The 72,089-nt window shown below is 47.3% G+C and overlaps 1 protein-coding gene across 1 annotated transcript; it reads right to left on the minus strand.

Annotated features, from left to right (window-relative positions):
* Positions 1–7,936: 7,936 nt before the first annotated feature.
* On the minus strand, positions 7,937–10,399 carry LOC147710185 (heat shock 70 kDa protein-like). The gene has a single exon (XM_086920870.1). It carries the CDS (start codon positions 10,227–10,229, stop codon positions 8,292–8,294), a length of 1,938 nt encoding a protein of 645 aa, XP_086776996.1. The 5' UTR covers positions 10,230–10,399; the 3' UTR covers positions 7,937–8,291.
* Positions 10,400–72,089: the final 61,690 nt, after the last annotated feature.

Here is a 72,089-nt window from a genome sequence, read left to right on the forward strand (position 1 = left end):
AACAAGGTTTCTAACTTTGGAACTCTATTTTTTCTATGATCAAACTTTTGTTTTTCCAAATTTGTATTTTTTCATTTTTTTGGCACAAAGTAATCTGCTTAAAGTGGAACTATTCATAGAGAACTATAATTCTTTGAAAACTTCCACGAGGCAATATTTGACCTTGTCCACAACAGTTTTTATAATCTGCCATGGAATGGTCTAGACTTTTTCATCTGTAATTAAGAGCCATTTCGTAAATGTATTTTCATGATTCATTCGGATAGCATTTTCAAATGTCATCTATATGCTTTGATCTAAACATTGCTTTAAATGTGTACAGCACATATGCTTTTCGTGTACAACCAGTACCAATGCATTTTTATGCATTTTTGGTGGGTTTTAACACATCATGTTAAGATATGTTTTTATGTGTTTAGAACTTAGTAATGTCGTATATAAGAAAGCTGAGTGGGTGTTGTGTGGCGGATTAAGCTCCGAGTGAATTTTCCCGATTCATGCCCTTATATAGGTACAATTCACATTGTATAGGCATAAAAATCAAGCCCTTATTTAGGCATAGCCCATGCAACCCAAATACAGGCATGGCTACATCCACCCGTACCAAACGTCACAACGATTTCTTGGAAAACCAGCATAAGCAGTTAGGGAACTTCCCCTTGCTTGAATATTGATTTGTCCAAGAACTCAGTTACTTTACAAAGAACAACTAGTCTCTAGGGGTCCTTTCTTGATGTTCATATGCCCGACTTTACATCAAACTCTGGCATTCCTAAACACCTTCAAGGTATGAATATACCTTCACTTGCTCTAGCAAGATACGGTGGTTCGGAGCAGTTCGACTATCTACTTGCCCGACGCAGCTCGCTACAGCAAGTGCAGAAGGAAGCCGACTCTCAAGCTGTCACACTGATCAAGAGGCTGCCTTTCTCCTGCCAAGAGTCCAGCTCCAGTGTTTCCGGCTCTCCTTGCGGGGTGTTGGGAAATGGAGTCCTGACACAGAGATACCAGACCTCCTTCATTCTGACCAAGGTATGGAGCTCATTAGAACCTAGAGAAACCTTTGGTAGATTCTTGGTAAAAACAACTAAACCTATGCTACTCAATACTTACTTCTTCCCTCGTACTAGACTTTGGTTAGGCACATTGGGGTAGGCGTATTTTAGAAGCACCAGTTGAGTATTTTAGTCAATGTTATTTATGGATGTCCATCACCACCCCCTTTTCCAAAATCGATTTTGTCCACACTAAGTGTGGGAGGGTATACTCAGACGTGAGTCCCTTGCTCATTGCACCATCAGGATTCAAGCAAGCCGGGCCGACGACGGCTGAAATGCCAGAAACTGGTCCCCGGAAGCTTGTTTCCTTCCCAGTATAAGAATTGGCTTGGTAGTTTGGTTTGCCCTGTTCCCATAATGCACTGGGACAGGAACAGACTAATTTGCATGTAGCCAAGTTCTGAGCTGGGATGGTGCAGTGAGCTAAAAAACGGTGATGGATCAAGCCCTGATCTCTTGACTGGGTAGGAGTATTCTGCATCATTCAGAAACTCTGTCCATCACCACCCCTTTTCCAAAATGTACTTTTATATGGCTTAGAAACCATACCATGCTCTAACAGTATTATTGTATAATACTATTCTCGCTGTACACATTATACTTTGCAGTCTGCATACCAATTGCAGCAGTTCACTTCTTGCATGAGAAAGAAGACTGTTCAATAAACCTTTTTATTGAAAACGCCCGTCTCTCTATTTCTCTGCAACTCTGTTGAAACGAACCATGCACGATTGACAATGAAATACTTATCTATTGTTTCCGCGACTCTGTGAGATATATTCTTATTCTTGGGAAACAAAGTTGTCATGTTTATGTGGTTGTCAGAAACTAATCCCTTCTTATGTATTCGAGAAAGTTTCTATGACCTCTGAGTTAGCTGGCACACACACAGTCAAGTTTAGTATATTCGATAGAGACCTAGTTGACCTCAGTCCTACGTCTAATCTATAGGATATATTATTCCAATGTGCAAAGCCTATTGGGAATATAGGAACTACACTACACTATCATAACCTCCGACTCAGCGGATGCTTAATTTTTCTCAAGAGTTCTGCGTTCAAGTAGCAGCATATTTTCAAATTTCCTAACATCATCTTGAATCTAAAGTTGCATGTTGCGGCTCAAACATTCTTTGATAAATCTGCACTTTGCTCTTCTTACAATCTTTTTTCAGCTTTCCCATTGATCTCTGTCCAGCAAACCAAGGACTTATTGTTGAGTCTAAAACCAGTGTCCCCGTCTGATCCTTGCAGGCCAAAACATTACAACTTGCTCCTGATCCTATTGCTACATTTTTGCAGAAGTGATTTAATTGCACCCTTCCATCGGGCAACTGGAAGGAAGCTGTTGTCACTGTGCTCCTTAAGAAAGCCAGTGCAGATCCTGAAGATATGAAAAATCTTCGTACCATCTCCTTGTTGCCGGCTCCTGCTAAGATTCTAGAAAAATGTAGCAATCAGGAGCTGATGAAATTCATTGATACAGAGGGGTCGTTGATCATTCTCAAAATGGGTTTTGTGATGCCCATAGTTCAGAGACTGACCTAATTGTGACTGCAGATAGCATCCGTGGTTAGGTCGATCAGGGCAGGTGGGTATCTTGGTAATGCTTGACCTGTCAAGGTAGACATCCTTTACATCGCATGCGATACATCGCATGCCATTATAACGCTTTGTTACAAGGAAGGCATTATTATAATGCAAACCATTTAAAGCAAGTCTCTATAACGACTTGCTATAGGGGGCAAAAGGTGTTGGATTTTAAATCCAACACCTTCGCTACTGTTGCACAGACTGTATTTGGAATAGTAAATTATACTATTAAAACATCCAGTACCCCCTACAGCAAGTCGTTGTAAAGACTTGCGTTGTAATGGCATCCGATGTTCCTTTCGATAGAAAAGCCTTGAAGGAGCTAAACAAATGACCCCTTGCTGAATTTAGAATTGTGTCTATTTTTCAGAAATATATAGATTTGGAAGAAGGTTGTAAGCATAAAAAATAAGAAAAATAGGCTATGTCCCATTTTCAGGGATAAAACAGACGCTTTCTTCTGCAGCACTTTTTTCCCATTTTTCCCCCAAAACCCAAACGTTTCCTTTATTTTGCCTAATTTCTTGGTTTCCTCCAGAGGAATCCACAAACCCTGGATGGAAGGAAGAAAAGGACACACATTTGGCGTGGACACCTTATGTGGAGAAAAAGTTATGGGGGCATAAGTGCTAACTACCCCAAATAACCAAAAAAAAAGCGTGGCAAGGGAGGGCGGTGAGGGAGGTTGAAAGGCCAGGCAGCGAAGAGGTAAGACAATGATAGTTTTCACCCCCTGTGGAAAGCAATATTTTGTTAAAACTCACAAGCAATGTTGGTTTTCACAGTCACTGATCGTAACTAAGAGGTCGGGGAGGTCGGGCTCGGATCATACTGGGCTCGAGAGTCCAGGAAGACCCGAGCTGAACCAGAGCCGGGTATTTTGCTTGGACCAGTTTCAAGCTTTCAACGGCTCACCAACCTGTAGTTTCGGGTCTGTTGGTCCAATTGGTTCTGTTCGAATGAATGAATAATGACTGCAACTTCGAGAATGCATCATGCTGTGTAATGTAAGCCCATGGCAGGAAATAGTATAATCAGTAACAAGGAACAATCTGACAGCCTTATCTTTGTTCCCCCTACGCACACACCACACTTACTGCCCTAAAACATATTCCTATCCGCATTCTCCGTTCCCTCTACCATCTCCTCCTACATGTTCACCTGCCTCCATTCCCATCCGTCAGGTGTCTCCATCATCCTGCCTCCTTCCCTCCCTCCCCCAACCTGCCTCGTTCACTCCCTCCTCCATCATCCTGCCTCGCTCCTCCTCCCTCCTCCATCATCCTGCCTCGTTCACTCCCTCCTCCATCATCCTGCCTCGCTCCTCCTCCCTCCTCCATCATCCTGCCTCGTTCCCTCCCTCCTCCACCATCCTGCCTCGTTCCTCTGCCCTCCTCCATCATCCGGCCTCGTTCCCTCCCTCCTCCATTATCCTGCCTCGTTCCCTCCCTCCTCCATCATCCTGCCTCGTTCCCTCCCTCCTCCATTATCCTGCCTCGTTCCCTCCCTCCTCCACCATCCTGCCTCGTTCCCTCCCTCCTCCATCATCATGCCTCGTTCCCTCCCTCCTCCATCATCCTGCCTTGTTCCCTCCCTCCTCCACCATCCTGCCTCGTTCCCTCCCTCCTCCATCATCCTGCCTCGTTCCCTCCCTCCTCCATCATCCTGCCTCGTTCTCTCCCTCCTCCATCATCCTGCCTCGTTCAGTCCCTCCTCCATCATCCTGCCTCGTTCCCTCCCTCCTCCATCATCCTGCCTCGTTCCTCCCTCCTCCATCATCCTGCCTCGTTCCCTCCCTCCTCCATCATCATGCCTCGTTCCCTCCCTCCTCCATCATCTTGCCTTGTTCCCTCCCTCCTCCACCATCCTGCCTCGTTCCCTCCCTCCTCCATCATCCTGCCTCGTTCCCTCCCTCCTCCATCATCCTGCCTCGTTCCCTCCCTCCTCCATCATCCTGCCTTCGATCACTCTTGTTCCTCTGCCCTCCTCCATCATCCTGCTTCGTTCCTCTGCCCTCCTCCATCATCCTGCTTCGTTCCTCTGCCCTCCTCCATCATCCTGCCTCGTTCCTCTGCCCTCCTTCATCATCCTGCCTCGTTCCCTCCCTCCTCCATCATCCTGCCTCGTTCTCTCCCTCCTCCATCATCCTGCCTCGTTCACCCCTCCTCCACCATCCTGCCTTGCTCCTTCCCCCCTGCATCATCCTGCCTCCTTCTCTCCCTCCTCCATCATCCTGCCTCGTTCCTCTGCCCTCCTCCATCATCCTGCCTGGTTCCTCTGCCCTCCTCCATCATCCTGCCTCGTTCCCTCCCTCCTCGCCTCGTTCCCTCCCTCCTCCATCATCCTGCCTCGTTCCTTCCTTCCTCCATCATCCTGCCTCGTTCCTCTCCCTCCTCCATCATCCTGCCTCGTTCTCGCCCGCCTCCAACATTGTGCCTCGTTCTCTCCCTCCTCCATCATCCTGCCTCGTTCTCTCGCTCCTCCATCATCCTGCCTCGTTCTCTCCCTCCTCCATCATCCTGCCTCGTTCCTCTCCCTCCTCCATCATCCTGCCTCGTTCTCTCCCTCCTCCATCATCCTGCCTCATTCTCTCCCTCCTCCAACATTGTGCCTCGTTCTCTCCCTCCTCCATCATCCTGCCTCGTTCTCTCCCTCCTCCATCATCCTGCCTCGTTCCTCTCCCTCCTCCATCATCCTGCCTCGTTCACCCCCTCCTCCATCGTCCTGCCTCGTTCCTCTCCCTCCTCCGCCATTCTGCCTCCTTCACTCTCTCCTCCATCATCTTGCCTCCTTCTCTCCCTCCTCCATCATCCTGCCTCGTTCCTCTGCCCTCCTCCTTCATCCTGCCTCGCTCACCCCTCCTCCCTCATCCTGCCTCGTTCCTCTCCCTCCTCCATCATCCTGCCTCGTTCTCTCCCTCCTCCATCGTCCTGCCTCGTTCCTCTCCCTCCTCCGCCATCTTGCCTCCTTCACTCCCTCCTTCATCATCTTGCCTCGTTCTCTCCCTCCTCCATCATCCTGCCTCCTTCACTCCCTCCTCCGCCATCCTGCCTCCTTCACTCACTCCTTCATCCTGACTTGTTCACTCCCTCCTCCGTCATCCTCCCCCCTTCACTTCCTCCTCCGTCATCCTGCCTCCTTCACTCACTCACTTCATCATCCTGACTTGTTCACTCCCTCCTCCACCATCCTGCCTCGTTCCTTCCCTCCTCCATCATCCTGCCTCGTTCCTTCCCTCCTCCATGATCCTGCCTCGTTCCTCTCCCTCCTCCATCATCCTGCCTCGTTCACTCCCTCCTCCGTCATCCTCCCCCCTTCACTTCCTCCTCCGTCATCCTGCCACCTTCACTCACTCACTTCATCATCCTGACTTGTTCACTCCCTCCTCCACCATCCTGCCTTCGTTCACTCTTGTTCCTCTGCCCTCCTCCATTATCCTGACTTGTTCACTCCCTCCTCCACCATCCTGCCTCGTTCCTCTGCCCTCCTCCATCATCTTGCCTCGTTCCTCTCCCTCCTCCATCATCCTGCCTCGTTCCCTCCCTCCTCCACCATCCTGCCTCGTTCCTCTGCCCTCTTCCATTTTCCAGCCTCCTGGTTCTCACCATTATCTCTGGATCTCTTCTCCTTCCCCTGCCTGTCCTCACTGTCTTCTTGTGTTCTCTAGGACCATCTTCGGTCCTCTTTTGGGGGGCAGTGTATGAGCCAGCAAGACCAGAGGAAGTGTCCCGAGTGTGGTGGCTCAGACAACGTTGCCATGGAAAGCAAAGCATGCATCTGGGCAATCAAAACACCTGAATAATGTGGATTCACACCACACTCCGCTAGAGAGGACTACAGGACTCACAATTCCCCAGGGATATTGAGACTCATGATAGTGGCAGAAATCAAAGTGAGTGGTTCATTGGGATTGAGGGACACACCACTGATCTTCCCCTTACTAACACTGTACCCGTTTTCAGACCCTGTCTATACCCGTATTTATCGCTATATTATTTTTCATGTGCAGCATTGTCTGTGCACAGAGAAAACATTAGCTTTCCTTTCTATTAGATAAAGCACTGAGCAAACCTTGATTTATTACATTTTATTGTCTTCTGGTCTCTAACCCCACACCACTTCTCTGAGGAAGCCTTGAACTTCTTTGCTTTACTACCCTGTACTCCCTGAGTGTCCTTCCCTTTGTGGCATCTAACACTCTGCTCTCCGACCCTACGGCCGCTGTTCTGTTTGTATTTCCTAAGTCCCCTAAAACCTTCTGCTCTCTGACCCTACAGAAGCTGCTCTGTTTGTACTCCTGCGTACCCCTACAACCTTCTACTTACTTGCATTTCTAGGCGGCTGTATGACACCCCCCTTCACCCTTCCTTCTGGTCTCTTCGAACCTTTGCATACTCCACTGTTGAAGATGCCCTCATATTTTTAGAATCTCCAGTTCTTAAAACACTTGTTTCCTAATTCCCCCTTTTCTTGCTGTTTGTACCAGCCATACTGCCCCAACACCTTCTTAGACTACACACACCTACTGCCTCCATTCCTTGTGCTTTTTGTCTGCTCTACCACCCCTACTGCTCCCTGACCCATCCATCCTGGCTCGGCCATCTGGATCCGGATACCTTTCTCATCTATGATGCCCCAGCTCCACGTGTGCACCTGTATACTATCAGGATCTTAATAACACTCACCTTTGCCACCACGTGAACATCTTGTTGCTTTCCTGTCTTTTCTGCACTTATTTCAGAGGATAAAATAGTGTACATCAAAAAACGCCTGGACTTATTTTAGAGGATAAAATAGTGTACATTACATAATCAAGAAACGCTGGGCACTGTGCAGACATTAAATGGAAAGCCACTGCATGTTCAGCAGCATGTGCAAACAAATATAGGTCACGAATACGTTTTTGTTTCGGTTTTACAATAACTCCATATTTTTAATGCTCTGGTTCCCACATATATTGTGCACTCCTAATATGCTCACCTCATTCTGTGTGGCCTCTTTCCTCACTACTCGCCACCCCTAAATAGTAATGTGCAGTTTCCTTTGATCTTGCCTTATTTGATTTGTCATCCGTACAATACAGGTCAAAACATTTTGTGAAGTTGTTTTTGGGATATATAGTACACTGCATTAGCCACAAACCTAAGCAGGACTCAAGCCCCTCACCCAATTACAAGACAAGTGACACCTATGCATTATTTTACACGTTCCAATTTCACAAAAGCACACACTCTCCCCGATCCAACACACAATAACCAAGGTAAATTAAAAATAGAGACAATGGTGGTCAGTTTACTCATTTTAATACAAAAAATAAAATATAAACATATATTTGAGCAATATGGTCTTTATAAAAGGTAGCAACAGGATTAAAATAAATTAAAATTCTCATTGTGACACAAACACATTATCTGCAGAGAACACAGCATGTATTCGGTACATGTGGCCATAGAATTTTCTGAATGACCTAGAAAAGTCTGTTAAGGGCCAGAAGTCTGTTTAATCCACTTTCTCAATTAGTGTGTCTATGGGAAGAGCACATTGTTGTCTTCGATTCATCCACCTCCTCAATGCGAAGAGTTCATTATTGTCCACCAATAATCCACTTCCTCAATGGTGGGACCATGAGAAGAGTCCATCATTAATCCACCTCCTCGATGGTGGGTCCAGCGCTGGAGCTCCCTTGGCGGGCCTGAGCTCCACAGCTCGCATCAGGCATTCCCCCAGACATCCCGCCCTGGTAGAGTTTGGTGATGATGGGATTACAGACCTTCTCCAGCTCTTTCTGCTGGTGCTCATACTCCTCCTTCTCTGCCAGCTGGTTGCTCTCCAGCCAGGAGATGGTCTGGTTGCATTTGTCCACTATCTTCTTCCGTTCATCTTCACTGATCTTGTCCTTAAGTTTGTCATCCTCCACTGTACTCTTCATGTTGAAGGCGTAGGACTCCAGTGCATTCTTGGCAGAGACCTTCTCTCTCTGGGCTTCATCATCTGCTTTGTACCGCTCAGCCTCCTGCAACATCCTCTCAATCTCCTCTTTGCTCAGCCGGCCCTTGTCGTTGGTGATGGTGATCTTGTTCTGTTTGCCTGAACTCTTGTCCATAGCAGAAACATTCAGGATACCGTTAGCATCTATGTCAAAGGTCACCTCAATCTGGGGTACACCACGAGGGGCTGGTGGGATTCCGCTTAGATCAAATTTCCCTAGAAGATTGTTGTCCTTGGTCATGGCTCTTTCACCCTCATACACTTGGATCAGGACACCAGGCTGGTTATCGGAGTAGGTGGTGAAGATCTGGGTTTGCTTGGTTGGGATGGTGGTGTTACGCTTGATAAGGACAGTCATCACACCACCTGCAGTCTCAAGCCCCAGTGAGAGAGGTGCTACATCCAGGAGGAGCAGGTCCTGCACATTCTCAGACTTGTCACCCATCAGTATAGCAGCTTGCACTGCTGCACCGTAGGCCACAGCCTCGTCTGGGTTGATGCTTTTATTCAGTTCTCTGCCATTGAAAAAGTCCTGCAGCAGTTTCTGGATTTTGGGGATACGTGTCGATCCTCCTACAAGCACAACTTCATGGATCTGAGCTTTGTCCAGCTTGGCATCTCTCAGAGCCTTCTCCACAGGATCAAGGGTTCCTCTGAAGAGGTCAGCACACAGCTCCTCAAAGCGAGCTCTGGTGATGGAAGTGTAGAAATCGATGCCTTCGAACAGCGAATCAATCTCGATGCTAGCCTGAGTGCTGGAAGACAGGGTTCTCTTGGCTCTCTCACAAGCAGTTCTCAGCCTCCTGACTGCCCTCTTGTTCTGGCCGATATCCTTCTTGTGCTTTCTCTTGAATTCCTCAATGAAGTGACTAACCATGCGGTTGTCAAAGTCTTCGCCTCCCAGGTGGGTGTCTCCAGCTGTAGCCTTGACTTCAAAGATGCCATCATCAATTGTTAGAATGGAAACATCAAAGGTACCTCCACCCAGGTCAAAGATCAGGACATTGCGCTCTCCCCTACCGTTCTTGTCCAGACCATAGGCGATGGCTGCTGCTGTGGGCTCATTGATGATCCTCAGCACATTCAGGCCAGCGATAACCCCTGCATCTTTAGTGGCCTGCCTCTGGGAGTCGTTGAAGTAAGCAGGCACAGTGATGACAGCATTGGAGACTGGGTGGCCCAGGTATGCCTCAGCGGTCTCCTTCATCTTGGTCAGCACCATGGAAGACACCTCCTCAGGGGAGAAGATCTTGTTCTCTCCTCTGTACTCCACCTGCACCTTGGGCTTCCCACCATCGCTCACCACCTTGAAGGGCCAGTGCTTCATGTCCGCCTGCACCACTGCGTCATCAAACTTCCTGCCAATCAGTCTCTTGGCATCAAAGACGGTGTTCTGGGGGTTGAGGGCCACCTGGTTCTTGGCGGCGTCTCCGATGAGCCTCTCCGTGTCTGTGAAGGCCACATAGCTGGGGGTGGTGCGGTTGCCCTGGTCGTTGGCGATGATCTCCACCTTGCCATGCTGGAAGACCCCCACGCAGGAGTAGGTGGTGCCCAGGTCGATGCCGATAGCGACGCCCTTGGGTGCAGACATCTTCTGAGGTTTTTTTTATTCTGGGGAGGCTCTTGTCAGGTTCTTGTCTTTAGGCTTCTTTCGGCTGCAATGAATCTTTATTGGAAACGGCCTCTCGGCTCTGTTCTGTGACTTCTCTCCTCACGGGTGATGGAAGCGGCTCCTCCGGTCGTTCCTCTCTGTCTTCTCTGTTCTCCGACTCGGATCTGACAGCGTCTCTCACCGGCTCCTGTATTTATTTTCCAGCAGCCGCATACACCAAGTAGCCACGCGCAGTGGAACACGCCCTGCGACCAATCACGACTTTAGGATTATCATACAGCTGGATATTTCCCGAAGTTTCCGCCCTGTTGCCCAATCAGGAGAGGCCTGGGCTATGCTAACCGAGCAGCTTCTTGAAGGCTCTCGTATTTGTCAGACCTGCTGGCCAATCAAAATGCAGCCCTTCCTAGAGCCTTCGAGAAATGCCCAGAACCGTGAAGGCTCGGCACACCACAGCCAATGAGAGAGGAGGAGGCGTGGTTGATGTAAATGATTCTGCCAGCAGTCCCTGGAATGTTCCAGATGTTTCTTTGCTGTCACCACTGGCGGGGCCAGGAAAGGACGAAAAACCGAGGGACCCGCGCCAAGAACACAAACAATGAAAACAGCCCCGCCTCTATAATTCTGCCTTTAAAAAATGTACTGTATCACGAAAGTGGAGGCAATTTTATACACTCGCGGCTTTCCGTCACTGACTGGGATTACATTGTTCGCCATTGAGAATGGAAAGCACGAAGTGCTTCAAAGTAACATATTTTTCCGTGCCCTCTTTTCCAGTTGCCTCCGTCATACGAAAAGTTTACGGCAGAATCCACATACTGTCTGAGGCCTGTAGTATCGTCACAAGAGAAGTGCATCTTGGAACCTGTAGTGCGGGCGCAGCTTCTGCAGTAAGCAAGATAAACACAGATTTAAAAGTAAATTATAGTCGAGAACGGTGAAGGCAGCCCGATCCCACCCTGCCAAGATGTTAATCCTTTGGGTGAAAGGAGTCGGTTCTGGGGGTCAGTGGTTAGGTTAGAGGGAGTCCGATGGGGACTCATGGTGAAGCCTAGTGTCCGTGCCCCAGGATCCTGAGCCCATGCAATGAGACAACTCAGGCAACGTTACTTGTGAAAGGCAGCTGTCTGCAGCACTCGCACAGTTCAAGAGTCACTTGTGGGACAAGGGGCTCCTGGCTATCCTGCGCCTTCAGGCCAGAAGGAAGGACCGAGCAGAGCGCTAGGCTCTCGGTGGGGGCAGCAGAGTGAGAGGACACCAACAATTGTCTGCAGTAGCCCTCTCTATGTCATGTTGTCACACAAGAGGTTTCCAGTGAGTCACACAACCCACAGCAACTATCAGGGGGCATTTCTCTCCTAACGTGTTAATCTAACTTTAGTAAGTACACACATCTCTTCCAATGTCCTCCAGGACTGACCTGTAACACTCTTGCTGTTCTGAACTGTGGATTCACACATAACTCTGCTAATCCCCTCAATTCCAACCTCAGAGACTTCTGTAAAACCAGCTCTCCCACCAGTGTCTTTGAATTCTGTCATAAAGTACCCCACCTAGACACACGATCACTCCATCACAGAAGCTGCTGATGGGGTGTACCATGTAACACTTCTTTACTAACGAAGGGGAACTGATCAAGCTTAAAATTGCGACCAAATCTCAACAGCTTTCTAGTCTAACAAGGGGCCACACTACCCCTCTTCAGAAATGTATCTACTCATTCGCCTGAGTTTTGTGTCCAATCAACCTGCACCTCCAATTGGGTCAATACCTTAGAAAGGCGTACTTTTTTGCTGGTTAATGAATGAGTGCATGGTAATAAAATGAAGCATACAAGCACAGCACTTGAAATTGTAGCTTTAATTGCTGGATATTAATAAGCACATATAAATCCCCCTCTACAACTTTCATTTCTGCTGCAACAGTACAAATCAAAACACTCACCATCTCAGTATCCAATCTCCTTAAATCTCTTCCCCTGTCTGCAATCCTCTAGTCATTTATATGTTCTTCTCTGGCTGAACAGTGACCCTCAACTCTTCTTCATAAGAGAATGGGAGATGATCAGAGACAAGAGGAGGGCACAGAGGTAAAGAGAAGGGAATAGTGAGAGGTGAAATAGAGGGAGACGAGAGGAGGACAGGGAGGTAAAGAGAAGGGTATAGTGAGAGGTGAAGAAGATGGGGGAGAGAGAAAGCGATAGGGACGATGTAGAGGACAGGAGATTATAGGAGGGCAGGCAGGTACAGGGAAGGGTATAGTGGGAGGGGTGAGGTAGAAGGAGAAGAGAGGTAGAGATAGGGACGATGTAGCAGATTGGTGAAGAAGAAAGAGACATAAAGTATACAGGGAAGGCGAGGTAGTCAGAAAGACATGTACAGTGGTAGAAAGATTAAGAGATACGTAGAGAGAGAGGTAAATAGGTAGGCATGGCTGTAGAGTAAAGTAGAATGAGCTAGATCTAAGAGAAAAATAAATTACAGACCCAAGTGGCAGAGTGTGGTAAGGTAGCAAGTGAGGCGAATTAGAGCAGGGTAGACAGGAATAGAGGTGAGATATTAAGAAAAGTATTGATAGATGCAACATAGAAAGAGTGATGAGGCAGAGACGGAATCAAACTGAGAAGAGACATAGAACAATAACTAGGTTAGGTAAAGAGAGTTGTGGGGCAGAAAGGTAGAGAAGTGGTTAAAGGGTAGAAATAGAAGAGGTGCATAGAGACAAAATATGTAGATACAGGTGAATTACAGAAACAGGTGATGATAATATAGCAGCAGAGAGTGAGAAGATGAGGTAGAAAGATAATAGTATGGAAGTCAGAGAGGTAGAGATGAACACATGAGGTAAAGAAAGAGTTTATCTAGCGAGTTTAAACTGCAATACAGAAGGAGGTGCAGTGAAAAATGTGAAAGAGAGAATGCAATCATAGAGAAAAACAGGTAGAGGTAGTGAAAGAGAGATAGGGAAAAAGAGTAAGATATTGAAGAGGAGGAGTTAATGGAAGGTAAAAGAGTGAGAAGAGGTGAAGAGGTAAGGCAGTGAATACAGAGAGCCATATTATCAAGAACGGCAATAACATTATCACCGCTTTAGCGGCAGGAAACTGCAGCTAAAGCGGCGATAAAGACCTTGATAACATGCCCTTGTAAATTCCCAAAAAAACCCAGGTTTGATATCCTGCACACCAGAACCTGGGCTTCTATGGGAATTCACAAGGGAATGACAATGATATCCATGTGTTGTAGAGTGTATGTATGCGGTGTGTAGTGGAATTATGTGAGTTGGATTGTACTTGTTAGTTGTGGAAATGTGTGGCGTGGTGTGGATTTATGTAGTGTAACTATGTGGCATGGTATACAGTTGAAATATGTGGATAGTAATTTTGTGGTATGGAGTGTATTAGAATTATGTGGAGTGGGAATGGGTGTGATGGTGTGTAATGATGTGGAATGGCTTTTTGGGGTGAAGAATGGTACACAATGGAGTTTAATCATGTTGTGGGAAGGTTGAATTTTGTAGCACAATGTCGAATTATGTAGTTTGGATTGTATGTATGTGGTGTTATGTAATTGTGTTCCTGAGTTGAATTATGCAGTTTATTGGTGAATTATGCAGTGTGGAATGGAAATGTGTAGAGTTGAATTGTGTGGCGTGGAACTGTGTGACGTCGACTGAAAAAGCAATGTGATAGAGAGATAAGGGAAGGAAGGGAAGACAAGGGGAATGAATTAAGAGAAGGAAGGGAGGAAAGATGAGAGGATGTGAGAGAGGAAGGGAGGTAGGAAAGGACAGAGGGAGGGCGAGAAAGCAAGAAGAATTAAAGAAAGTACTCAGTCAAATGCGGAATTGCAAGATATGAGTGACTGGAATAGATGAAGTTGAAATAAGGGTTGAGGAATCAAGGCTGGGTATGGGATTAAGGAGTGAAGAGAGGGATTAAGATGGCCAAGAAGGAAGGAGGAGGAAAGGAGGTAATGAAGAAAGATAGGGAGGCAGAGAGGAAGATAGGCAGAAGTGACAGTGGAAGTAAATAGGAAGGAAAGGTTTTAGGGATGGAGGAATCGAGGAAGGGGGAAGGGATTGTTTAAGTAATGAAGAGGGGGAAAAGGAGGAAGGGTCTGGAACAAAGGAAGGTAAAGAAGGGATAAAGGAAAGAAGGAAATAAGGAAGTGGGGAATGAGGGGATTAGGAGGCGAGAGGGAAACTGTGAAATTAGGTCTGTGATAGGCAACCAGTAAGTGCTGGAGTGCAGTGGCTGGAAATGGAGCCCTGCATTTCTGATTTAAAACACTGGCATATATCGGTTGATGTGTTGCTCAGCCTGTTACTGCTCCTATACGCCTTTTGTTGCTCTGTATTGTCATTCTGTTAGAAATGGTAGCGTGGCTAAAACACATGAACATTGAGTCCGAAAAATAACCTCCATAAAATATAATGAAGAGTTTATATCTTTCACTGATGTAGGAGCTACTTTGATGCATTTGCAAACAAACTGCATACTCTTTTCCATTTATTTGTGACATAACTGCCGATCTGCTATGAGATTCTATCCAGAGAGACTATGATAAGTGCATGTTGTGCAGTGGTGGCAACTCGGCTTGGCTGTGCTATCTACCTAAAATGAGGCCTAGCAAAGACTTCTCATAGATCTCTCTCTCACACACCACACTAAATGGCAAATGAACAGAAGCACTGGGGATCAGATGATACCCATTCTGTACATTTTACCCCACACAACCACCTACAGCTACAACCTCTGGTACAAAATGAGGGACTGGGGAAATTAGTTCCAAAGTTCATGTTTATAATGCTGCACAACGTTTATTCACAAACTATCTACAATATACCTTTTTCCCACAACACAGTACATTATACTAAAACATACTATAGATATCAGAATGTAGAATACAAACCAGGCGACAAACATAGAAGCGCTGGCGAAGGTACTGCTAAAGCTTTTTAAAGGCATTTTTAACAACCGGATGGAAGGAGGGACAAAAACAAGGGATCTGGTTTCAATTTAGAAACACTTTGAGGGTAAAGAAAATTCCATTATTTATATATGTTTTCAATAGTGTAATGAAATAACACTATCAAAGGAAAACGTGGACGTTGTTTTGTGTCAATTATGATGATGTTTGAGAAAAGAGCTTGTGTTGCAGCGTAAAGTCCTACAGGTATCACCTGCAGCTGCACTGGCGAAGACTTGTAAGATTGTCCTCTTCCTGTCACTACTGTAATTATCCAGAGCATCGCTCCGGAGGGAACTCAAGTGCAAGTGCCAGCCAAGTACACAAAGTGCAAATTATGTAACCCCTGCTGGTATACAACCGTTACCACGCATCATTTACCACGCACTACCATTACAACGAAACTTTTACAACGCAAGTGTATTTACAACACATGTTTTTACAACGCATGACATTACATCGCAGATGCTATTACAACGCATGCCATTACTACATAAGTATAGGTAAGTTTATCTTTTTTTAAACATTTATTTAATTTAAAAAATATATATTTAATTAATTTAATAAATATTAAAAATAAATTAAATAAATTAGGGTTTAGGGATAGGTATGGGTTTTGGGGTATAGGGGTATTTTTAGGGTTCTGGGCTAGGTATGGGTTTTGGGGTACAGGGGTAGTTTTAGGGTTTAGGGCTAGGTTTGGGTTATGGGGTACAGGGGTATTTTTGGGGTTCAGGGCTAGGTTTGGGGTTTGGGGTATAGGGGTATTTTTAGGGTTCAGGGCTAGGTTTGGGTTATGGGGTACAGGGGTATTTTTAGGGTTCAGGGCTAGGTTTGGGTTTTGGGGTACAGGGGTATTTTTAGGGTTCAGGGCTAGGTTTGGGTTATGGGGTACAGGGGTATTTTTAGGGTTCAGGGCTAGGTTTGGGTTATGGGGTACAGGGGTATTTTTAGGGTTCAGGGCTAGGTTTGGGTTTTGGGGTACAGGGGTATTTTTAGGGTTCAGGGCTAGGTTTGGGTTATGGGGTACGGGGGTATTTTTAGGGTTCAGGGCTAGGTTTGGGTTATGGGGTACAGGGGTATTTTTAGGGTTTAGGGCTAGGTTTGGGTTATGGGGTACAGGGGTATTTTTAGGGTTTAGGGCTAGGTTTGGGTTTTGGGGTACAAGGGTATTTTAAGGGTTTAGTTTTAAAAATAGTACTTTAAATAAATTAAATACATTAATTTAAGTAATGTTAATATTAATTAAGTAAATATTATTTAATTACATTTAAAGAAAAAAGAATATACTTACCTATACTTACATTGTAATGGCTTGCGTTGTAATAGTATCTGCTATGTAAAGTCATGCGTTGTAAAGGTATTCGTTGTAATGGATCCTGCGTTGTAAAAGTTGCGTTGTAATGGTATGCGTTGTGAAAGTATGCGTTGTAACGTCATACATCCGTTTGTATGTGTGTCTCTTTTTTATCTCAAATGTTAATGCTTTTGTGTTCCATCACCAGTGAATTAAGCGGATATTTCTTTGTCAGGGTTAATCTTCTTTCTGTGGACAGTGTTTTTGTAACATGTGAGCCAGCCAGTGTAAATATATCACAATACAGAACTATTTTTTATACATTACTGTGCTTACACTGTAAAGATTCTGTCACAGTTGCGGGCTGCTCTGTATATGTTGTTTTCTTGTGAAATATCTGCCCTGTTGCAGAAGCCACTATTGTAATTTTTGAAATGTGCACTGTGCTAGGATATGCAGACTCCGGCATTTTAAAATATGGGGCAGTAACTGAGAGCAATGTGCAGTAATGTTATATTCCAGCTTGAATACAACACAATATCAGCCTCCTGCAGTGCTTTCGAGATTCTACAAACATTTCCAGGTTGCACAGACATATTAGGGAGAATTACCTTGTGTCTGCACATTTTTTACATATGTTATCGTGTATATACAGAATGCCCTGTATTAAAAGCAGAATCTATTTTTGTCATGAAACTTTAAGAACACTAAATAGATGTGTGACCCTCAGAAGCAAATCTGCCTTTAAAGCCAACACCAGTGCATGCTGGGACAAGCAACAACCAACATTTCCCAAAATGCAATGTGCTAATTGATACAAAAAGACAGGGGTTGGAGGGGTCACTTGGAGTGAGGTTCTGACACTGGGACAAACAAACCAACATGATTTTACACCCATGTTTTAAATGCTGCTTCCAGGAGAAGGTTTGGGGGAATGATGTGTACACCGGTCACCTCTTCCTCCCTTTAGGGGTTTCTGCTTCTTAATATCCTCGTCTTTGCTTCATGGAGATTGGACATAATTCTTGTCTCTTGAGTATGTTCTCTTTCAGCGTTAGTGTCATGACATCCATTTATAAGGTACCTTAGTAGGTTGAAGCACAACGGCGAGACCCATGATCTAGACGTCACAGGTAAAAATCCTGGCAGGGGCTTCTCTGACTTTCTAATGATTGTCCTGTAGTGTATCATTTATAGAAACCTTCATGCTCTTACCAATGGCCGCAGCTGACGTCACTGAGAAAGGGCCCATCAAGCCGTAGACATTCTTTTAAGATCCTTATGAATTCTGGGGTTGTAGTTTTGGTTTACTTCAGTGCAAATATTGACATTATCAGATTTAAATGGTTTCTCTGGTGATAAATTAATATTGAAGGTCATGCATTTTACAGAAACATACTAAACAGACCAATTTGGTGCTTAACCCCACCAACTGCACCTCGATTCGTCATCCGTTGTGCGCAATGCGTTTCATGCAAACGATCAAAATGTATACTGCTGGCTGTAGATACCCCGAAATAAAAACAAGTTAAAAAAACAGACCAATGTATGATACTTGCAATTGTTGAACTTTTTTTCAGGAGCTCTGTGTCAATCTAGGGTAACTGGACTCAAACTATAACAAAGAGAGCCTGTTACCACTGGTGTCCTGGGGCTTAACCTTACTGTGGGGTCCAAGACTGAGCACCAAGTGAACCCCTCACCCCTTGACTCTCAGAGTACTGAAGTCGAGCTGTCTGAGGCTTACTCAAGGAGAAGGTGCGGGTTAGAAACCAAGAACTCAGTAAAGTATAAAACAGTCACAATTACGGTCCATTGTAATATTAAGCTGGACGTTGCAAACACTACATTCTGGCCAGGTGCCTTGGCGTTACATCAATAGTATGAGTCTGTTTTCTGCATATGATCTAATGGAAAGACAGATTGTAATGGGACACAGGGATGTAAAATATACCATGTTGCAAATTAAAACATTTGACTAATTTCCTTTTCCTTTCACCCTGGCTGAGACACCATCCACAGATTGGATAATCTATGATTACTGCAGGTACCAGAACCCCAAGTACGAGCCCTGACTTCAAAACGCACTCACGCCTGACACAGAATAACTTGCGAGCCTATGTACAAAGCAAGAACATGGAGAAAACCCAGTCTAAGCTGCTGAGAAAAGGTGTGATCCTCCGCAGGGGTGTTGGTGAAGGAACACTTCTCTGCAGGAGGTGGACTGCAATGGCTGCTGCCTTCATGCGCCCAAGGCCTCAGGATTCAACTGTTTATGAAAGCAACAGAATCACCTCAGCCAGATTCATGAGGACAGACTGTCTGCCACCTTTTCACAGCTGCCAGGTATCTCAGTGTCATGGGCTACACCTTCATTTGCGCCTGATTGTTTAGGCAACAATGATGTTCATTGTGAGACTTTGTTAAACTTAGAAAAGTTAGTGTTATCAATCCCAGCATGCAAAGCTCACAGCCGATATGTGCACCCGTGTCATGTGTGACACCTTCAGCCAACGTCACCCCTGGCTTTTCACCCCCCAGGACCTTGCATGCTGGGATTTTTAGACAATACCAAAACAGTCAAAAGAAAACTAGATATCCCACAATGCACTGTCCTGTTTCCTAAGGAGAATGATGACCAGAGATCAATTTGTAGTAGTGATGATTGGCCTTGGCACACGAGGAATTCAGTTAAGACATGAGCACAAAGGAAGGCCTGGCACTCTGGAACCCTAAGCTACGTCAGCATCCCCATCTTCAATGATGCTCATAAATCCTCTTGACTATGTTGGCCGTACCACTTAGCTAGTAACTAGCTGTAAGGTGTGCCTTATAAATGAAATTACTCATTCACTTGCTAATAAATCTCAGGTTTTGTCATCTGGGAGGTGAATGAATGAATACTAGTATTAAGCACAAAGTTCACGCAGAGGCATTTTTGCACTAATGATGTCACAGGAAGTGGAGAAAAGGAGTAAGGTGAAAAGGAAGATTTGTTTATTAAACAAGCATTAGCACTGCCAATAGGCCACTGTTGGCTTTACACTCATTAATTCATCAGACACACACTCTGTCACACATCTTTGCACTCAAGCATCTATCCATGAATCCACTGGCTCATCCTTCCATTCACCCTCTTACACAACCGCAAAAAGCACACATAAACTCAAGAGCATACGAAGATAAATTACAAGAATACAAGTAGAAAAAAGAAAACACACTGCCTCTATATACGGTGGGCATATGTTAATAATAACAAAAGTAAACTTAGCAGCGGGTGTCCATCTTGCAAAGGTATTGTAAATAGTCTTTCATTGTCTAAAAGTTCATGCATGGTGGCCATGTTTAGAACCCATGTGTTGGCCATCTTCGATGGTAAAACAATGATAGAATGTAGACAGCAGCATTCCATAATTATCTCCTGTTTAGAGAAAGTGTCCACGTGGAATGAGGCACTCAGCAGATGAAATGATTGGCGAGCAAGCAACTCATTAGCACTGCCTGGAGAGCTGCAGTATCCTCTTAGGAAACAAACAAACAAGCAAACAAATGAAAGCAGAACTAGCAAAGAAGACAATTCACAACCAAATGACTAAACTATCAGCCCTAATACTGAATCTTGGACCTGCGATGGGCAAGCCCAGCACAAAGGGGGTAGCTTGGCTCAAGTGTCAAGGCAAGTGAAGGCTGTCGTGTTAAGCCGGCTTTGACCCAATAATATCTCCTTGTACAACCACCAAAAAGAAGGACACCACACCACTGTTGTAGAAAAATACGATTCCTTTATGTAAAAATTCTCTGTTGTGAATGGGGATCAATTAGGAAAGCACATACACATTTCTTTTGGCCACAATTTGCTGGGTTTCGATTTTGGAATAAATACAATAAATAAGCTCAGGAGTAAATATCATCAATAAATAGAATAAATATCGGGAATAAATATCCTCAATAAATAGAATAAATATGTTATGTTATGTTATGTTATAACGTTTTATTGAGCGAGAACAGCTGCCCCAGCAACGAGGCGTCCCGGCGCTAAACTATAACAAAACCAAAAGGGGGAGATGGAGCGGAGAGGGCAATAAGAAGTTAGGATGGGGAGAAAAGGAATGTTTTGATCGCTTTGCGGAAGGCGAGCAGATTAGTTATGGAGCGAATGTGAAATGGGAGGGAGTTCCAGAGCCTTGCCCCCAGGACTCTGAAAGAGCGACCGCCCATTCTGCTTAGCCTTATACGTGGGGTGACAACCAAGTTTTGACCCGAGGAGCGTAGGGCCCGCTGAGGGGTGTAGGGCTCTAGGAGTGGACGCAAGAGGCCAGGACAGTCAGTCTTGAGAATTTTGAAGATCGTAGTGAGGGCTTTAAACTGGACTCTGGCTTCTATTCGTAGCCAATGTAGTTTCTGGATGGTGTTTCTTGCGGAACACCTTCGGGGGAGGCCTACAACTGCCCTGGCGGCAGAGTTTTGAATACGTTGAAGCCGCATCATCTCAGCTTTATTAAGGCCGAGGAAAAGGACATTGGCGTAGTCCAGTCGAGCCAGGATGGTGGATTGGACTATTAGTTGACGCGTATGGCGATCAAAAAAGCCAAGAATAGGATGAAGGTTCCTCAACAGGCCCACACAGGTGGCAGCCAATTTCTTAGTGTGGGTCTGGAAGGTAAGGGATGCATCCACCTAGACACCAAGGTTTTTACCACGGTTTTGGGGGGGGGGTCGGGCCCAATGCGGACGGCCACCAGTGATCAGTCCAGTAGTCAGGGTTTTTGCCCAAAAGCAACACCTCTGTTTTGCCAGCGTTCAGCTGGAGGCAGTTGTGTGACATCCAGCGAGCAACTGCCTCTAACCCGTTCTTGAATCTCGCCGCTGAGATCGAGGGGCCCTCAGTCAGGGAAATGACGAGCTGGGTGTCGTCGGCGTACGACACTAGTGTCAGGTCCCATTCTTTTGCTATTTCGGCGAGAGGCTGGACATAAAGATTGAATAGGGACGGGCTGAGCGCCGATCCCTGGGGGACGCCTTGCTCTATAGGGTGAGGCTCTGATGTAAACGGGGGGGCAGAGACCCGGAAGGACCTGTCAGTTTGAAATGAACGGAACCACTCTAGTGCAAGGTCTTTAAAACCAATGGCTTCGAGACGTTTTAATAAGATGGAGTGGGAGACCGTATCAAAGGCTGCGCTGAGATCGAGTAGAATCAGCGCAGCACTTTGACCGTCGTCCAAAATGTTCCGTAAGTTTTCAATGGTGGTCAGCAGGGCGGATTCGGTGCTGAATCCTGGCCTAAAGCCATTTTGTGAAGGGTCTAGAATTTGGTGGTGCGTCATGTAGTTGGCTAAGACCTTGTTCACATGGGCTTCTGCCAGTTTGGAAACCCATGGAAGCAATGAAATTGGTCTGAAGTTTCCTGGTTGTAATGGGTCTAGGTTAGGTTTTTTTATAATTGGAGAGACCCAGGCCTGCTTCCAACACGTGGGGACCACTGCTGAGGAGAATGATAGGTTAAGTAGGGTAGTCAACGAAGGAAGGAAGAACTCGAGAGATTCTAGAAATTTGGCGGGTCTCATGGCGTCTGTGGGCGAGCCGGATTTGACTTTGGTGCACAGTTTGGCGAGTTCGTCAGAAGTTAAGCTGGGGATAAGAGACAGACTGGGACTGTCTGACGAGGGCTCACGTGGTTTGGAGGTATCCGGAAGGATCTGAGGGAAGGAAGTGTAGATTTTCTTAACCTTTTCCGTAAAGAAGGTGGCAAGTTCCTCGCATTGTTGTGCGGAGGTTATGCCCGAGGTAGGAGTAGGACTGTCTTTAAGTTTTTGTACAAGTTCAAAGATAGTTTTTGAAGGATTCTTACTGGAGCTAATTGCTTCCGCATAGAAGGAAGCACGGGTGGTGCGCACCGCCTTGTGGTATAACCTCAATTTTAGCAGGTAGGCAGCTTTATCGGTGTCCTTGTAATCTCTCCTCCACTGGCGTTCAGCCCTTTTGCAGTCTTTCCGCATGGTTAGAAGATTTTCGTTATACCATGGGTTAGATGGCGTATTGCGGGTTTTAGTCCATTTTGCTGGTATGAGGGAGTCTAGTCCTAGGTTAATCCAATGTTGAAAGGCCGCATATGCGGAGTTAATATCTCCGTCTGAGAGGTTAAGGTGGAGGTTACCTAGTTTGCTGGTAAGGTCACTAGGAGCCAGTTTATGCCACGGCCTCTTATATCGGGAACTGGAGGTGTTTTTCGCAATCGAGTCTCTGGTCTTCAGGGTGAATTGGATAAGGGAATGGTCAGTCCACCCCATGGGTTTAGGGGGGGCAGCTGAGGCATCTGGAAGATTGGAAAACACAGGGTCCAGTAAATGCCCGGCCGAGTGAGTGGAAGTTAGAATGAGTGGGTTCACTTTCTGTTTAGCAGAATAAATACTGATTCAGTTAAATAAACATTCACAGGTTCATTCTGGTATCGCTGCCACTAATTAAATACTTCAGGAACATTACATTTGCAAATACATTTCAGGTTGGAAAGATAACTCTTACAGTTTATGACGATTTCACCAATAATGTACACAGGCTTCTCTAGGCACAAAAGGAGTGTTGGGACTCTTTAAGAATCACACGGGGGTTATGCGCGTGTATCTAAAAGGCAAGGAAAGACAGTGAACACTTCATTTACACTCGGCTGCCACCGGGTTGAGATCTCTATTTGCCGGTGGGGTCTAAGCGCGCCCAGGGGCTTTACCACTGCTAGCACTCAGGCGGCACCAGTTCAAAGTCTTTAGATTGACGAACGGGGCTGCCGAAAAGGTCACACAATCTTCGCGCTCAGTCAAATAAATGCCGGTTCACAGTTCCTTTATATCACCGCTTCCCACCTAAAGAAACGGGCCCACCTCACATCGGCTGCAATCGAAAAGCGATTCAGTCGGGTTCAACACTTCTCTCGCCAGCGACGGGTTCTTAGGGGCTCCCCGGACCTCCCTCCGACTTCCTCAAACAGGGATGGTTCCCGCCCACAGCTACAGCAGCCGATTCACTGGGGGGGGCAGAGACAGTAGTCCCGCCCAACGAAGGCCGGCCTTTCCCCGCCCCGGCGCACCACCTCACCTCAGTCTGCGCAGGAAGCACTCTACGCCGGTGGAGCTCGGAGACGTCCGAGCTCCTCGCTGGAGGCGCCTGTCACAAGGAGGCACAGAGGACGCTCTCGGTCACGGCGAACTTGCTCTCGCCTCTCGACCAGAGTCTGTCGTAATTCACCAATGACATGGCACTTCTGAGAGGTATTTGGGACCCTAACAGCCACCATACTGGGGTTCTAGAGCAGCCATTTTGTGTACCTGAGGAAAATAAAGAAATTCCTGTCCGGAATGCGCGCCAAGTAAAAGGGCGCCAAAACCTTGAAAGGTCAAGGTTCATGGAGGCTCCAAAGGGAGTCACTCACATGAAGAAAAGGGATGGCCACCATTTTGAGGCCATTCATACAGGTTACCAATCCCAGTCTATAATGTCACAGGTTTCGCCAGGTGACTTGTAAATAGGTGCCAGAAACCTTGTGAACAACTGGGCGTCAAGGAACATCCAGCCCCATGAAACAGCACACAAAAGGTCCTGGTAGACAAACAAAAGCGACAAATTTTGGGAGGTACAGGGGAACAAAAGAAATCATAGTGGTGAGGGGACTCTCAGAAGCAGACGGGTCTAACACTGAAGTTCACTCCTTTTCAGATGAGTGTCTACGAGAACATTTTGAAAAAAGAGTGGGCAAATGGTGCATTCTTAAGCACCCTGGACTCACACAGGAATACTGCTCACTCTGCGCTTACACAGACATCACCGACCCTGCACTGTCACAGACATCACTCACACAGGCACACTGCTGACCCTGCGCTCACAGACATCACTCACCCAGGACTCACACAGGCACACTGCTCACCCTATACTCATACAGACATCACTCACCCAGGACTCACACAGGGACACTGCTCACCCTATACTCACACAGACATCACTCACCCTGGACTCAATTTTGTTCACTCTCCCTTGCTCTTTAAAATGGTGGTGCCTGTGCATACATTAGTGCAGACGCAGTGTGTCAAGTTTGGCCACCCTAACTACGCAGCCTTCTTTCAACTGCTTGGCGAACTTGGGAGCGGCCTGACGCAACAGAAGGCCTGTTTACGCCAGCCACCACTGGCGAGTCAGACTATGATATCACCAAATCCATACAATGCTCATCCTTTAAAGATGCCACAGTCTGCTCAACATCTCGGCATTTTGCTCAAGTTGCCACTCCACACTGTTTGTGAGGCCTGTCTGCATGAAACGCTGGAGCCAGTAGGTTTCCATATTGAAAACATAATGCAATGCCCCAAAGAAGCGACAGAAGCAAAACTCTACTAAAGCACTGCCGCATGACAAAATGAACAATGCACACATTCTGAACTGAAAACTGGCTAGCCCATCAATATACATACAACTGTGATGAGCAAAAAACACGGAGCATGTATATGTTTCACTTTTTAACAATCATTGTTGCTTCGATTTAGGTGACCGTTTTGACCAATAATTGGAAATTGTCTGTCCACGGTTACACATCGATGTGTTTCATCTATCCCTTAAAGAGAATAATATTCATAATGTGTATAAAACCGTTCACCAAGCGACTCGTCAAATGGATGTTGATGTTTACGTCAGAGTGGATGACGTAGGACTGCTAGGGTTCGAACCTGGGATTGCTGCAGCAAAGGCTTAACCCATGGAGCTATCCTACCAGTTGGAAGTAATCTAGAATAGACACTCTCGCTCTGTTCTGCTACTGATGACAATTGTTTGACATGCATCAACTTCAAGGTCGGAAACAGAGCAATGATGTTATAGCGCTATATATTATCTATGTGAAGAGGTCAAGAGATGAACGCATGAACACTTTAACAAACTGACAAATCAATGCAGTACTCGCGAGGGGGGGTGGCAGGGGGGTTGCGGGGGGAGGGGGTCGCGTGGGAGGTGCCTCAAGGGAGATAACATTAAGAAAACTTACCTGACCGCCTGTGCTCCTGGTCCGCGTTGGCGCCTCATCTCCGAACAGGAACCGGAACAGGAACAGCAGCACCGAGTGGCAACCCCAAAGCCAATCTGCAGCGCCAGGGCACAATTAATCCTCGCCCGCAGCACGCCCATTAGGAGAACTAATGGGCATGCGCTAACAAGTTAAAACACAAGTGCGCATGCGTGGGCACGGTGCGAAAATTCGCCCTCCGTCCCCACTCATGCGCACTTGTGTTGTGCTGCTGCCCCCATGTCTGACGTCATGCTGGCTGGCATGCATTGTCAGTTCTCCCTCTGCGTCGGTCTTTGAACTTAAGTAAACTATTCAGTTTACTTAAGTTCAGAAACGTCGGAGCTGCGGGCGGCTGCGGGCGGGGGGGCTACGCCCCCACGCCCTAATGGACGCACCGCACCTGCTGAGGGGGGTCTAGAAAGGAGGAGCCTTCGATAAAGGAACAGAGATCATGGGCAATGGGCAGTTTGAAGGGCCAATATATGTAGACAGAGTTTTGTCCATGGGTTGAGCGATTTCATATTCTCTTTTTGAAATTTTCTGCAATTTCTTACAATGTGGTTTGTCAAGAAGAGCTGGTCACTGGCTGATTTCACATTATCTGGATGATTTCCTGTTAGTTGGGAAGGGAGGTTCAGCTGGGAAGTGGTGGTCATTTTTCAGGACTTGGTAGAACATTTTGGGGCATCCGTAGCACCAAAGAAGACAGAGGACCCGCATACTGTATTGATGTTCTCAAGAATTGTCAAAAGAAGCATGCCAGGAGACAAAGTGCAAAAGTTGGTTTTATTCGTAGAAGAGATATGCAAAGAAGCTGGAGCTCCAGAAAGTTCAACGTTTGTTGTGGCCTCTCAATTTTTCATGCAGAGTGGTCATGGATGACAGAATGTGTTGTATAAGGTTGGGCGCCACCATGTAAAGAGTGGTTTTGCAGCACCACATAGAGTGTGAATGACAGTTGCTCTGCGGGCAGATCTACATGTATGCAGCATGTTATTGAGAATTTAAACAGAGTAAGAATGATTTTGCAGAGGGCGAGACGCATTGACATGTACAGATTTGTTCTGAGCAGCAGAGGCTCTTGGTTGTGGCTTGTTCTGGGATGGATGGTGGTGCAGAGCAATGGCCGAGTCATTGGTTCAGGCAGGGCGGAAGCATCGCCTTTCTTCAATTTTACCACTGGCAGCTGCTTTGGTGGTGTTAGTTGTAAAACTGATGAACAGAAGAGTAACGTTCAACATGGATAACATATCAGTAGTGGAGTTGGTTAACAAACAGAAGGCGAAGGACTTGAGGGTTTATCAGCTCTTGAGCAGGATTATGTACAGTTTTCTGCATTTCAATATTGTTTTTTGAAAAAAGCATGCGCCGCAACGAGCAATGACATTGCTGATACTTTATCTTGTTTGCAGTGGAAGAGGTTTTTAAATTTTGTCCTACGACCGGAAGAGAAGAAGACCAAGTTGCCACAGGACGTCTGGTCACTGGGTCAATGAGCATGCTGGAACTTGTTGAACATTCTGTATCTGAGGAGATGATTTGTGTTGATGCCTGGGCTTGTGAGATAGGCATGTTCACTTTTGTCATGGAAAAGACACATTTCCAGATGTGTTTGGGACATAAGGTTGTCTAACCTACTGATGGCGATGGAGTGACTGCAGCTAATTTTTTGGGAGAAAATCATTGGTTTACTTGCGATTGAATGCAGAGGGCTTGGGCAGGTGTTTTTTCCAGATTGGTGCTGCATCTGTGGCAATAATGTCTGGACTTCAGACTGGGGCATAAAAAGGATTCAGAGATGATGGTGCAGGGGTCACGAGTGGTACATGTGAGGGAGTAGGGCAATCTGTTGTTTTTTTTCTTTTTAGGCATGATGGGTTTTGGTTATGTTATTTTTGTTTTATTCTAGGTTGTGTAGAAGACACATCGGCAGAAAGAATGGTTGTTCTGTTTTTTATAGAATATGACTGCTGCAGCAGTTTTTTTTCAGGTTCGGCGCGTACTTGAGCTAGTCGAGATAGGTCGGACCCCCAGCTTGGCTCTTCCCTCCCCTCCACCTGAAACCAAGGAAATATCTATCGAAATCTCTGTACTGGAACACAGGCCCCTGCTGACAATGTAACCTTACATAAGGTTTTTGCATCACATTAAACACATTACTGTCAAGCCAAACCAGAGCTCATTAATGTGAGTTTGAGAAAAGAAAACTACAGGAATTCCAAGGGCTGATCCCAGGCAAAGTCTTAGAAGATGAGACTTGGAAAAGTTGAGTAGTTGGGTCCCGGTCTTTGGATCAAGAGGGTAGGGAGGTGACTATTCAGCTATGTTGTTATGTATTGTTATGCAGAATTGTAGAGTGCACTTTCACCCCGGGGGGTATCCTGACCTTCCTAGTTTTAGAAGCGATGTAGGAGAAGACTCGACCGCCGGATCTAGTTTTTCGCATGCATGGTATGTGTGCAAATAATAGTACAAACGAGCGGAGGTGTCTGAAAGGCTTCTGAAAGAATGCACGATTGTTGGGGTATGCTAGGCCAGTTTTATGTAGTGTCTTGAAAGTGTGGGTGAGTAGTGTGAATTGTGCTGGTTTGTGTATGTGGACCCAGGGGAGCTCCTTCAGGTGTGGTGTGACTCAGAGTGGAAGGTTGAGAGTGATTCTGGCGGCCGAGTTCTGAATGTTCTGTAGGTTTCTGGTGAGTTTTTCGCTGGCATAGAGGATGATCCTGTAGTCCAACTTGCTTTTGACAATTGCATGTGTAACAGTTTTCCAGTTCCTGCCTCAGAGCCATTTCAACATCTTGAGATTGGCCGTCATGTCAAGTTTGCTGTTGAAGACAATCAAGAGGTTCTTGGTGTAGGTGGTGGGGTCGGGGTCGGTGCTAGCTCCGTTGGCTGATAGGTGGAGTCCAATGGTGAAGTTCTCTTCTCAATGATCATGATTTTGTTCATGGAAGTGTTTAGCTTTAGACAGTTGTTCGTCATCCGAATACATGACGTTATACAACGCAAACAATTACAACGCATGCCTTTACAACACAGGTTTTACATCGCAACTACCTTTACAACGTATGATTTTGCAACTCATGCCATTACAATGCCTACCATAACAGCGCATAACACTTTGAGGGTAACAGTGGGGTAAGTGTTGGATAGTGTAGGGGTAAAACTACTATTCCTATGTACCCCCAAACCCACCCTAAAACAAAAAAAAACTCCATTACTTACCTTATAATGTGTTGTAATTGCATGCGTTGTAATGGTATGCGTTGTAATGGCATTTATTGTAATGGTATGCATTGTAATGGAATGCGTTGTAATGTCAGCGTTGTGATGGTTGCTTCCTTCATCATTCAGAGGGGGATTTCAGACATGCAGGCATTAAACTTGATTCGGGTCCTGGGCATCATGTCAGTAAGGGAGAGAATGTGTTGTGTTTTGTTAGTGTAGGAGAGTACATTGATGTTGTGAGAGAGGATATTGCTGGCTAAAGGGATCATGTATGCACTAAAGAGGGTCAGGCTCACGACGATCTTTGCAGAACTCCTCAGATGAGGTTACGGGTATCCGAGGTGTATGGTGCCAGGCTGACTGACTGGGTCCTTCCACTCTGGAAGGAGCAGATTCATCGGAGTGTGTCTCCTTGGATTCTGATGTTGTGTGGGCATTGGATGAGGGTGGGGTGGGAGACCCTGTCAAATGCTGCTGAGAGGTGCAGAAGGATGAGGTTCACTGTGTCTCCTGTCCAGGTCTAAAGGTTTAACCCCTTGGCTGCGGGGGTAATTCCCCCACTGTGCTGGGGGGTGGGGGAGCCACGCACAGCGCCCCGGTGCTCGTGACGAGCTCAGCTCGTCATGAGCCACGGTGGCCGTGTGCTCATGACTAGCTCAGCTCGTCACGGCCACACCCATTTCTTTGGAACGCTCAGCACAGCGGGGGATTTAGCCCCGCGTGCGAGTGTTGGAGCGATTATGACGAGGTCAGCTCGTCAGGAGCACATGGCAACTGTGGCTCATTACGATCTGAGCTCGTCATGAGCATGGGAGGGATTAAAAAACAAAAAATAATCACATTTAATGAGGTAAGTTTTCAGGTGTTTCTTCACCCTGAAAAATTAGGTTGAGCTCTTGAAATTAGTACAATCCCATTCTGTAACCACATACTCTTGACTTTGAGGGGCTTTTTTTGTGTTTACGACGTCTGGAGAAAAGAGGCTGTTTTTACACTAGCTCTTTCATCGTTTGCCAGCATGGAATCAGCTCTGCCATCGAAGGCTTTATCTGAGATTCAAGCACCTTTCATTGATTTCTTCGTTGGTGGTGAAGTCAGTTGAGGCTCATCAGAGTAAGGGTGATGTAGATTGAGGAACAGATTAGCAGGGTTTTTCCACATTATCAGTGGCAGCTTTCGCCTTTTAAAAGTGTTGAGATGTAATCTTTGGCTCAGATTCAAGTGAGCGGGCTTGACTTCTTGTCAGAAGGTTTGGAGTTCTCTCACGCTTGCTTGCACTCGGTTTCACTTACTCATTCTCATTCACTTACTAATTTTCACTGGTATTCACTTTTACTCACTTGGACTCACTCAGTCTCACTCAGCCTCATTCACTCCTATTCACTCTCGCTCATTCTGATTCACTGTTGTACTCTGACCCACTTAGTCCCAATCATTCTTACTCATTTTGGACTCTCTTAAGCTCAACATGATTCACTCATTCCCACTTAGTTTCATTCTCACACTCTGGCTCACACATTCACAATTTGTCACTATCACTGAGTCCCACTCATTCTCACTCAATCAATTCCGCTTTGACTCACGTAATCTCACTCAGTCTCACTTATTCTCACTTAGTCCCAAAAATTCTCATTCATTCTGACTCACTAAGTCTCACTCAGTCCCACTCTTTCTCATGCACTGAATATCACTCTAACTCGCCTGGTCACACTCATTCTCACTCAGTTTTGCTTAGTTCTGGTCATTTTGACAAATTCAAATTCACTTTGAATCAACCAGTCACACTGATTCTGTTTTGTTATGCATACTTGTAGAGTGCGCTAAACATTTGTGAGGGTTTCCAGGCGTTTCACAGTTGGATAGGTGGCGGTCTCCCAAGGAGAATGTTTTCTAGGAGCTAGAACTTCAGCTTCTTGCAGAACTCTAGAAGCGACGAGGATGCTCTCAGGTGCTGTGAGAGGTTGCTCCATATTTTGTGGGAGATGTAGGAGAAGGCACAATCTCCTGCTCTGTTTTTGTTTATGGAAGTGCACATGTGCTAAAGAGAGTCCAGCTGAGTGGAGGTGTCTAGTAACAGGTATCCTAGAAGTACAAAAGCATGTATGTTCTCAGGAGACTGCTCTCTTTACAAAGCCAGTCTTCTCCTTATATACAAAATAATATGCTGTAGGCAAACATTCCTTATTTTACAGTTGACCATTCACATATTTTCACTACAAAGAGAAAGCAGAGTCATGATGACAAGTCCACATTTCAGTTCATCCAGCCCATAATTGATTACCCGGCAAGGCCCAGTATTTTCATCAGATATCGACGGACCCCCAATAAAATCGGGCACCTCCTCCTCGTAAAGCAAGTCATAAAGCAAAAAACAGGGACAGGTGTGTGTAAGATTAGGCATGGTTTGTGTGCGATGAAAGGTTTATGATATGTTGTGCCTTGATACTAATCTCGCTCGGCCACTAGGAAAAGACCTGGCCGAACAGGTTTGGCTTCGGGCAGTGGAGTCAGCTTGCCCAGGTCACAGAGGAGTCAGCAAAGGCGTACGTGTCCTTCGGACTCGGTTTTGGCTTTAGTCATTTGGCTATGTGAGGGCAATCACAAAATGGATGCCGTTCACAAAATGGAACCCGAGGGTTCGGAACGGAAATGCTGATTCCTGGGTGATTTAGTCACTCGATCATGACGAAAATGCTTGTGCATAATATTCAAACCATTACCGGTCTGCTGATACCAAAATCGTCATGATGTGACGATGTTTATAACACGGGTCCAGAATTTTCAGTACTACAGACCCTCCTTTTGCCCTTACATAGGCAAAAGAACCAATACTCATGCTAATCTGAGTCCAGGTCTATATTCATAAAGTCATTGAGCTGTTGCTATAGCATCATCCTATTACTTAGTTCGTTTCTTGATACAGGTTTCCTTACACACGATGTAGCACAGAGGCCACATATTGCAGGAGCACACTGTACACACAGACAGAACAGGAAAAGAATGGCTAAGATCATCCCAATGACTATCAGAATCTTCCATCCCCAAGCGGATACAAGTTCCCAGAACCACCCCATCAGTGACCACTCTCCTTTATCCATGTGAATAGATTCAGAGATTTTATGCAGTTTGGAGATGGCCTGGTATACTGTCGGAGCGTTATCCGGCATAAAAATGCAGCAACTTGATTGGATCACTTTATATACCCCACCTCGGTCTGCAAGTATGACGTCTAAGGCGACCCTGTTCTGAAGAGTCATAAGGCGGTCCGACTGGAGCTCAGCAGTCAAGTTACTAAGGGCACCGGCAGTTTCAGCAATGGTAGATTCAACCACCCTCGTCAATTGGCGAATGGTCCTGGTGTTCACCATAGGCCCCCAAAACGGCAGAAAACCTTTTACGAAGTCTCCAAATTCTTGTCCCGCAGTGTCGTCTTTACTCACGATGCCTCTAACTGTCCTTGCCTTATGGTAATCTGCCGCGGCCGTGTAGGTGGGAGGCAACAGGAACGAAATGAAACATGTGCCCGAGAAGTCAGGGGGCAAACATGCATACGCTCTATCGTGGCAGATGAAGTAGGTACCCTTCGCTGCTAGGAATGAAGGGGAGGTCTGAGACAAAAAAACATATGTTTCAGTACAGACACTCTTCCCTAACTGGGCTCTGGAGTTCTTGCCATTTCCCTGCAGACATAGGTGACCCTGATGGGGCACAATCCAGATTGGGGAGGATCTCTTTGCTCGCTTGTTTTCACTCAAGGTAACTCCATACTCTGTTACGTTCCATCTACTGTAAGCCTGCAACTCATCTCGGGGAATCATTCTGTACGAGTCAATATCTCTGCTCATATTTGTGATTCCCACCACTAATGCCTTGTTGCTCGAGTTACTTCTCGTGGAACGTGGGGGGTATGGTTCGATGGCAAATATGAACATAGTCTGAAACGCCCACAAAGAACCATAGTAGCTGAGTGGCAAGACAAAATATGGGATACCTTTATCTGTCGTATGTGGCATAAGACCACACACCCAACAATTAGTTGTGCTCATTACTAATTGGTGTTGGTGTAAAAGCTGAACGAATGAATTATTGACAAACTCCAATCTTCTAGCAGACTCGTGTTCAGGCAGGGGGTGAAAAACATGCGAGGAAACAGGAGAAGGAGGTGTGGGCTGTGTAGTGGGTGCAAATGTCACTTGAAAAGTGAATAAAACATATCCTATTAAAAACGTCATTACACTAAGCAACATGAAAATGCATATTATCAAAAATCGTGTTCTTGTCATCAATGTACACATTCTGGTTTTAAAGTTCATTGATTTGGCAGGTCTCTGAAGTGCCTCTTGAAAAACTCCATCCTCTCAAATTGCTGCCCGCGGTGGTAGGGTGTTCTATGCTAAAGAGTGCTTCTGTCAGTCCAGGGCAACTCCCTTAGACCGACCAGAACCGTCGACCTAACGTCTTCGGCTGCACTCCAAAGACTTGGGCAACCGCGACCCTAGCAGCAGACTTGGATGGCAGTTCGAAAAACAAAAAATGAGCAAGTTTCTCAGATGAGAGAGCTGCGCTTTCAAAAATGGCAAAAAGAAAGAAATATTTTTATTTGTCCATAGTCATAGTTCTCGGCCTCAAATTGTAACGGTTTCTTCCAGGTGCTGTCTGGTTTTGGAATAAGAGTTCAGGCTCTGTGGTGTTCAATCGAATTGACGGTGGCACAGCTGCTTGAAAGATATTGTCGTTTTCTTTGTCAGAAATTGTTCCTTTTAGACGTGCATCGCTAAAAGGCAGAAAGCGAGGCACAGTCTCAGTTTCAGAGTCAGCGATCCCCTCCTGGACCCATCGGTCGTGCGGCAGAGGTAAAGGGACTCTCTTGCAATGGATCCCGTGGACCCAGTGTTTTTTCCCTTCCACTCGAACAGCTGATCTTGTTGAGAGAAGCACTAGATGGGGACCGGTCCAGCGGGGCTCATCATTCTTTGCCCGCTGAAAGTTCTTTATTAACATGTAGGATCCAAGATCGATAGGATGTCCTGGAGCTTCAGTAGCTTGAGGTAAAGTGTCATGAACCTGTTGGTGTAAAACACGCAATTTAGCCGTCAATTCGTACAGGTAATCAAGCAGTACAGGGTGTTCTATCTCGCTAAATTTGGTTGGCCTATTTCGTAGGGACTAAGTCCCACCCTCGAGTGCACAGTCATTCTTGTTGATAGGAGTGCCAAGGGCAGAGCGTCAGGCCATTTAAGGCCAGTGCTCGCTTGGATTTTGGCCAATTTAAGCTTCAGGGTGCCATTATAGCACTCTACTAGTCCAGCTGATTGGGGGTGATTTGCAGCATGGAACTTTTGCTGTATGCCTAGCCCTTCACATACTTTCTTCATCACTCGACCCACAAATTCACTCCCATTATCACTCCAGACCATTCTCGGCATTCCAAATCTGGGGAAGAATTCTTTGACAAGGGCTTTAGCTTTAGTATTGTCTTTCAGGGGATATGCTTCTATCCATCTTGAAAAAGCGCAAAAAACAACGAGTACGTATTTCAAATTGTTGCACCTTTCCATGTGGATGAAATCTAGCTGCAAAACCTCAAACGGATACGTAGGAGGAGCAAAATGACCAGCTGGAGTTGGGGTTCCCCTACCTGGATTGTATTTCAGACACACCATACAGTTCTTGACTACATTCTCTGCACACTTAGGAATTCTAGTGTTCTGCCATACTGGAGCCAACAACTTGCTAATCCCTTTCACACTGATGTGTGCCATTCCATGCGCCATTGTAACCACTGCAGGCACATACGCCTCGGGTAACAACCAACGCTGATGCTCTGACAATTCAACCCAACAACCATTCGCATCCAATTTCCCTGTACTCTCTCTCCACACACTCAACTCTTTCTCTGTAGCTTCAGCTAGGATGGACTTCACACTCTCAATCGTATCCTCACACATTCCAACGTCACCAATCCATCTTGCAGGGCCTGCAACATACATTCGACTCATCACATTCCTTGCAGTTTCTTTCGCAACTTCATCCGCAAATGCATTTCCGCGACCAACATCATCCGTAATCTTTTTGTGTGCACTGCATTTCACAATCGCAACTTGTAACGGCAAGGTCAGTGACTCAAGAAGCTCATTCACCAACTGACCATGCTGGATCTTAGCACCATGCGAAGTCAGGAACCCACGTCCAAAACTGTGAGCAACACCAAAGGCATACTGACTGTCAGTGTACACATTCACTCGTTTTCCTTTCGCCAACACACACGCTCTTGTCAATGCAATCAGTTCCGCTGCTTGTGCTGAGTTATGTGGAATAAGTGCAGTTTCAACAATCGTATGCAAAGTCGTAACAGCATATGCCGCAGTCGTATCACCATTCGGCAACTTGAAACACGAGCCATCAACCCACAAAGTACCATCACATTCTGGAAGAGGAGTGTCCTTGAGATCTATCCTTCCTTTCGTTTCTTCCTCTGTCCTAAAGAAAGTCGTGCTGCTTTTCAGCATTCTCTGTCTCAACTGGAATCGGCAACAACGTAGCTGGGTTTAATGCGTTGCATCTTTTAATGTCGACATGACTTGCTAACAAGGTTAACTCATAACCTGACAATCGAGCACTGGTTAAGTGCTGTGTCTTGGTTCTATTTAACACAGTGTCCACCGCATGTGGAACCATTACGATCAACATGTTATTCATCACTAACCCAGCAGACTGTCGGATAGAAACAGCTGCTGCGGCAGTGACTCTCAAGCAACTCAGCAACGCCTTAGCTACCGGGTCCAAAGTCGACGAAAAATACGCGTATGGACGTTGCTTGTCCCCAAAAGACTGTGTCAGCACTGACAATGCACAACCTTCTTTCTCATGGACATATAATGTAAAAGGCTTACTGTAGTTGGGGGTACCCAACACAGAAGCCGAACACAATGCATCACGCAATTCGGAAAAACTTTTCTGACATTCTTCAGACCACGGAATGGGATTCGGTGTATCTTTACAAGTTAATGCCACCAAAGGTTTGGCCAATAAGGAAAAATTTGGTATCCATTGCCTGCAATATGATGTAATGCCCAGGAACGCACGCACTTCTCTCTGTGTCCTTGGCACACTCAATCTTGCAATTGCCTGAATTCTTTCTGGGGTCAGTTTCCTTCCCTCCTTCGATAAGAGGTGACCTAGGTAGGTCACTTCTTGTCGACAATATTGCAACTTCGAGAGAGAGACTTTGTGATGCAAATCAGACAAATGACGCAACAACGACAAGGTGGCTTCTTTACAACTCTCCTCAGTATCTGCGGCAACTAACAAATCATCGACGTACTGAATAAGGGTAGCGCCGTCATGTAGAACAATCGTATCAAGTTGTGTTTTCAAAGCCTGGCTATATATTGATGGACTTTCGCAGTAGCCTTGAGGAGCGCGTTTGAAGCGGAAGCTTCGGCCTCCTAAACTGAAGCCAAAAATATCCCTGCTCTCCTCGGCAATCGGGATGCTGAAGAAAGCATTCTTCAAGTCAATCACTGAGAACCAAGCCGCTGAAGCTGGAATCATTGTCAATAGGGTAGTGATATCAGGGACAACTGAAAACTGTGGCACAACGATCTTATTCACCTCTAAGATCAATCACAAACCTATAAACAGGTGGCTGGGAAGGATCAGTCTTTATCAATCAGGTCATAGATGATCGCTAATAATGCCTTTTCACCTTCGCTAGAGATGTTGTACTGGGGAATGCACGGCATTCTAACATTGGCTTTCAATGTCACAACATATGGCGATATTTCCAAAAGACCCACATCATTAGGACCAGTAGCCCAAAGAATATCCGGAAGAGAAGACAAGTCTGTCGGGAATTTATCCTTCGATAAATACATTGGAGAAACCACTCTCTTACCTAGTGTAAGTTGTACTCACGAAGGAGAACAGTACAAAGTCGCATATAGTCTTTTCAACAGATCCAATCTCAACAAATTTTCACCACAACCTGTTGTAAGAATAAGGGGTGCTTCCAATTCACAAGGTCCAACAGAAAGAGACATAGGACTAGAAATCGGGTTCCTAACCGGGGCGCCAGAAAAACCTACTGAAACATTCATTTCACCAGACAAAGGTGCGCCAGGGAGTTTTGAGTGCATAATAGAACTCTTTGTAGCACCAGTATCCAACAGAAAAGGCTCTGACACACCTGATGTAATCACCTCAACATAAGGTCCACTCTGATCTACTGGAACTGAAACAACTCCCTCTCTTTGTCCATGGCTGTCCTAGCAATCATTACCTTCCATATTCTCATTTTCTGCATAGTAGTCGTCAGCTTAGTACTGAGTTGTCCTACCAGACGCGTTATTCTGCTGGTCAAAACTATTCATTGAATTCTGTGGCAGAAACGAACGTGCGTTTTGCGGGAACGCACCGCGTCCCCTACCTCTAGGTGTTGAACACCGCGACCTCGTACACCAGAAGCACCATTCGTACGCTGCAACAAAACCGGACAACTATTCTTAAAATGGCCCTCCTCTTTACAATACGCACACTGATTGGGTCCATACGGTAAACGCTGTTGAGAAGACTCGTTTCTTTGCGAGTTTCTCGAATATTGCTGAGGCTGCTGATAATCCCGCTGATTATTAGTGCGGGGTGGATAAGCTTGTTGCAGCTGAACTTTAGTTTTTAATTCCTTAGTCTTTTTATCCGCTCTTTCTAACTCATCTTTGCGCCTATTTTCATAGTACTGGGCTGTAGCTAAAATCTGTGCTGACGTTGAAACAGCCCAAGCACTCTCAGAATCCTTCAACTTAGCACACAACTCGGGAAGTAAATTATGCACAAATTTGTCGACAAACAATCTCTGGCCACCTTCAATAGCCATATCCTGACCGCTATGATCTACAAAAGTCTCTTCAAACCGCGTGAAAAACTCGGACACCGCTTCGTCTTTCTTCTGCTTACATGCAGACAACTTGTCCCAATTGACACGTAATTCAGGCATTAGAGTCTTCATGTAAGTGATGATTCTACCAGGGAGTTCCGCGCTTAAAGGCTCGGGTTTAGCACCACCAACTTGTCTGTTATCTACAGCAGCAATATTGACCCATGTATCACCTAACTCCTGATCGTGATCGGTGTGGCGAATCTTCCCCATAAAGGCTGTGGAACCACATTCCCGAACAACATGTCTATATCGGCTAAGTTCATAATACATGAGCTTACAGTCTGTGATAATTCCTTATAATACCCTGCAGGATTTTTACGGGGGTCAGGTAACGTCTGTTTGAGAGCCAAAACCTCTGTTCGTTTCCATGGAACGTGTACCCAAAGACGCTGAAAGTGAGCCGGTACAACTGGTGTATTATTACCCGGACCAGCGGCCACTTCTTCCTTCCATACTGGCGGAACCTCTCTCATGGGATACTGTTGCGCCTTTTTCCTACCGTAACGCCCAAGTAGTGACCAAGAAGTGCCCTCCTCACTCCTATACGACAACAATGTCGCATCCGCCCTCTCAACTTCGGGACCTACGATCATGCCCTCTGAAAACTCGAACCGCACACGGAACAACTTAGGCAGATCGTATTCCAGATCATTTTCCTTCAGATCCTCACAGAGAAAAGCACACATTTGCTCAAAAACATATCTCTGCTTCGATGCTTCCCATTGACGGAAGGCTTCCACGATAGACTGTACATCATATCTTATAGGATCGACAACCCATTTATGCGCTAAACAATTCAGTAATTCTCTCTCCTGATAGTCAGGCAGTTGACTCTGCAACTGTCTTCATTCTGCGTTAGGAGTCATACTAGGCGACCCAAAGAAAGGTGAGAAAAGACCAGTAACAGTGTTGGCCATTCTCTGTCGAACAGAAGGAGAAACTGACGGAAGGACAGGAGGAAAGACAGGGTGAGGTAAGGCAGAGGCAGAGGCAGTAACGGAAGGAGTATTAGGAGAAGTAGTCGGGACAATAGGCAAAGTCGTAGAGAGCACAGGTGGAGCAGGTGTGCTCGGTGGCCCTTGAGGAGGCTGCACCAGAAGATTAGGAGCCACCGCAAGGGGAGCTAATGGCTGTGGCAGAACTAGGGGCTGTACGGCTGGGTGTTGTATAACAAAAGGTTGCGGAGGTGCTGTAGCACTCCGTGCATAGGGGGGCGGTGAATTTAATACGTGTGACATTAAAGGATCCCTCTCAGATTCTCGTGAATCTGGGTTGAGAGGTGGCAAGACTGGATAACATTTATCGATCGCCATTCTACGTTGCCTGTGCAACTGCTCTTTTGCCTGTTCTTCTTCGTTATCTCTAAACTGCGTAGCGGCTTGTATTATCAAGATACCCCTTTCTCTCTTATTTCTCTTGGATGATTTAATTTCTTTCTGTTTGGCTTCCTTTCGCCATAAGCGGAAAGACTCAAACATTGCCGGCCGGGCTTTCTTCTTAAAAAGTTTTACCTCTAGATTATCTTAAATCTCTGTGTCAAAACTACCATATTGGGGCCATTTTAAAACACCATAGTTTCTGGTGTATCGGATCCATACTACATTATATGTGATGGGGCCTACGCCGCGTTTCACATAGAGCTCATATGTTGGAGTTCCAATCGGAGGAACCGGACACAAGTCCTCCAATCGGGAATCCCTATTACAAACAAGACAAAACAAATTTCCAAGTCTGCTAAGACCAGGCATCTTGGCTCTCTAGTCTAGCTTCAAACTTCGAAGGGTTATCGACTACGATAGTCTTGTGAATACACGAGTCCTTCGGTTTTGGCACTTGCAAGTTCCAAACAAAGTGATCCCGAAGGATACCCAAAAACTAAGAATCAAACTAAGGACTGGGAGACGCTCCACTTATACTTAACTGAGGTATCGATGACGTCACCAGAAGACTCGTCTATCGTTTCGCTCTACCAATCATCAAGGGTCCAAAACAGGGCGATAGTCAGGGCAGCAGTCCTTCGTAGCCGTCGGGACGCGGGGAACCTCGCAGCAAAGACTTTCGGACCACGTCGACATACAGGGGTCGATGAAGTGGTTGGCCGTCCTCCAGAATTTTCACACGAAGCTCCTCACGGACCTCTGGCTTGGACCAGTACCGCTGATACCGCCAGAGGTTGGGCGTCAACTGGAGTACCGGGTATTTTAGAACCCGGCGGTGCCAAGGAACACACCTGAAAACTCCAAGTCCTTCCTGTTTCAGACTACAGAAACACAGAGTCTTCTAGGTGAAGTCAATGATCGTATTTATTGGCTGCAGCCAGTAACAGGTATCCTAGAAGTACAACAGCATGTATATTGTCAGGAGACTGCTCTCTTTACAAAGCCAGTCTTCTCCTTATATACAAAATAATATGCTTTAGGCAAACATTCCTTATTTTACAGTTGACCATTCACATATTTTCACTACAAAGAGAAAGCAGAGTCATGATGACAAGTCCACATTTCAGTTCATCCAGCCCATAATTGATTACCCGGCAATGCCCAGTATTTTCATCAGATATCGGCGGACCCCCAATAAAATCGGGCACCTCCTCCTCGTAAAGCAAGTCATGAAGCAAAAAACAGGGACAGGTGTGTGTAAGATTAGCATGGTTTGTGTGCGAGGAAAGGTTTATGATATGTTGTGCCTTGATACTAATCTCGCTCGGCCACTGGGAAAAGACCTGGCCGAACAGGTTTGGCTTCGGGCAGTGGAGTCAGCTTGCCCAGGTCACAGAGGAGTCAGCAAAGGCGTACGTGTCCTTCGGACTCGGTTTTGGCTTTAGTCATTTGGCTATGTGAGGGCAATCACAAAATGGATGCCGTTCACAAAATGGAACCCGAGGGTTCGGAACGGAAATGCTGATTCCTGGGTGATTTCGTCACTCGATCATGACGAAAATGCTTGTGCATAATATTCAAACCATTACCGGTCTGCTGATACCAAAATCGTCATGATGCGACGATGTTTATAACACGGGTCCAGAATTTTCAGTACTACACGGCTCTGTCTGGCGCAAACAAAATACCCCGTAAACTGCTGGGCGAGAGAACGAAGACGGAGAGACCTTTGGCCGGCACAGACGCAAAATGGCGCCCATGAGCTGATCGTACTCCAGAGGGCGGCGACCTGTACGAGTAAGCGGGGCTCCGGCAAGACTCGGCAGGGGAGAGCGCGCACGCCGCATAGTGCAGGAGTGCGAGCGGTGCAGAGAGGTGAGAGAGTGGAGTGACTCACCCGGAGCCGACCAAGAGAGCGAAAAAGCGGCTAGCGACGAGAGGTGAGACGACGGGAGAGAAGAGGAGGCCTGCGGGGAGCCCGAGGACGGAGCCCTGTGGTGAGCCGGAGCAGCATTGCCGAACGGGAGACGGAGCCTGGGAACAGCGAACCGCTCAGCGGTAGGATTGTGGCCTAACACGAGGACAGAAGCCGGTGGGGGGTACCGGCACTGCTCGGAGGCCGCTAGCACTGGGCGGGGAGGATCGCCAGCTAGGAGCCCATTGATGTCCCACGGCAAGGGGCAGGAGGACACTCAAACTAGGCCCCGGCATGAACTACTCGCACTGCGACCAGTGAACTAGGGGGCTGGAGCACGGCCCGCTGATGATTCCCTTTGGGTAGAAGGACACCCGGAGCCTAGGCTGGATGGGGCATATCGGCGAGTGCTGTGTGCAGTTTAGTGATGCCGCCAAGCGCCAGTGGAGTGCTGTAAATGCGAGAAAGGGGCCCCAGAATAACCGGAAGGGCGAGCTGGAGACCAGGTCAAGAAGGAGGGCCCCAGATACGCTGACCTTGAGGAGGCTCTTGTCCTCCGGGCGGCTTCCCTGTGCAGAGAGTTGACCCGCTGGTGAGGACAGTGGAGTGAGCAGCTGGATGAACGGCCTACCCTATCACTGCTGAGGAACACCACGATTGTGGAAAGAGGGGATAGGGGCATCAGCCTTATACAGGGAAATCCTGAGCTGGGAGCAGCACATACGACCGCGAGGCTGGCGGGGGCCGGCACCTGAGGGGAACAGCACGCTTGTGCCTGGAGTTCACCAAGATCGGGGCTGTGCAGACGATCGACAACTGGGAGTGCACGAAGAGGCGTGAGCCCGGCACGCGGGCCCCCCCCCAACATAATCGGACTTGAGCTTCCCTCTGTGGCATTGGAGGTTCATTAGAATCGCGGGAAGACCCGAATCATGGGGAAACTTAAGGGAAAAGTGGATGGCACCGCGACTGTAGAGGCGCAGGAACCTACCACATCGGGGCAAACCGGACCTCCAGCAACTACAAGACCGCATACTGGAGGCCATAACGGCAACAAAAGATGCCTTGCAACAGGACATCGCACAGGTGGCATCTGGATTGGGGCTACTCCGTGCAGATCATGCCAAGCTAACGGATAGGGAAGATGGAAAATGCCCTAGCCCGAATACAAACGCTGGAGAGGAGAGCTGAGGATGCCGAAAACAGGAACAGGCATAATAATATCCGCTTGGTCGGCCTTCCAGAAAAAATTGAAGGGGGAGACATGATCGGCTACCTGGACTCCTGGCTTAGGGCGACAGTGGCCCCTGAGGGCCTGTCGCCTTTCTTCACACTTGAACGGGCACACCGGGTCCCTACTAGGCCTCCTAAACCAGGCCAACCACATAGGCCGGTTATAGCAAGGCTGCTCCACTACAAAAACAGAGACTTGCTGCTTCAAAAAGCCCGCGTAGCGGGACCCTACCAAGTGGACAATAGCAAAGTGACCTTGTTCCCCGACTACACCTACGAAACACAGCGGCTCCGGGCCTCCTTCCTCTCTGTTAAACGAGCACTCAGAGATGAGGGAATACAATACTCCCTGCTCTTCCCGGCCAAATTGCGAGTTGAGTTGGACGGTACGGCTCATTTCTTCCACACACCAGAGGAGGCCTGGTCATGGATCGAAACCTACAAAGCAGGAACCGACAGCACACGGCATCAGGAAGAGGAAATACAGAGATCGACGCAGGTGTGAAAATCACAGAGACTCCGCAGGAAGCGGCGGGGCACCCGGACACCGTCAGCGTGTCAAACAGTAGAAGAGCGGAAGGCAGCGCTGCAAGCAGTGGTGGAGCTCTCGGGCGCTAGTTCGCCCTTATCGAAACATGGCACAGACTCTCAGGGGAATAACACGGGCTCGGAGACGGACATATCGGAGAAGCAAGGCGCCAAGGGACCGAAAGTGACACTGAACTCGGCAGACGAAATCCTGGATGCCTGACAAGTGAGATCTTGGAACTCTATTATTATGTTGACTATTCGAGTTTGATGGGGAAGGAACAGAAGGGACTGCTGTCGTAAGCAGGACAGCCGCACACTTTTTATGGGGGATCTCAGGGGTGAGGGTTACGGTTTAGCGCAGCTGCCTGTTGGTCTAGAGCCAACCCCTAAAAGCCCTTAAGGCTCCTGCAGTGACGACTGCAGGATAGACGGGAGTTAAAGTTGAATGAGGGCAGTTTGGACGGGGTCTGATGGGTTGCTATTAGGTCCTGTTCTGGGGGGGGAGGAGGGATAAATGTTGGGGATGTTCCTTCAAAACGGATGCTTGAACTTATTGTTGGGAGGTTGGGAGGGAAGGGGCGGATGGGGAATTGTTGGGAGGGTCCCACCACTGAAGCAAAGGCGGCGGCCGGTTTGGCCAGCTATGAGATGGAGTAGAACAATGGTTGAAATTGATAACTTGAGATGTATGACCTGGAATGTGAGGGGGCTCCATACGATGGCGAGGAGACACAAGGTTCACTCTTATTTAACTCGCAGAGGGGTCCAGATTGCATTTCTCCAAGAAACACACTTGACAGCAACAGAGGGCTTAGCATTGCAGCATTGATGGCGAGGTCAAGTGTTTGGCACCGCCTACTCCGCATACGCTAGAGGGACATTGATCTGGGTTAGGGCTGGAGTGCCATTTTAAATGACCAGACAGGTGATTGACCCTGAAGGTAGATTTGTGGCAGTTGCGGGCAGACTGCGGGGCCGCGACATTACATTATGCAGCATATATGCACCTAACGCACAAGTTACTACTTGTGTAACGATATATCTGTAAGAGACATTAGTTAGTGATAGATTCCTTACCTTAGAATATCCCCAGGTGTCAGACTGGATCCGGAAACTTTTGCGTAGCAATACCCCTGCGCGCCGGTAGGCGTCGTCTGCGGCTCCGCGTCCGTCGTCGGCGTCGTGAGCGCCGGGATGACGTCGTCGGAGTACTTAGACGGCGCCCATGCGCGCTGACGTCAGTTCTGACACACAGCTTTTCCGCGCCAGATACGCAGAGCCATGATAGAACTAACACTGGTGCCATGAAACTAGGGCCCTGAAAGGGGATGACCTTAACCCTAGATATCGGTTCGCAGAACGGGGAGGATGGGTGGGTCGGTAAGGAATCTATCACTAACTAATGTCTCTTACAGATATATCGTTACACAAGTTGTAACTTGTGCATCTGAAAGAGACACGTTAGTGATAGATTCCTTACCTTAGAATAGATACCCCAGCAATACCAACCCCGGTGGTGGGTCTGCGAACCAATATCACACCAGAAAGTCCTGGAGGACGGAACGGCCAAAGAAGCCATCCCTCCGGACTTGACTGTCCAGGCAGTAGTGTCTTGCGAACGTGTGCAGCGAGGCCCACGTGGCTGCCTGACAAATGTCCTGCAGGGGGACACCTCGGCCCAGGGCAGTTGTCGTTGCCGTGGCCCGAGTGGAGTGAGCCCGCAATCCAGCCGGGGGCTCCTTCCTCGCCATGGAGTAACATGCTTGGATACACAAGATGATCCACCTAGAGATGGTCCTCTTGTGCACAGCCTTACCCTTCTTCGCGCCCACGTAACCAACGAAGAGTTGGTCATCCACCCCGAATTGGCGTGTGCGATCTAGGTAGTAGGAGAGCGCACGTTTTGGATCCAGACGGTGGAGCCTCTCTTCCTCTTTCGAGGGATGCGGAGGCGGAAAGAAAGTGGGCAAGGTAATGGACTGCCCGATGTGGAAGGCCGTGACAACCTTGGGCAGAAAGGAAGGTCGTGTACGTAACACCACCTTGTCAGGATGAACAGACAGGAAAGGTGGAGAAGAAGAAAGAGCCTGGAGCTCACTCACTCTCCTGGCAGAGGTGATGGCAACCAGGAAGGCAGTCTTCAGAGTAAGGAGACGAAGAGGACAGTTATGCAGTGGCTCAAAGGGAGCACACATCAGATAAGTGAGAACAAGATTCAAGTCCCACTGGGGCATCACGAAGGGAACAGGAGGGAACATGTGCGTGATGCCCTTCAGAAATCTACTTACAATAGGGGACTTGAATAAAGAAGGCTGATCTGGTAGCCTCAAGAAGGCTGATAGAGCAGAAAGGTACCCTTTAAGAGTGCCCAGAGCAGAGCCCTGCTGGGCAAGGGAAAGAAGAAAGAGCAGCACTTCCGAAAGGGGTGCAGACAGAGGATCCACAGCCTTTGCTGTGCACCATGCCACAAATCTGTTCCACCGGCAGGCGTATACCGACTTTGTGGAGGGACGCCTGGCTGCCAGAATGATATCACAGACTTCAGGAGGCAAGTCAAATGGCCTCAACTGCCGCCGCTCAATCTCCAAGCTTGTAGGTGGAGACTGGACAGGTTCGGGTGCAGGACCGTCCCCTGCTGCTGCGACAGAAGGTCCTCCCGAAGAGGCAGACGAATCGGGGGATCGACTGACATGCTGAGTAGCTCGGGATACCAGTATCTTCGTGCCCAGTCCGGAGCCACAAGGATAACCTGGGCCCGGTCGCGCCTGATCTTCTTCAGCACTCAGGGCAGAAGTGGTATAGGCGGAAAGGCGTACAACAGACCGCAGCTCCACTCGCGACGAAAAGCGTATCCGAGCGAGTGCCGCCTTGGAAATTCCAACGCGCAGAACTGATGACATTGCGCGTTCTCTTCTGTGGCGAATAGATCTAACCAAGGCTCTCCCCACTGCTGAAAGAGACCTTGCGCCACGTCCGAGTTCAGACGCCATTCGTGATCCATCATGCACCGACGGCTGAGTTCGTCCGCCCTGGCATTCAGAGAGCCTGCCAGGTGTTGAACCACCAGGGTCACGCCCTGATGTTCCAGCCATTGCCATAGGCGCAGAGCCTCCTGGCAAAGGGTCCACGACCCCACCTCGCCCTGTTTGTTGCAGTACCACATGGCGGTGGTGTTGTCGGTGAACACTTGCACTACACGTCCCCGGACAGAGGGGAGGAATGCCTTCAGTGCAAGACGAATCCCCCGAAGCTCCAGCAAATTGATATGGAGCCGGGACTCCGCCGGATACCAGAGGCCTCTGATCTCCGCCTCTCCCATGTGGCCCCCCCATCCCTGGAGGGACGCGTCCGTCACAACTACGTGCTCCGGGTGGGGTAGGGAGAGGTATCTGCCACTGACCCAGTCGCGGTCCGTGAGCCACCACTGCAGTTGTCTCGCAGTGCCCTCCGAGATCAGGACATGATCGGACAGGTTGCCCTGATGCTGGGCCCACTGAAACTTCAGGTCCCACTGCAGAGCCCGCATCCGCCACCTGGCGTGACGCACCAGAAGGATGCAGGAGGCCATCAGTCCCAGAAGCCGGAGCGTCAACCTGACCGAGACTCGGGATAACGGCTGGAAGATGGGAACCAGAGCCTGAATATCCCGAACCCGCTGCTCGGGTGGATAAACCCGAAACTGCGCCGAGTCGAGAACCGCTCCGATGAAGAGGAGATTTTGAGAGGGACACAGGTGTGACTTCGGCACATTGATGGAGAACCCCAGCAGGTGCAGGAGGCCGGCCGTAGTCTGGAGGTGGCTGACGACTGTCTGGGGCGAGCACGCCTTCAACAACCAGTCGTCGAGGTAGGGGAAGACTGATACCCCCTGCCTGCGCAGATGAGCTGCGACCACCGCCATCACCTTCGTGAACACCCGTGGGGCGCTGGTAAGGCCGAAGGGGAGCACGGTAAACTGAAAGTGCTCTTGGCCTACCGTGAACCGCAGGTAACGCCGGTGGGCCGGCAGGACGGGGATGTGGAAATAGGCGTCCTGCAGGTCCAACGCTACCATCCAGTCTCCTGGGTCTAGGGCAGCCAGGACCTGAGCCAAAGTGAGCATCTTGAACTTCTCCGTCCGGAGGAAGCCGTTGACGTTCCGCAAGTCCAAGATAGGGCGTAGCCCCCCTTTGCCCTTCTTGGGCACCAGAAAGTAGTGGGAGTAACAACCACACCCTACTTCTGGCCCAGGAACGCGCTCGATGGCCCTCTTGGCCAAGAGGGCCGAGACCTCCTCTTGCAGAAGTTGCAAGTGATCCCCCGACACACGGTGGCATTGCGGTGGCATGGATGGAGGGGATGCCTCGAAGGGGAGGGAGTAGCCCCTTCGGACAATCTGCAGCACCCACCTGTCCGAAGTGACTGTATGCCAGTGGGAGAGGTGATGGCGAACCCTGTCACATGGGCCTGAAAACTCGGACTAGGAAGGTTTTGAGGCCGGTGCTGCTGAGGGAGGTGTGGACTGGCCTCGCCGCGGGCCCCGACCGCCACGGCGGTTCCCACGTCCGCCACCGCGCTGCTGGACATTTTGCGGCGTGTGGCTGGCGGTCCGTGGTGGGGCGCCCCTTCCGTGGCCACAAAAGGAGCGAAAGGCACCCGATTGCTGGCGTGGGGCCGTAAGGCCCAAGGACTTGGCCGTATCCCTGGAGTCCTTGAAACGTTCCAGTGCATGGTCTGCCTTGTCGCCGAAGAGGCGACGGCCATCAAACGGCATGTCCAGGAGGGTGGCCTGGACATCGGCCGAGAAGTTGGCGGACCTCAACCAGGCGTGGCGTCGAACCGCCACTGTCGTTGCCATCGCCCTGCCCAGTGAGTCCGTTGTATCCAGCCCACACCGGATAGAAAAGCGTGCTGCATCTCGGCCGTCCGCAAGGGCTTGGCTGAGTTTAGCCTGGACCTCCTCCGGGCATTTAAGCAGCACCTCCGCAACCGTGTCCCACAGAGTGTGGGTGTAGCGGCCCAAGAGACAGGCGGTGTTCACAGACCGCAGCCCTAGGCTTACAGACGAGAAAACCTTCTTCCCGAACTGTTCATATCTCTTGGATTCCCTGTCGGGCGGGGCCGACGGGAATGCAGTTTGGGAGTTTGAGGCCTGGATGACCAGACTCTCGGGGGTGGGATGGGTGGACAAAAAGCATGGGTCGCCCGGTGCCGGGCGGTAGCGTCTGGCCACGTTCCTGTCCACAGGGGGGCCTGTGGCGGGCTTGGACCAAGTGCCCAGAAGAACGTCACACAAGGCCTCATTGAACGGCAGGAGGGGCTCCGCGGAGCCTGACTGCGGTTTGAGGACCTCTGTGAGGAGATTATTCCTCACGGCCGCGACGGGGAGCTGAAGGTTTAAGGCCTTAGCTGCCTTCGTCAACACTACGCTGTAAGCAGAACCCGCCTCCGAAGCCACAGTCGGGGGCGATGTAAATCCAGTATCTGGCGAGATGTCAATACCACTGGCCTCCCCAAGCTCACATGTCCAGTCCTGCTGTGACTGGCAATCATGTGCCAGAGGGTCCTCGGACCCCTCCCAATTCTCCTCGTCACCTGTGTCCTGGAGACCAGGATTAACAGCCAGGGCCTCCTCGTGGAGATAAAATTCTCCAAAGGCCGACGGAATCGGCGCCCAGCGGCGCCCTCCCGACGCCTGAGCAGAACCGCAGGAGACATTGGGGGCGGCAACCACATCGGCTGCCGGGGACGACACCTGAAGGGACGGCGCCGGCGAGGTCGTAAGGTCGACCGGCGAGGTCCCGGATCCGGAGCCGGATCCAGCGAGGTCTTGCGGCGCCGAGACCGAAGTCGCCAGCGGCGCCGGGTCCGAAGCACCCGACGTCGTCGGGGCTGAAGCGCCCGACCCGGAAGGACCTCCAGACGGAACCGATCGGCCCGAAGGCACCACGGGAACCGACTGAGGAGGGAGGGCCCTCATGGCCATGAGGTACCTCTCGACCTCCTCCGGCGTCGCGCCGTGCCCAGGGACCCGAAGGTGTGGGGCAGGCGGCGACGCTTGCGACTCCCGCGGAGCCGCGTGGGCGGTGTCGCCCGAGTCCCCGGCCGCATCGTGCGAGCGTCGTGGCGGGTCGGAGGATCGATGACGTCGCTCCGACCTCTCATGCCTCTTACCTGAGGACTTGGAACCAGACGATCGGTGTCCACTTCCGGAGCGTCGATGACTCCGACCTCGCGACCTGTCCCTCGACCTCCCGTGGGACCGGGACCGGGACCTGGAGCGGCGCGGGGCCGACTGCCTCAGTTCGAGATGCTTGCGGGACCGCTCCCGCCTAGCCTTCGACGTCAGGGCCCGGCAGTCGGAGCAGGATCGATCGTCGTGGTCGAGGCCTAAGCACTTCAGGCACCGGCGATGGGGGTCCGTGACCGACATGAGTCGGCCGCACTTCGAGCAAGGCTTGAACCCGGGCATCCCTGGCACCGATAGTCGAGAAATTGACAAAGAGAGAGAGATCAAAAGGATCAAAAATTTCAGTCAAAAATTGACTGGGGGTAGAGCTTCTTCCGGATCTGCGCTAGCTGGCGCGGAAAAAAGAACTGACGTCAGCGCGCATGGGCGCCGTCTAAGTACTCCGACGACGTCATCCCGGCGCTCACGACGCCGACGACGGACGCGGAGCCGCAGACGACGCCTACCGGCGCGCAGGGGTATTGCTACGCAAAAGTTTCCGGATCCAGTCTGACGCCTGGGGATATTCTAAGGTAAGGAATCTATCACTAACGTGTCTCTTTCAGATACGGAACAACTGGTTTTCTTGGGGAAACTGTCGGGGACACTGGCACACTTGCTGATGGGCCCGGTAGTGGTTGGGGGGGACTTTAACTCGGTGACGGATGTCTCATTGGACAGATCTCATCTGCCGCTTAATGATTCCCCGGTTCACAGGTTAGCTAAGGGCAGGCTAGAATGGCAGACACGTTGGAATTTGATGGACGCCTGGTGTATACGACACCGGGCTGATCGGGACTACTCCTACTTCTCTAGAGTACATGAGTTACATGTCCGGTTGGATGCAATGCTGTGCTCCCCACTGATGATGCCATCTGTGGTACGAGCTGAGTATCTTGCCAGGACAATATCAGACCACAACCCCCTATTGGTTACCTTAGACTGGATGTCTGAGACACCGTGTATCCCCACGTGGAAATTACGCCCTGACGCCTTGGACGACCCGCTCTTTCATGCAATCCTGGAGGAGGGCATTACGGAATACTTTGCAGACAATGCTGGCACCACCACGACCAGGGCAACGGAGTGGGACGCCTTTAAGGTCGTCATTAGAGGGCTCTGTATTGGGAAGCAGGCGTGAATACGTAAGATCCTCCTAGGAGACTTAGATAAAGCGGAGAAGAACCTCCGAGAAATAGAAATAGCGAGGCCTGGGCACCCTGAGATACAAGAGAGAGTCGGCGCAGCCCGGGAAGCAGTGGGCGTCGAAGTAGAGCGACTCCGTAGCTTTGATTACAAGACCTATTCGACAAGGATACATGCGGAAGGGGATAAATCGAGCACGCTACTAGCGTGGTTGGCCAACCCCACACGGCGACACTCCCCCTTCCTGGCTCTAGAGGATGACGAGGGAACTATGGTGCCCACACAGACCGAAATACTACAGGGCTTTACACGGTACTACGAGAAGCTTTATAAAAGTATGGTAGCAAATGGAGACCCAGCTGTGGATGCCTTTTTTGGATTAGCTGGATCTGCCACAAGTAGACCACGATCAAGCAGATGACCTAGGAAAGGATATAGAGCTGGTGGAGATACGAGGAGCTATAAAACGCATGGCTCGCAATAAAACACCAGGGCTGGATGGTCTGCCGGTAGAATTTTATAGCAAATATGCCGACCTGATAGCGCCAAGGCTTTTGGAGGTATACAAGGAAGCCAAGGAAGAGGGCTGCTTGCTCCAATCAATGAGGGAGGTGCTGGTGATCCCATTGCTGAAGCCAGGGAGGGAAAGTAGCTACACGGCTTCGTATAGACCGTTGTCCATGTTAACAACGGATTATAAAATTCTCAGTAGTATCTTAGCGGCCTGATTGCTGCCATGTATGACCTCGTTGGTCCACGAAAACCAGTCGGGCTTCATCCCTAAGCGCAACACCACCTCGAATTTTCGGAGACTCATACTTCTTATGAGCGCTGACAACTCCGAAGCACAAGTGCCATTGATCCTCTCCGTCGACATAGGAAAAGCTTTTGATAGCCTGGAGTGGGACTATTTATATAATGTTTTGAAACGCTTCGGGCTGGGCGAAGACTATATAAAATGGACGAGAGTATTATATACCTCGGCGATGGCGAGGGTACGAGTGGGGAGATTGATATCGCCCCAATACCAGGTAACGCGCGGGACAAGACAAGGATGCTCGCTATCCCCCCTCTTATTTGCCCTCGCAATAGAACCTTTAGCCAGTGAGATCAGGACGGGGAGACATTATAGAGGGTTAGACGGCAGAGAAGGGCGACACCTTATATCCCTATATGCGGATGACCTATTGCTATTTCTCGAGAATGCGGAGGAGGCCTTGACTGGGGCAGAAAGGCTATTGCAACGCTTTGGGGAGCTTTCAGGCCTAAAAGTCAACTGGTCCAAGACGTGTATGTTTCCTGTGCGGCAGGGAGAGCCTAGACCAGATGGACACCCGCTGATAAAATGGGAACCCACCTGTTTGGAGTACCTCGGGTGTACATATACCACACACACCGGAGGACATGCTGGAAGGTAATGTGGGTCGATGTATACGAGCATTGAAGAGCAGTATGGCCTTCTTGGCGACCTTGCCTCTATCATTGATGGGCCGGATCTCCCTATTGAAAATGGTAGCCCTACCGAGACTTTTGTATTACTTACGCACGCTGCCTGTATGGATACCCCTGTTCCATTTTCAAAGCGTTAAAATCACAGATCTCCTCATATCTTTGGGGCGCGGGAGATGCAGGGTCGCCCAGAGCACACTCCTTAGACCGAAGGATGAGGGGGGACTTGCAGTCCCAAATTTCGAACTCTATTATCTAGCAGCACAGCTGCAGCTCTTAAGGCAGGAAGTAGCGAGAGTGTTCAGAGGCCCAGAGCAGGAGAGAGAGGGAGGCATACCGCAACATGTCTTGGCCTATATAACATTACAACAAAAACTGAACTTACGGGACCTAACAATGGAGGAACGAACGCTCCGACTCTGTTGGAACAGATCCCAACGCCTGGCGGGAGTACGTCACCCATACGCTCCGGAAATACCTATCAGAATGGTGACGGCGTTACCGCATGGAGGGGACTAGTCGCAGCTGCAGGTTTGGGAGGAGGCGGGACTACATGTTGTAGGGGATCTGTACGAGGACGGGGCGCTGCTGCCTTACCAAGCGCTCCAGGAAAGATTTGACCTACCAAGGGGGGATTTCTTATTGCATGCCGCGATTACTAGAGCTGTGCAGGCACACTGGCAGGAGGGATTACTGGAACCCACGACATCTATGGCCTGCCAGTATTTCATGATGGCGGCGGACACCTACACAGCGGTCACATGCCTCTATGCCAGAATGCTCCGAGAAAACTTGCCACCTTTGACTGGGTTGAAAAACAAATGGGAAGCAGGCATAGGTAAAGAGATCCCGGAGACAGCTTGGGCGCAGATAATGCGACGAGCCCGCAAGAGCACTAGGAACGCGCGCTTCCAACTAGTACACTTTTTCATATTGCATAGGGCATATTTAACACCGGGGAAAATTCGTAAATATTTTGGAGTAAATGAAGCAGCATGCCCGAGATGCACTAGGGAGGCGGTAGAACTAGACCACATGCTATGGACTTGTCCAATGCTGGGAGATTATTGGAAGGCGATAGGGGACGTGTTGAATGAGGTGACGGGGAGACAGGTACAGTTTGACATGGCTGTTAGTGTCCTACTCTGGTTCCCTCACACCCCCAAACACAAGAACACCAGCAAATTCATAGACATGGGCCTTATATTAGCCCAACACGAAATCACTCGACATTGGAAGGCAAGAGCTGGCCCCTCGTATAGACGCTGGATGAGTCAATTCCTGAAACGGGCTACCTGCGAAAGCTCCCTCAGATATCAGATGGCGAATAGGCGGCAGGATGACAAAGCATTAGCTGCAGCGACGGCGTGGGAGGTATTAGTACAGGCCCTAAGAGATCTGGAGACACAAGACGAGGAAGAGGAGCAAGACACTGAAAGGGAATCCCAACAACACACCCAGGATGCATCACACTCCGAAAAAACCTAACGCTCCTGGTACATAGCACTAGAGAACTGACTGTGATAACATGTGGACGTGGTGGGACGATGGGGAGGGGAGGGCACCACATCAAGAGCACTAAGGGACTGTAGATAGCACACCAGCGCCCCTAGGGAACACTATAGATGAAACCTTCACGACATAATATACAATATCATAAGATCAGCAAGGGACCTCCCGAAGAAGTAATATGGAAGTAGTGCCACCTGACACTGGGATGGGGGTTTCCCGTGAGGCATAACTACCCGCTGGGAGATCCGTAAGGTTATGGAGAGAAAGGGAATTACAAGCTATATTAGGGCGCATCCAGTGGATCATAATCGTTCCTTCAGTTAACAATGTGATGTCGGTTGTTGGGGGGCGGGGGGGTCCTTTTAGAAGGGTTGTTTACAAAAGAAAAAGCAGACACGAGGTCCTCCTACTAGATGGCTGCGATGGACTCTTGCTTTACATCCTTTAATTTCTTCTGGTACACGCCGCCCGGCCTCCGGGATGTGGGCATATGGGCTGTGTAACGACCTGCCAGGAGGATGGCACGTCGCAACCACTAGATATGGAACTGTAAAATGTGATTATATGTGACTTATATACTGCCTGCAATAAAAAACATATTTTAAAAAAAAAATGTATTCACTGCACATTAAAAATTATTATTACCTGCCGCCAAAACCATTCTTATAGCTTTGGGAGCACGGAACAGTCCGAACTGTCACACTTGTGGGAGTGTGATGGTTAGTAGTTGTGTTGTTACTATCATTGGGAGCATGGCAGGGGCAATGTGTGGTGATGCGGCAGTGGCTTGCTGGTGAGAACCTTAGCACTTTTTTCTTTATAAATTAAGCACTGGTGGAAGTGTGTGTGGCTGTTGAGGTGGGTGCTGCCTATGTTATGTGGTGTTTTGTATGTGTGTGTGTGTGAGGAGCTTGAACTGAGTGTGTTTCTGTGTGGGGAGTCAGTCAACTTCCATCAGGTGTGGAGTGATGTGGGTGTGTCGAGGGAGGGTGAGGCTCAGCCTTGCTGCAGTGTTTTGGATGGTTTTGAGACTTTTCAGAAGCTGTTTGGTAATTCCCGCGTAGTGTGCATTGTCATAGTCAAATCTGCTGGTTATCAGTCCTTTGTGCCTGCTTTCCTGGTGTGCTTTGGTTGCTTCTTGATGATTTTTCACAGCATCCTCAGCATGTGAAAACAGGTGGCGATCACTGCGTATACCTGGGCGGTCACTTCAAGTTTGAGATCTATGATGATTCATATGTTTCTGCCGTGTGCGATGGGGGTTGGTGTGGAACCAATGTCTGCCGGCCAGAAGGTGGAATCCCAAGTAGAGGTTTTCCTCCCAAAGATCACCATGTTGGTCTTGTCTGATTTGAGCTTGACGCAGTGGGATCTCATCTAGGTGGTTACCATTGTCATCCAGGTGGCAAAATTGTTTTTTGGAGCAGGAGTCTTGTCTATAAGGGAGAGTATCAGTTGGGTTTCATTCGCGTAAGAAAGAATGTTTATGCCGTTCAATATGATGATATCAACAAGTGGTGTCATGTAGATGTTAAATAAGATCGGGCTGAGAGATGATCCTTGGGGGACTACATAGATGAGGCTCTTGGCTTCTGACACAAACATTTTCCCATATGCACGCAGCATTTAAAAGCTCTTTTTAGGTCGAGCCTAGAGTCAGCACGCAAGCGCTGCTCTGGTGAAGATCTGTGGTAGTTCAGTACATAAGGGAAGCCGCGCCCACTCCCCTGCCCATATTTTTCATTGGCTTGTGTCTTTGTCCTTCTAAATGCTGCCTTCTGATTCATGTATATGCTTGTTAGTTCCTCCTTATTACGTCCATGTCGTCATTTGTGTCCTCCCATGGCTACTGGCCCCTTTACTTCGAGAGTTACACAGTACGTGTTATTTAGACTGTGAGCACTATTTACTTTAATGAGGTTCTCCTACAACTTTCTCTACTCCCCCCACCCTCCCTCGCCGGCACTCCCGGTGTCCGTGCCTTCTCCACCCCCCTCCAGTTGTTCACAATGACTACGGTTTGCAATGCAAAAGGTCTCGCATAAATGCAAGACCTATTGCATTGCAAATGCTTGTTTAATGTTCTGTCTTGAGTTTCGCCGTGTCCCTTTTAATGTAAGTCTTAAATGTGTTTATTGGACGGGATTCCCGGTCCTTCAGATAAAATGTTTCGCCTTATTTCTCCTAAAATGCCCCTCATGTCAAATGAGGTCAGAGGGCAGATACTGTTATTAGAATTGTTGCTTAAAATTCTCCAATTTCTGTTTTTCTTGAATTTTGCAGCAGCTATAAATATCCAGCAGTGGCGGCCATGGGACACCGCCAGTCTTTCGTTCGCGCGCACAGCGGCTGTTGTGTCCTTTCTCTTCTATTACCTCCGTAAAAAAGCACTGAAAATCGTGTTCTTAACAGAACTTCCTGATATATGTAATGTATGGCATCTTCCATCAGCGATAACGTTTAGCTATTTTTTACCTCTAATGTAAAGGTGAAAACTGCAGAATGCAGAGCGCTGCTGCATAAATAGCCTGGAGTGGCCTGGTCCCACATGACGTGGGTGGCACTTTAACAGCTATGCACTAAACAAAAACAATAACCTCACACCGGCGGGTCAACAGCGCAATGCACAAATTCACAGAACAACGTGGATTTGGTTTTGTGAGGCATGGTTTGTTGAATGCTAATAGCCCCGGGTGCTTGGATAGAGATGGCATACACTTATCAGAAGTAGGGATGGCCCTCTTCCTTTTGGATTTAGAGGAAGCAATGGTAACAGCAGGTTGCAACTAAAGGATCGCTAGAAAGTGGGGGGCTCTGGGGCGGCGGCGGCGGCCACACCCAGAGCCATGGCAGAGTTACAGGGCGATCCAACGCTGGAAGGTACAGAAGGGTTCCCTCTACAGGAGCACAGGAAGTGTGCGAGAGCCAATTATCCCCAGGGAGATCCCCGGTGGGAGCCTGGAGGAGTGACGGCGCTCCGGGCGGTTGTGGACCTGAGCAACCGGGGGTTGCCTGCAATGCTCCGCCCCTCCCTAGAGGGGAGGGGCGTAAGTATGGGGTGGACCGGGGCCCGCTGGTGGGAGGGGCTAGCCCTTCCCCAAAATTAACAACACCCCCGCGTTTAACACCACAGGGGGTCTATTGCTCATCAGGTGGGCAGGTTGCGAGAGGCGACCTGACCCTGGATCGCCCGTAAGATAACCCAACATGTTGGCATAATGTTTATGCAAATAAATCTGCAACAACTTTCTCCAACAAAAAACATTGTGTGGTGACTGTTATTTGGGAAGTTGTTGTAAGCGGTCTGGGGTATGGGTTGGCACTATGCTTGCTGCAACCCATGCTTGGAACACTGACAGCAAAGTTATTCAAACCGGTTGTATCTCGGCTCTTCATCTCGAGCCGAATATGGATTGGTGACGTGTTTGACATTTAAAAGTTTTCAACGGGCCACTGGTACAATCCGACGGGTTCTCTTGATGGAGATTAAAGTCAGTTGTCTGCATTGATTATATATAAATTGTATTTTTTTTTTCGGTCCAGGGAAGGCATGGCTTGGCAGTTCGGGCTGGACTGTTCCCATGAGGCACAGGGTCAGACTGATTTGCATATGGCCATGTCTGAACTGGGGTGGTATGGAGTGCAAAAAAACGATGGATTTAGGCCCAGATCTCTGTACTGGGGGGAATGTATGACATTAGTTCTGCATTCTGTCCATCACCTGTGGTTTTTGCATTTGTCACCTCAAGTGGGATGGGTATGCTCAGACGTGAGTCCCATGCACTCCACACCACTGGATTCAAGCAAGCCGGGCTGAAGACAGCTGGAATGCCAGAAACCGGTCCTCGGAAGCTTGTTTCCGGTCCAGGGAAGGCATGGCTTGGCAGTTCGGGCTGGACTGTTCCCATGAGGCACAGGGTCAGACTGATTTGCATATGGCCATGTCTGAACTGGGGTGGTGTGGAGTGCAAAAAAACAATGGATTTAGGCACAGATCTCTGTACTGGGGTGAATGTATGACATTGTTCTGCATTCTGTCCATCACCTGTGGTTTTTGCCTTTGTCACACCGAGTGGGATGGGTATGCTCAGACGTGAGTCCCATGCACTCCATACCACTGGATTCAAGCAAGCCGGGTTGAAGACGGCTGGAATGCCAGAAACCGGTCCTCGGAAGCTTGTTTCCGGTCCAGGGAAGGCATGGCTTGGCAGTTCGGGCTGGACTGTTCCCATGAGGCACAGATCCAGACTGATTTGCATGTGGCCATGTCTGAACTGGGGTGATGTGGAGTGCAAAAAAATGATGGATTTAGGCCCAGATCTCTGTACTGGGGTGAATGTATAACATTCTTCTGCATTCTGTCCATCACCTGTGGTTTTTGCATTTGTCCTATAATTAGGGCACCCGGTTTTATGGTATTTATTTTTTTGATATTTCCGTCTGTATTTATCCATATTTATTTTTTGCTAATTCTATCTGCATTTATCCATATTTATTTTGGGTTTTATAAAAAAATGAAGCTGAAATTAGTATATTTCCACATTTATTTAACCGGTAAATATGCACTCATGTTTGAATGGCTCCTAGGTTTCAATACTGTAAACACCAGCAGAAGATAAATCAATGCCCTTATTTGAAATTATGTGATTTTCAGTATCAACCTTGTGCATATCTACGGCTGTTAAAGCCTCTTTACTAATATTCATTTCTTTTTTAACCCCCCTTTATCTATCGATCCACACCACTATTGGTCTGGCAGTCATGGCAGACAGTATTTTTATCCACCAAAAAAATAATTTCTGTTTTTATCCACATTTAAAAGTAAATACAGACAAGAAAATAAATGTTTTCTGACTGTATTTGTATTTACCTGTAAAAATAAGTAAAAACGGAAAACAGGGAGCCTTACCTATAATACATTTTAACATTATGTGTTCTGTGTTCATAAATCTTGATTTGAATTCCCAGAATTCATAAAAGCACAATCAACAAATTTACAATAATGTTATAAAATCCTTATATAACATTTTTTTAAACAATTCATTTGATGAACCATAATAAACATCAAACGATTTAGCAAGGTTTCCATACAGAGTTGAAAAAGTCAGGGATTATTCATCATCTTGCGGGCTCGGGTGGCGATTCTCCAATAAGTGCAAGTGCGAAAGACTATTTCTTCATTATCTAAAGAAAACAGCATCTGGTAAGATTTTTCCAAGGACACAGGTCAATGTTTTTTTTGAAAATGGGGTTAAAAGCCATTTCACATATTTTAAATAATATTTACAAAAGAAGAAAAAATGCAAATCAGTTTGTGCGCTCACTCCATCACAAGGGCATGGTGTATTTACTAGGTTTAGCCGATAGCCAGAAACATAACAAGAGTCTTACAGTTCCAGCTCTCAATCGAAATAAGAGGCTTCTTTCCCAGTTAGTCATTGGCAAAGTAAGATATATTGGTAAGGGGTACCTATAAAATTCTTTGCACATATAACTAAAAACTGAGGATTTCTTAGATTCCATACTGATCCTTTCTGAATTGTAAAGTGCATAAAGTGCTTTTTCAGGTCATTCTTGTGAAATGAGTCGGCTCTACTTGGGTCTAGAAAGAGACTACCTTTATCAATGCTACATAGACTCTGATAGACCCCGAGAGCTAGGGAATATCCATTCCCCTCTCACATTTAATGCAATCATTTATAATTTCTTGCGCTAAGGATGCAGATTTACTCCTCCAAACTGAGAGCCAAAATAGAGCAGGTCGAGCACTAATAAAATCACAAATAAAATTTAGGTTAAGTTCCCTATGGCAGATGTACTGGGTGGTGGAGATTGGAACACCCAGCAGCTTTCTACTGAACCGATTTTCTTCCTGCTGGATGCAGTGACTCTTCACCAACCCCCATATCTCAGCCCCATACGTGGCTACAGGAAAGCATTGCAATTTAAAAATTCTTAAGATAGCTGGAATAGCACCTGTTTTCTTCGGGTGGGGTAGACTTAAAATAGAATTGATGACCTTTGAGAACTTGCTCGTGGAGTGGGCCAAATGCCCAGTCCACGAGCCGTTCGCAGCAAAGACCATCCCTAGATATGGAAAAGTACCAGTAGAGATTAATCTATCGTTCCCTACCAATATAGAGTTGAGCTGGCGTTTCCCTGGTCCACATGACACAATAAAAGATTTTTTTTAATTTACACGTAGATCCAGGCCGTCCATGTACTCAACAAAGGTCTTAACCAGAATACGCAAGGAGTTTGGCGTGCGACCTATAAGGACAGCATCATCTGCATATAGGAGTACCGGTAATGGTTTACTATTAAGTATCGGGACGTCTGGAGTTGACAATTTCAGGGAATTACTCAGCCCGTTAATATAAATAATAAAAAGCAGGGGTGCTAAAACGCAACCCTGTCTGGCTCCCCTTCCTACCCTGATGGCTCCCGAGACCTCACTACCCATGCCAATCCTGACTTTTGCCTTGAGATCTGTATGCAAAAATGCCAAAAAATGTACCAAGGACTCATCCAAGCCATAATCCAACAAAATAGACCAGAGTTTAGACCTATTAACTAATTCGAAAGCGGATGATGAATCCATAAAGGCCAAATAAACAGGGGAAGATCGGGCAATATTATATTTACTGATAACCAGGTTAAGATTTAAGCACTGTTCAGTTGTTCCGACCTTACTTCGAAAATCCAGTTGGCATGGCTCTAATATACCGCTTTCCTCTGTCCATTTTAAGACCCTATTGTATATAACTCAACCCAAAATCTTTATTATGTTGTCAAGCAAAGAAATTGGTCTATAGTTAATAGGTTCTGATCTATCCCCCTTTTTGTAAATTAGGTCAATGATGTTCGTGGCCCAGGTGCTAGGCATAGGGGCTTGGGGTAAATTATTAAAAACATTCAAGAGGAGTGGGGCCCAAAACTCTGGTTTCCATTTGATTAAATCTATAGGGAGCCCGTCTGGGCAGGAGCCTTATTACCAAGGCGCTGTGCAATTGCCTCTTCTACCTCTGACAGTGTAATCTGCAGACAACATAGTTGGCCCTGCACATAATGATCTGAACCATGTGGCGGGGTGGCATAAAGTTTGGAAAAGTGGTTCTCACATGACTTACTGTTTTTTTTGTTGTTTTTAATTCTTTATTGTTTGATTATTTAAAATCTTACAATATTTCTAGTACAAAGACATATTCAATAAATACAATACAATAAAAGCAATTATATCCTAAATAAATTCTTACAAAATATTCATAAAAGCATTTTTTCTAATTTATCCTCCCAGTTTTATAGATGCTATCTTTAGGAACTTTACAAAGGCAGCGTTCATGACTATATCATTCGAATGAAGACAGACTTTCAATGCCTGTCTACATGTCCTTGTTCCACGCATATTAAAGTGAGGTTTAAGTAATGCGCATCTTTCGTTACGGAGTCCGGGACAGATACGTAAGAGGTGAACAATATTCTCATCTCCATCTTTACAAAGTCTACACAATGTGCTGCTGTTGGTTTTTTTCCACGGTGGGGCGTGACTAAGGCCTGGTAGAATTCCAAATCTTGCTCTCACAAGACATTGTGTACTTTTTTCAGACCAAGGTATCTCCAAGTATTCTTGTACTTTCTTTTTTTCGTATCCATTTATTACTGACCACGAATGTTTTCTTTGTTGTTTACAAGTGATAGGTGGTTTGTTGTTCGATTTACTATTTTTTTAAAGGATCCATTGCTTATCAGAGATATATGATTATCATGGTCATTTTTGATCCTATACCGCGTTTTAATAAATTGGCCTTTTCTTGCAAAAACTTGATTGTTTAACCCGAACTCCAGTCTAATTTGTGCTGGTGAAGCATTATTTGGGAGATAAAAGAGAGTTTTATATGTTTTGGAAAGGACCTTGTTTATCAACTCTGCATCCGTCCCCATTAATGCCTCACTGCCATATGTTATTGTTGGGAGCAATTTAGTCCCTATAATTTTCAAAAGCGGGCGATAGGTCAGATTTCCGAGCGATTTCTGTGCTATCTTGAATGCTGCAGTTAGTGAGTTAGCTTTTCTTTGTATGTCCAGTTTTTGTAGTTGATAATTTCCTTTCTGGTCAAATAGTACACCCAAATACTTGTACACTTCTATTTGTTCCAGTTGGGTATTTTCCATATACCATTTATTTGTTTGTCTCAGTTTTATGTTCCTAGTGACCACCATGATTTTTGTTTTGGTTTCATTTATTACCATTCCATTTTCCTGAGCATACAAAACCGTTCTGTTAATTAAGCGCCGAAGACCGATTTTAGTATGGCTTAGAAGGATGGCGTCGTCTGCATACATTAGGTTAGATATCAGTTTATCCCCTAACTTTGGAGGATGTGCATTAAGTTCGTCAAGGTTCCCTGATAGATCTCCTAGGAATAGATTAAAAAGGAGGGGGGCCAACACACATCCCTGCTTTAGCCCTTCTGTTGCTGGAATCTCCTTTGTTAAAATGATCGGCCGTCCCCCATCCTTACTCTTACCCAGGTTTTACTTTGTAACAATTGAATCAGTCTTAATAGTTCAATTGGAATGTCTTTTTCAATAAGTTTTTTCCACAATAAATTATTTTGCATGCAGTCAAAAGCAGATTTAAAATCTACAAAGCACAGATACAAGGGCTGATTTTTTAATTATTAGTGACTAGCAGCCCGCCCCGGCCTTGCCCGGGAAAGAAAGGGTATGGGTGCAGCATCGCAGCAGGAGAGACGCAGCAGAGCGGCCGCTTCTGCCCAATCTTTGTTTCCCCCAACGTCCCGACTTTCACTCTCTGTTCATGGCCCCCGCCCGGCCCTCTCTGCGCACCTGCGGCTGCTTGACTTACCTCATCCGCCACTCCTCCCCGCGCTGCTGTGTTTACCGCTCCACTGCTCCCCTGCTTTCTCGACGCTCCTGACCGCTTGTCCGCTACCTCATCCGCCGCCCCTCCCCGCGCTGCCACTGCTCCTCCGCTTCTCGCCGCTCCTTTCCGCTTGTCCTCCGCAGCTCCTCCCCGCGCTCATGTCCTCCGCTTTTCCTGTTGCTCCTGAACGCCGCTCCTCCCCGCGCTCCCGATGTCATCACGCAGACGTCGCGGCCGGCGCTACTTTCTAGGGACTACTTCATTTTCATTCGTAAATGTTTAAAATAACGTATATTTTTTATTTTTATATCGCCTATGTCCTTCTGCTTGCCCTGAGGTTTTCATAGATGTCTTGGGTGTTTAGATTGGTGGTGTACTTTTTGAGTTTACCTGGCTCAAAGGACAGACTTCTCTCTTTATAATAGTAGTATAGATAGTATAGATTATGGATAGATACAATTGATTTCACAAGCACAGCGCAAGCGTTATGCAGGAATAAACTAAAAAGTGCAGACAATCAGGGGTGGCTGGTGACATTTGAAAGTGGTGCAGCGTAAACTAATTTGCATATTGCACCGCAAGCGAGCCCGAACCACCTTGCATCCATCTATACATCATTCATGAATCCATCCATCCATCCACCCACCCATCCTGCATCCATACATCATTCATTCATGCATCCACCCATCATGCATGCATCCATGCATCCATACATCATTCATGCATCCACCCATCCATCCACCCACCCATCCTGCATCCATACATCATTCATTCATGCATCCACCCATCCATCCACCCACCCATCCTGCATCCATACATCATTCATTCATGCATCAACCCATCCATCCATCATGCATCCACCCATAATGCATCATTCATGCATCCACCCATCCATCCATCCACCCATCCTGCATCCATACATCATTCATTCATGCATCCACCCATCCATCCATCCACCCACCCATCCTGCATCCATACATCATTCATTCATGCATCCACCCATCCATCCATCATGCATCCACCCATCATGCATCCATCCATACTTCATTCATGCATCCACCCATCCATACTGCATCCATGCATCATTCATTCATGCATCCACCCATCCATCCACCCACCCATCCTGCATCCATACATCATTCATTCATGCATCCACCCATCCATCCATCCACCCACCCACCTATCCTGCATCCATACATCATTCATTCACGCATCCACCCATCCATCATGCATCCACCCATCATGCATGCATCCATGCATCCATCCATACATCATTCATGCATCCACCCATCCATCCTGCATCCATACATCCTTCATTCATGCATCCACCCATCCATCCATCCACCCACCCTGCATCCATACATCATTCATTCATGCATCGACCCATCCATCCATCATGCATGCACCCATCATGCATGCATCCATCCATACATCATTCATGCATCCACCCATCCATCCACCCACCCATCCTGCATCCATACATCATTCATGCATCCACCCATCCATCCACCCACCCATCCATCCTGCATCCATCATTCATGCATCCATCCACCCATTATGCATGCATCCATCCATGCACCCATCCACCCAAAAATCATTAATGCACCCACCCTGCATCCATCATTCATGTATTTTTATGACCATATAACTTGCACACAGCTTAGCGCCACAGTCTCATAAACTTGGGCTTCTGGTCGCAGTGGTGTCTGCAACCCTCGCCAGGGGGTGTGTAAAAACGCATGTTGCAATGTCACTGTAATGCTGACAAACCTTAACATGTGCAGACAATTTATTTATAATGCCACAATTCCCGTAAACTGGGGCCTCTGGTCGAAGTGATGCTGGTATCTTCACGCACTGATTAAACGCCTCATTGATCACTGTAAATCAGCGCTTTGGCAGAGACCTGATAAAACCTCAGCACCCAAATTGTTTGCGATGTAGAATTCCATTTTTTATAAATGTGATTTTATAACAGGAGAGACATTTACTGTGCGTGGTGTTAAAGTGGAAACAGCAACAAATATGAAATGGAATTCACACCCAAGGACGTATTGAATCGCAACCGCCCAGAGAAAAGCTGAAACCATGATGCCTTAAGGGAGAACCAGGAAACTCTGGAGGTTATGGCCGTTTTGGGATTTACTGCAATCCTTTGGCGCGTGAATGCCTTTTAGAATGTCCCAGAATCCTTGTGGGAGTTTAGGCCATTTCGGAAACTTTGAGGAGCTGAGATGCTTAAGGAAGTTTCCAGACTCCTCTGGCAAATGAGTGCCATTTTGGAATATCGTGAACTTGTTTTGGGAGTGGGTCCACTTCAAAAAGTCTCAGAATCCTTTGGGCAGTGGGGCCCATATGCTATGAACGATGCCAGCAGCTGTCCGAAAGTTTGACAGCACGAGATGGTACACAAGCTTTCACTAACTTTGGTTATCATACCTCCGTTTTTTTTCTTTTTACTTCCACCATACATTATTTTTCTCTTTCTCTCACAGGATCTCATACTTGCTGCTGTTCTAAATTGATTTGTGTGTCAGTCTGGGCAGGTGTTGTATGGAATACCCAGACCCTTTGCTGTGGTTTGAAAAGAAATGTGTTGTGTTTTTCTGTATTCATCATCCCAACTACTGATAGCAAAGGGGCAGAAGGCACGTGTACTCTGTTAATACCCTTTAAATTATGGCGATTTTCGTCCTACTTACATGTACACATATAGTGACATTTGCCCCATGTAAGGGGAAATAATAAAAAAACGTAATCAAACAAATATGAATGACTTCACCCGATGAATATCACAAACCACTGATTCTCTCTCCCCCCCACCCTCCCTTCCCCGCCTGCCGCGTCCATGTTCCGTTATCAGGTGTTTTGATCAACTATCTCTGCCTCTTGTGAGTCTCCGTAGCTCCGGGGGGAGGAGGGTCAATCCGGGCCTCAGTCCCTGTATTCCTGCACACTTTTTCCGATTCCGAGTAACCACAGGCCTGTTTTATTTATTTTTCTGAGTTGTTGAGGGGCCTTCTTTTTCCGGGGGAGAGGAGGGTCAATCCGGGCCTCAGTCCCTGTATTCCTGCACACTTTTTCCGATTCCAAGTAACCACAGGCCTGCTTCAGGGCCCCCTGCAATACTGACACCCGTCACATATGGTCTGCTCCTTTCCGTGCTCCAGGAAGTCCCTTACCTCGCGTCCCCACTGTCGCCGCTGCTCTCTTCCGTGCTCCTCCCGCCGAACGCCGCATTAGCTGTACTCCTCGCGCTGCTGATGATGTCAGCACGTTCGTGCACACGGCCGGCGCTACTTCCAAGGGACTATTTTTTTTGTAAGTTATATTTTTTAAAGAACGTATATTTTTGGGGGTTATATAGCCTATGTCACTCTGCAGACCCTGCCCATTCCAATGATGTATTGGGTGTTTGGATTGGCGCTGTGGTTCCCGAGTTTACCCGCCTCAAAGGTGCCCAGTTCTTACTTTATAATAGTAGTATAGATAACGCCATAATGTTTGTCATTGTTCCAAGTCCCTTAATAAAACCAGTTTGATTCAATGGCAAAATCTTGTTTTCTGTAACCCATTCATTTAGTTTAATTAGTAGTACTCCTGCAAACAGCTTGGCATCTGTGTCTTGTAGAGTGATGAGTCTGTAGTTCTCCGCAAGCGCCCAATTGCCTTTCTTGAATATGAGGGAAATTATAGATCCTCGCCAGGACTCAGGGATGTTGCTTGTCTCTATAACATCTTTGAATACCTTTTCCAAATAGCTCGACCAAAAGTCCGGGTTTTCTTTAAAAAGGGCAAACGGTATCCCATTGGGGCCTGGTGCCCCATCTTTCTGCTTCTTTATTAGTTTTACTAATTGTTCTTTTGAAATTATGAATTGTTCTTGCATCTCATCACTTATTATAGAGCTCTGTTGTATGTTTGCAATGATTTTTGTCGCTCCCTTACTGTTTAGATGCTTTTCAAGAAATGTAGCCCATTCTTGCTCGGTTAAAGTTGATGAAACTACCAATTTGTTGGGCCGTACTCATTTGTTTATAATTTTCCAAAATTCACTTGCGTTTGCTTGTTTGCTTGCTTGAAATAATTTAGACCACATTTCCTGTTTAGCTTGGTATTTCTTATTCCATATTAGCTTCTTCAGGGATTGATTTAATGCTTTTAGATTGTTCAAGATTTCCTCATTAGTTACTGTGGTTTTTATTTGTCTTCTTATTCTGTTTCGGGCTCTTTTTAACTTCGCTATTGTATACGGAAGATTCATATATGAGTCCTTTCCTTCTTTCCATTTTACATTCATTTTGTTGGGGTTAACCTGGGTTTGGGGTTTCACTATTTTCTTAGTGAATGCCACCCACTGTTCAACTGCTGTTTCCGTCGTATTTTCAGTAAAGCAGCTCTTTATAATGTTCTCAACTTTTTCATTCATACTATCCTTATTCAGATTAGTCCAAATTAGTTTTTTATAATTTATTGTTCCAGTATACCCCGGCACAGTATGGTACGGTTGGTTGATATTGTGTCTAATGTTGGTAGTTATTATCTGCTGGCAATGGTCACTATCTCCAACTTTGACTAACCTAATAGAGTTTATGTTTTCAAATATGTTGAGTGAAACCATTGTATAGTCGATCCTAGTGCTTGCATTATGTGCGATATACGTGTATGCGGGGGGTGTATCCTCTTTAAATCGGCCATTAAGGACTCGCAATCCCAATGCTTCTATATCCTTAATGAATGTTATACCAATTTGGTTTTGTGCCTGGTTAATCATGACTCCTTGATAGTCCTGCTGCGGAATTGACCACTGAAGGTCTTGTGATTGTGAGACATCATCCCTTATGAATGGTATTAGTAAATTAAGGTTAAAATCCCCAGTCATCACATAGTCCACTAATGGATATTCTAGGATTTGTTCCAATAGTATGGAGTTGAGGGTAGCACATATGGTTGCTCTACTTGTTTTTGTTGGATGGATATATACATTGATCATAATTAATGACCTATCCTTTTGGTCTGTACTTTTATATTTCAGTCTGACTATAAGTATGTTTTTACTATGTGTTACAAGTTGCTCATGTTCAGCTTTTATGCTACTGGAAATAAAAGTTGCTAACCCCCCACTCGGGCGTCCATACCTATGAATTTTACTTGCATTTTCATAGTATCCTACATAACCCTCCAATACAAAAGGGTGTGCTTCCCAGGTTTCCTGGAGGAATAAAATGTGACAGGGTGAAGGAATAGACCTTATTTGTGCATTGGAGAGCTTTGTCCCTACTCCGTTTATGTTCCATGAACACATTCTCAGTTACTTTTGTTTGGGGGATTGGAATGATATTCCTTCATTGTTCTATATTACTATGCAGAGCCTGTGTAATCCATTTTTCATTTATTCGTGAAGTTGTTTCTGTTGTGGAAGGTGGTGATGCCACTCTTGATGTGCTAATGGATCTCCCCCGGGCATTCCTTAACACTGTTCCTTTTTTTTGGTATTTTTTTCTGTCAGGACCAGATTTGTCTCATTAATAAATGGAGTAGGATAGACTTTCAGCTCCTGTTTTGTGATAAATATTCCCCAGGCCTTAAATGTTGAAAACTCTTTTAATATTTGCTCTGCTATTGACATAGATTTTAATGTGACCAGTGTCAGTTCTTGGGTTCTATTCTAGTCGGCAATGAATTCAATGGAATTAATATCATCGTTCTTGATGTTGTCTAAAGCTGGAATTGATTTAAATAATCTAAGGATGTTCCCTCTATTCAATGTGTCATATCTACCTCTGGATTCATATTCAGGTTTAAATATGAGCTGTATTTTCTCAACTGTCAGTTGGTTTTCTTTGTGTGAGGCTTCCGTTATGTGATTTGTTCTGTATCTAATTAATTTTTCTCCTTCCTGTTTTTCAATTACCAGATGATCCCAGTACGGAAATTTGATTTTAGGCTCTACTGTTCTTTCTGAGGTTCCGTGACGATCGTAAGTGGTGTTTTCGACTCGCACGAATATGGTTGAGTCTGGTATCTATGAACCGCAAATGACGAGTTTAGTGGGTGTACGCAGTTTCGCTGTACTAACTTAAACTGTTCGTTTGTTTCGTGGGCTTATCTATCTGTACCCACCGCCTTTCTTTTCCTAGCAGTGGCTGGAGCCGTGCCCCCCTTGCCTGTGATTGCCGTAGCGATCGAGTTGCAACCGGGGGTGAGGGTAAGGGTGTAGGTGAGGGTTCCATATCTATGATAAGCGGATCTTCTGAAATTACTGTCAGTGGCTCAAGAACTGGTTGGGGCGTACTATCCAAGTTACATCCAACCAAAGTGACTGGATGGAGAAGGGGCCCACCTATGGGGACTTCTATTGAGGCTCGACGTGTGTCCAGAGAAAGTCTCCTTTGGATCAGTTCAATTTCATGGATTAAGACAGACTCTGCCCTGATAAGGTAAGCGTCGAGAGTACCCACGACCCCTGGATCCCCTGCCCCTTTGCGAGTACACTTACTCATACTTAACAGCAACCAATATAATCAAGTACTAAAAGATATGGTGCAATCAACGATAAGTAGGGAGTTCTGAGTCACTAACCAAGTTGGAGGAGAGCTGAATAATCCGATGAAATTGAGCTGGCCCTGCCCTGCCTCCTCCTGGGTACGACGGGCAACGCCCGGGCACGCCCACGCCGCGGGGGCCCACAAGAGTTCCCTTAGCGCCTCCTAGCGCTACCACGATGACGCAGTGCTCAGCGACAGCTGGGTGCTGCTGGGAGTTGTGGTTTCCCTCGCTGGCGTCCCGCAGGAGTACTGAGGAGCGTTGCAGCCCTCCCCTGGGGCTGTTTTGAAGGCAGGTACCGGTGTGGCAGTGGCAGAAACAACAGGCAACAGGCAACAATTTGCCGGGTGTCCCGTGCCGCGGGGGACCACGAGAGTTCTTGCAGCGCTTCCTGGCGCTACCGCGATGACGTGGTGCTCAGCGACAGCAAGGTGCTGCTGGGAGTTGTGGTTTCTCCCGCTGGCGTCCCGCAGGAGTAGTGAGGAGCGTTGCAGCCCTCCCCCGGGGCTGTTTCCAAGGCAGGTACCAGTGTGGCAGTGGCAGAAACAGCAGGCAACAATTTCCCGGGCGTCCCGCGCCGGGGGGGCCCACGAGAGTTCTTGTAGCGCTACCGCGATGACGCTTCCCCTGCTTCGTTTAGGTCCGCTCTTAGCACATTTGGGTCTCACTTGGCAGCACAGCTGTCCGCAAGACCTATTGTTCCCAGATATCTAAAATATATACAGAGGGGTCTTTGACTTCACCCAGTGGAGTATGCTCTCATACCAAATGCTGTTGGCTGTCTGAACCATTTAATACTTTATGGAGTGCTTACATTGCAATGCATGAGGGACCTTTTATTTAACATATAAAAAGTACAATGTATACATCGTGTTTTTTTGTTTGGGGGGTTTGACTTCTTTTCACTGCAACTGTTTCTTTTCATTTTGTTCAGGACTCAAAAATAGAGGTCAGGGCTATAGGCTTTGCTAGTAGTGTTTGATTTATTTTGCTCTAGCAGTCTGGTGGTTTTCTGTAGTCTTGGGTTATTTTATTCCAACCTTTTCCATTTCTGATTTTGAGTAACCAGATTTGTTTTGGATGCGTCAGTTATTAAGGTTCCCCTAGGGTCACCTACACACCTTGAAATGTATGAATCGTCTCTGCAGGTTTATGTTTAATGATCATTACACCTCATGGATACTCGTCCTCTGGGGCACGGCCTTTTTGTAATTGCAAAGTGGTTGTAAGATAAGAGGATATGAGACTCCTAGAAAGTGCACAGGCACACGGACAATGCACGACTGATTGGATTTTAGGTCATTTTGTTTTGTTCCTGGAAACTTCTTTTGGGTTCTTGGAATGGAGGGGGCCTGTTGGAGACAGTGTTTCCATGCACACTGGGGGGCATATTACCAAGGGCCTTATCGCCACCAAGCTGTTGCTAACAGCAGTTAGCGACAGCTTTCTCACGAAAGCAACTGCTTTGGGTGCTGCTTTGCATGTCAGCGATATCTATCACTAATGACATGCAAATAGGCGTTCCCAACCAACAGACCTGGTAAACAGCCGCTAACAGGCCTATCACCTATTAGCAAGGAGGCCCTGGCCCCGGTTAGCAATGTGAAAAGTTGCGCTAACTGAGGTCATCGCCGGTTTTTTAACACCTACTATTTTCCTGACTTAACCATATGTAACATGGGAGGGGGGGGGGGGTGGATTATGCTGATCCGACCACAGGGTGGCATCAGCAAGGTTTTCCCCCTTCCCAGGCAACATCGCGGGTTTTGTCACAATGTTGGCCCTTCCCTCCCACTACCGCTGGAATATTTATCGCCATAGCGCTAATTGTTGCTAATACAGCATTAGCGCAGCGATATACTCCAGCGATAAAATATTTCACGCTAAGCGCGCTCTGCGATATTTATCACAGTTTGTTGCTAATATGGCCATGGATCTGGTCGGATGTGTCCTCTTGGTCTGCCCTTTAACCTCAAAAGCCTTGGGTACTAGTCCCTAACCCATTCTGTTCAGTGGTAAGCAAACTTGGGGATGGTGGAACAGACATCACTAACTAGAAGAGTGAAATGTCATCAAATCCGCAGACATTGTGGTTGGACAATGCAAGGGCTGGGGATATGGTCTCGGAGGTATTTCAGTGGGCTCATGTATTCACTGCAGAGATTTGCTTTTCATCTGAAGGTCAGAGGTGACATCACCCCTACTCTGTGCATTCTCCCCTGGTGGCTGATGAGGTGAATGCCATGAGTTGGTTCATTCCTGCTGTTTGTGCCTCGACAGTGAACTTCACGGCACGTTCTTTTGCTAGTTTAACTTTTCTCTACCAGTCTCCAGTGGCAAAAAGTTTTCTACAATCTTAAAATATGCAATTTGACCGGTGAAATATAAATGAAGGAGCCCTGGCCTCGGAATCCAGTGGCCAGGAGTCCTCCGCAGCTGCGTCCGGTCACAGAAGTGACGGGTTCCGGTCTGAGGTGCCCCGGAGAACACCCTGAAGCCCGAGAGGGCCGGATGGTCCGAATAGAAATACTTCCGTGCTGCGCGAACTGTTGGAACGTGCAAATGACATCATTCTGGTAGAACATGCGGCCACCGCACGTCTGTGATGTGACTTTTATTAGGATAGTTCATTTGTGAAGTTCTTTTTTGCCTAACCCTGCAGATTTTCTACAATAAATGTCAGACTGTCGCTGTAAATATTAGCAGTCGTTACATATAGGGTAGACCCAATGGTACTGGGACCGGGGTATTCTGCAGTACAGTAAGGGATGGTCCCAGTAAACAATACTATACGCAAGGGATTACGATAAACAAGTACTCACAATTGATAGTTTTGACTTCAGACTTGAATTTTCAAGATTGTAACAATGATCACTCATAAATCAAAATCCATTGATCTTGATGCATCTTTTCAATTTCTTCAGAATCCCAATGCATTTCGGGTACTGGACGTTTGGGAGGGGCGGCGCAGCGCATGCCCTTTCCGAGCGTTTCCTTCCACACTTAGATGCATTTCTGAAAAGATGGCATCTCTGCGCAGAACCCTCTTCCCCTCCTACAAAGGCTGCGGACATGCATGGATCAGCGCCTTCAGCCCGCTCCCTGGGCCCTTCTCAGGACCCTCGGCCAGGGCCAGTGGTCTGCATCGCAGGCTTACGTCATGGCTGATACAGGAAGCAAGGTCCCTTGACTTGTTCTGCACCACCTGGCAGGGTTATGTTTGTCTGAAGCGTTTTAATGAAAGTGAAATATCCTGCTGTGAGGGCATTACCTCAGTGAAAACCGAGCTGTTGTCACTTTTCAAATAAATGGAGACAAATCATCAGCATTCCACTTGAAAATGAAGTTTGGAAATTGAAAGCTCTAAAGACTACACCTACCAGAATGCAATGGGGCCATAGTCAAGGAAGTCCTACTAACACAACACCTCTCTGAAAGGTTCTGTGCTGCTTTGTATGAGTCATGCGACAATCAGCCATCAGACCATTTGCAAATCTGATCCATATTGCTGAGCAGTTTATTCAAGTTTAGCAAACGTTTATCGGTACAAAAAGAGAA

Source organism: Lissotriton vulgaris, chromosome 5 (assembly GCF_964263255.1).
Source record: "Lissotriton vulgaris chromosome 5, aLisVul1.2, whole genome shotgun sequence".
Lineage (NCBI taxonomy): Eukaryota > Metazoa > Chordata > Amphibia > Caudata > Salamandridae > Lissotriton > Lissotriton vulgaris.

Bases quoted from the DNA above. Each gene is read 5' to 3' on its own strand.
- LOC147710185 (XM_086920870.1), bottom strand. From the start codon at position 10,229: ATGTCTGCACCCAAGGGCGTCGCTATCGGCATCGACCTGGGCACCACC.